This window comes from Bidens hawaiensis, unplaced genomic scaffold, assembly GCF_021521415.1.
Source record: "Bidens hawaiensis isolate Kalapana, Puna unplaced genomic scaffold, B.hawaiensis_p1.1 tig00056415_1, whole genome shotgun sequence".
In the NCBI taxonomy this organism is placed as follows: Eukaryota; Viridiplantae; Streptophyta; class Magnoliopsida; order Asterales; family Asteraceae; genus Bidens; species Bidens hawaiensis.
Window position 1 is genome coordinate 923 of NW_027500168.1, and position 72,089 is coordinate 73,011.

Consider the following 72,089-nt stretch of genomic DNA (forward strand, 5'->3'; position numbering starts at 1 on the left):
GTTGGTCGTTTAGGGTTTCGTTTCAGTTGTTCACTTCGTGTGTTACGTGTCATTGTCTGTAATAGTGACCTCGGGTCACGTGTTCGTTATCAATATAACGTGTTTGGTTTATTGCTTGCGTGTTCGATCTCTACATACTCTACACTCGTATCTACCTACGCAGGGATTCCGCACCTGCGTTGTTAGCGACATCTCGTGTACGATCCGTCCAGGAGCCTACAATTGGTATCAGAGCCATCGGCTCGATTGTGAGGTTCGGGATTTCACGCGGGTGTAGAAAACGTCTCGTTTGACCTATTCGCGGGACGTGTTTTTTGTTGGGATTGTGTTTTGCTCGTGCTTGACAGTCATTTTCAAGCCATTGCATTGATCGGAAACTGCTGGATTGACGAAATCAGATCTGAACAGTTTCCTTGTTCATCGGGCGAAGTTACCGTTCTTCGGGCGAAGTTACCATTCTTCAGGCGAAGTTGCCGTCACTGGAATTAGGGTTTTCGGCGAAGATATAAGGTTTAGCGAAGTTAACCACAACTTCGCTTACCTCATAAGTTCGCCTTAGCGAAGTTATCCGCAACTTCGCTTTCCACCCAAGTTCGCTTACCTCCTAAGTTCGCTCATTCTAAGCGAAGTTATTTTTAACTTCGCCAAGTCAAGCGAATTTAAGACCCAGCGAAGTTCTCTTTTCAGCGAAGTTAACTTTCAAGCGAAGTTACTCTTAACTTCGCCTACTGAGCTGTTTTAATATTTTTTTGTATTTTCAGGTTTTTCAGGTTTTCGCAAGGATGTCGTCAATTAACATCTCCGATTTGGTCAAGATGGAAGTAGAAGCGGGGTCAGCCACTAAGGCCCCGAGGTTGATGAAAGGAACTGACTTCGTGGCATGGAAGGATAGATTCATCCAATACATTAAATACCAGGATGCCAAAATGTGGGTGTGCATCCAGGATGGATATATCCCTCCAACTATGCAATACGAAGGCCGTGACGTGGTTAAGAAGTACAGCAAAATGGAGGACGAAGAAAAGAAAATGTACGAGGCCGAAAGCAAGGCCCATGCTGCGATAACAATGGCACTTCCTCAAGAGGTTCTCCATACGTTCCGAAAGTACACTTCTGCGAGAGAGCTTTGGGATGCTCTTGAAAATAGATTCGAGGGGAATGTGGGTATCCGTGCATCAAAGATCAAACTCTTAAAGACCCAGTTCTCCGTCTTCAAATTTTTGAAGAACGAATCACTGGATGATATTATCACCAGATACTATCATCTAATGACAGAGCTTAGCAATTATTCGATTGCGTACCGAGAAGAAGAGATCGTTGAAAAGCTTCTCGATGCTCTCCCACCGAAGTGGGAAATGTACACCGTTCTTATGAGGGAAGACAGAGACTTTCCAAATTATGATCTAGAAACAGCAGTAAACAAGCTCAGAACTTATGAGCTTAATATGGTTAGAAAAGAAACACCAACAGATCAGATACAAGACCCTGGTATGTATGGTGCAAAGGTTAACTCAGGCTCAAGTTCGAGGCCTGAATCTGCTGCTTTTTACTCGAAAGGGGAGTCAGGTCCTGACTCTTCTCATGAAGGAAACGTTTCTGTGAACATGAACGGTGATGTCTGTTTCGTTGCTGGAGGATCAAGTACTTCAAAGCCTCAAGCATCCTCAAGTGGTTTTTCTGCAAATGCCTCAAGCAATAATTATTCCAAGATGCCTATGAGTGTAAAATCTGCTGAAGAGCAGTTTGCAGTCTATGCATCATTTATTGCTTCCTACGAAAACTACATCCAGGGGAAGATTGTGGACCCTGCTGTACTGGATGAGGACTACGACCAGATCGATGCTGATGATCTGGAGGAGATGGATTTGCAATGGCAAATGGCAATGATTATGAGGCGTGTAAAACGGTTTATGAACAAAACTGGGAGAAAGTTTGTTGGTGGTAGGCCCGGGCTCGACAAGTCCAAGGTAAGGTGCTATAATTGTCAACAGTACGGGCACTTTGCCAAGGAATGCAGAAATGAGAGGGTTGAGCGAGGACAAGGTCGGCCTACACAACACTCTGGAGTTAATAGAGAGATTAATGCCATGTTGACCAGAGAGGCAGGTGAGTACAACTGGAACCTGCATTCAAGTGGTTCTGGTGAGCAAGCGAACATGGCTGAGTCTGAAGTTGAAGAATGTGAGAAGGTTGATGGAAATGAGAAAGCTAATGAAGAAGAAACCGCTTTCATGGCAGATGACAAGGATAATCGCTCCGAGGTAAGTACTAAGAATATTTGTACTAGTTGTGAGAATTTGTCTGAGCAACTCACTACGATAACTGATCAGTACGTCCGTTTAGATGCTGATTTTAAAACTATTAAAGAAGATCACCATTTTACGAAAGCAAGAGAAACAAGTTATAAAATTAAAATAAAAGCATGTGAAAAAGACATTCAAAGCCTAAAAACTAAACTTGCTGAGAAAATTGAAATAATTGATCTTAGTTATGAAGTTTTAGAAGAAAAAACTAAAGTGATTGCTGATCGGGATAACAGATTGCTGACCACCAGGTGAAGGTGGTGGAACTGAACCGCAAACTTGAGCAGTTCAGGAATTCCTCGGCCATCCTTGATCACCTCGTGAGTGATCAAGGTACCTCTGCAAAGAGAGGAGGAATCGGATATCACAAAGTTCCACCACCCTTTAACCACAACTATACCTATAATCCGAGTGTTCAGAAATCTGTTGATTTCGAAGTTCCTCAGACAACTCCAATCAAGATTACAAGTGTAAAACCAAGTGTTAGCTGTGGCGAAACAAGTTCGCCTGTTTCTAAAGTGAATATTTCTGTTTCGAGTCCAGTCTCATCGGATTCGGATAAGTTGTCCGAATCTGGTCAGACAAAAGAGAAGGTAGGGTTACCCACCGATGGAGATAAAAATAAAGTTTCTAAAAAGAGTTCTCCACTCAATCCGTACGTCCCACCTTATGTGAGACGAACGGCTGGTAACACTGCCTCAACATCCAAACCAACATTTGACAAGAAAATGGAGAGTCGATGTTGCTTTAGATGTAACAAGTTAGGACATCTAGTTGCAGATTGCCCTTTGAAGCCGGGATTCAGAGGTGTGAAGCCAAATAAAACTGAGTATAAGCGTCATTTTGTTACTGCTAAAAATGAAAACTTTAAAAAATGCCAAAATGTAACGAATTCAAGTTTTCATAAAAACAAACCTCAGTTTTACAACCAAACCACAAGATATAACACTTTCAATTCTCAAAGGTTTGGAAGGCATTACACTCAATCTGCAGGGAGATTCCCTAACAGGACTTACAGAAATTATCCTGATGCTAACTTGAGAAAGCCAGGGTACGGGACGTATCGATCCAAGACCAATTGGTCTTGGGTCCCAAGATTCTAACTCTTTGTTTTATTGTGCAGGAACAGTTGAACAGGGCTGCCAACAATCTTTGGATTGTAGATAGCGGCTGTTCCCGGCACATGACAGGCAACAAACACTTGTTGCAAGATTTAAAACCTGTTCAGGGAGCAAGAGTGAGTTTTGCTGGTGAGAGCGGTGGAAGGATTACCGGTAGAGGAACTGTGTCGAATGGGAGAATGACACTTGAGAATGTAAACTTTGTGGAGGAATTAAAGCACAATCTGCTGAGTGTGTCGCAGATTTGTGATAAAGATTACACTGTCCATTTCACGAAGAATGAAGCGATAGTATTGAAGCCTGGTTTTCAGATACCAGACGAATGGATAGTAATGAAAGCTCCACGTGAAACAAATACATATGTGATGGACATGAGGTCTACTGAAATGGCCACCGGAGAATCTTGTTTAATGACAAAAGCAAGCGAATCAGAATCAGAATTATGGCACAGGAGAATGGGACATATTCATCTTCGGAAGATGAACTTCATTGTCAAGAATGGGCTTGTGATGGGCGTTCCCTTAAAAAGTTTTAACTTTGAAGACAAATGTATAGCATGCAAGAAGGGAAAGCAACACAAGAAATCCCATCTCACCAAGAAGATTAATTCTATTGCCGGTACTCTAGAACTACTTCATATGGATCTCTTCGGTCCAATGAATGTAAAAAGTCTAGGTGGTACTTCTTACTGCTTGGTGATAACTGATGACTACTCGCGATACTCGTGGGTATATTTTCTGAAAACAAAAGACGAGACAACTCAAATGGTGAAGAATCTAATTACAAAAGTTGAGAACGTCATGAGTAAATCAGTTAAATTCATCAGAAGTGACAATGGGACAGAGTTCAAGAACTTTGAAATGGAAATCTTCTGTCTTCAGAAGGGAATTGAACATCAATACAGCGCTCCGTATACTCCACAACAGAATGGAGTGGCTGAAAGGAAGAACCGAACGTTAATTGAAGGAGCCAGAACTATGCTGGCAGACTCGAAGCTTCCTGTGATGTTCTGGGCTGAAGCAGTTGCTACAGCCTGCTATGTTCTGAATAGGGTGTTAACCGTTAAGAGACTTGGAAAAACTTGTTACGAGCTTATGCACGGAAGGAAGCCCAACTTGTGCGGTCTTGAACCATTTGGGTCTCCTTGTTCGATTTTGAAGACTAATTCGAAATTTGGAGAAGTAGCCGATGAGGGAATCCTAGTCGGTTATGTTGTTGGGACTCCCAACAGACGGGTCTTCAATACGTCGACTTGCAAGGTGGAGGTGGTTTGTAACACCGACATTACTAGTTACCAACCGCCAAAACCAAGCAATGGACCTGCTGAGCTTTTCAACTATGTTAAACTTTTTAAGTCGTTTAACGTACCTGATTTGGAAATTTCTGAAGAAGACGAAAGAGCTGTGACGAAGATGATACTTGATGAGGAAGAGAATCTATTGCAACATCAGATGTTTGAGAAATCTCAACCTTCCACATCAAATCCTATCAATATCCCTGCGGCCTCAACTGAAGAAGAGTTTATTAATCCTTTTCACTCTCAGCCAGAAACAACTATAGATGAGATCTCTTCAAATTTGAAAGATAATTTGCATGTTGGTGCTGTTCCGACCACGAGAATTCACAAAGATCACCCATTGGAGAATATTATAGGTGATGTGTCCTCCAGTGTTCAATCCAGAAGTAGCTTTAATGAGCACACATGTGTTTATGCAAGCATTAAAGAAACGGGTATAATGAACGAATGTTTGTACTCCTGCTTTATAAGCCAAATTGAACCAAAGAACTATCAAATGGCTTTAAAGGACAGCTCGTGGGTCGAAGCCATGCAAGAAGAGTTGGCTCAGTTCAAGAAAATGGAAGTTTGGACTTTGGTTGAAAAACCAAAGAATGTGCATGCTATAGGCACAAAATGGGTGTTCAAGTGTAAGAGAGATGATAAGGGAATTATCGTAAGAAATAAGGCGAGGCTGGTTGTTAAAGGTTTTAATCAGCAAGAGGGTATTGATTACAATGAGGTGTTTGCTCCTGTCGCCCGGTTAGAAGCGATTCGATTGTTTTTGGCGTTTGCTGCATTTAAAAAGATGAGGGTATTTCAGTTGGATGTGAAGAGCGCGTTTCTAAACGGGAAAGTTGATGAGGTTGTGTATGTTGAGCAACCTCCGGGTTTTCCTGACCCAGACTTTCCTGATCACATATACAGGTTGAGCAAGGCGTTGTATGGGTTACATCAGGCACCTCGTGCCTGGTATTCAACGTTATCGGACTACTTGCTGGAAAATGGTTTTGAAAGGGGATTGATTGACAGTACGTTGTTTGTGAAGAGAGAAGGATGTGACTTCCTACTGGTTCAAGTCTACGTGGATGATATCATTTTTGCTGCATCAAGAGTATCCATGTGTCAGGATTTTGAGGCTGTCATGAAGAAACGATTCGAGATGAGTGCTATGGGTGAACTAACTTTCTTTCTAGGATTGCAGGTTGATCAAAAGAAGGACGGGATGTTCATTCATCAAACGAAGTACGTTCATGATGTGCTGAAGAGATTCAAGATGGAGGACAGTTCTCCATATGACACTCCAATCTGCGTCAATCACAAATTGGGTGCTGAATCAGATGGTGACGCAGTTGTGGACCCAACTCTGTATCGGGCGATAATAGGTTCTTTAATGTATTTAACTGCTTCTAGGCCTGATATAATGTTTGCTGTTTGTCTTTGTGCTCGTTTTCAGGCAAACCCAAAGGAATCTCACATGAAAGGTGTGAAGAGGATTTTGCGGTATCTCAGAGGCAAGCCGAAACTAGGGTTGTGGTACCCAGAGGGAGGAGACGTTGAACTGGTGGCATATACAGATTCTGATTATGGGGGATGCAATCAGAGTCGGAAGTCAACAACAGGAGGCTGTCAGTTTCTTGGAGGAAGATTAGTTTCCTGGCAGTGCAAGAAACAGACATCAGTTGCAATTTCAACATGCGAAGCTGAATACATGGCAGCATCCAACTGCTGCTCTCAGGTTTTGTGGATTCAGCAACAATTACGCGACTATGGTCTGAATTTCTTACTCACTCCTATTTTAATTGATAACACTGCCGCCATCTCAGTAATTAACAATCCCGTGAAACACAGTAAAACTAAGCATATTGACATTCGTCATCACTTCATACGGGATTGTGCTGAGAAGAAACTGATCAAGATCGAAAAAGTTGATACACTTGAAAATTTTGCTGACTTGTTTACAAAAGCGTTTGATAAATCCAGATTTCAAAACCTAATTGAGCTGAACGGGATGATCAATCCCGAGTAACCATGCCTTTGTGTTTATTTAAAAAAAAAAAAAAAAAAAAAAAAAAAAAAGTGTAGAGTATGTAGAGATCGAACACGCAAGCAATAAACCAAACACGTTATATTGATAACGAACACGTGACCCCTGATACCAATTGTAGGCTCCTGGACGGATCGTACACGGGATGTTGCTAACAACGCAGGTGCGGAATCCCTGCGTAGGTAGATACGAGTGTAGAGTATGTAGAGATCGAACACGCAAGCAATAAACCAAACACGTTATATTGATAACGAACACGTGACCCGAGGTCACTATTACAGACAATGACACGTAACACACGAAGTGAACAACTGAAACGAAACCCTAAACGACCAACACAAACTGTTTCGGCTGAAACAGTATATAAACACGACAACTTCGCCACAGGCGAAGTTGTCAATAACTTCGCTGATTCAACAAGTTCGCCATAGCGAACTTGTTGACAACTTCGCGTATTACAAATATAAACATAATCAAAACATAATTGCATTACAGACTCGATTACAAATGCTAGACTATGAACTACTGACACACATGTACCAACAGACTCCCCCTTGGCAGTAGCTTCATATCTTGATCTTCAAATCTTGAGTCTTGTAATCTTGCATCTCTACGCATGCGCCCCTTCTCTAACACATACCGACACTACCCGTTGATATTTCCTAGCTTGATCCTTCCAAGCAGGAATGTAGAAGATCTTCTTCTCGTTGAGCACTTTCAGATCAGCCTGCGATAGATTAACAAGATGCATCGGGTCGTAAACCCGAAGTACTTCTTGTTCATCCTCATCTTCCATTACCGCCTCAGCTGTCTCACAATCCACGTACCACCATTTTAGATCTTTGAGCACGTCCTTGGGCATGCACTTCATCGGTACTTCTTTAAGGCACCGGATCGGTTTGTATTTCATTACCATCCAAGGTTTTCCATCAACTCTCAGACCTCTATCCTTGTCTTCGACAAGTTTCCCCTTTTGTGGTTTCAGTAGCTCAAACTTTTTCTCTTTAACGCACTCTTTCCACACGATCTTCGCAATGATTCTAGCCATGTTGTCTTCACTTCTGTTTATCAATCCCAATCTGGCTAAATCTTTTACTTCACATTCTGGCAGTGTGTTTAGAGATCTCAACTTTCTCTGGAAGTACTGAATGCCATCGTATCTCTTGATCACGAAGAGCCGCAGCTGCTCGTCGTATAACCAGCAGATAATACCTTTCTTGGCTTCCGCGTATCCCTTAATATTGTAACTTTTTCTGAACATCTTAGGGACCGCCGGCTTCTTCGTCTTTACGAACCAGTGGGCACAACCCTCCTTCCATTTCGGTTGTTCCTCCCACTCAGCATCTTCCTCCGCGTTCTCATCACCCAAGTCTGGTCTCTCAACCTCCGGAATCTCATGTTCCACGGAGTCATCAACAATCTCACCTTCCTCTAACACGTCTTCAACCGTAATCTGCTCTCCAATCCTCTCGATCTCATCAACTGGCAGCACATCGTCTTCAATCATAAACTCATCATCCTCCTCATCCAATTCTTTCAATGCGTCGATAACATCTTCAACATCATCAACCGCTACCACGTCGTCACCAGCTGCATTTGTAGACTCCCCCTCAGCTGTGGAAGCCCCAAGAGCCTGAGAGGTTCTTGGCAGCTCACCACCTGCACCTTCCGGTGCATTGGGATCATCGTCATGATCTTCTCTCCGTTTCGTCCTCAACTCATCTCCCCTACAAGTCTTCTCCCCCTGAGATGCCAAGAATGCCTTGAAGGCATCTATAACTTTACCGTGTTCAACCAGGAGGGCTGCTTGTAGTCGATTGGATTCCACTAGGCTTTGAATGGTCTTTGTCTGTTCAGCAACAATCCGCTCTAGTGACGTAATCCTCTCGGAATCTGAAGTAGGCGTTTGAGTTGGCGGGACATCAGCAGCAGAAGTGACCGCAGGTGGTACACTTGGTAACCCTGCAGTAGTAGTGACGGTCGACTCCACAAATCGTGCAACTACCAATTGTTACTATGTCTCATAAGTACTAAAAAAAAAATGTGTGTCATTATTGCTTAAAATTAGTCGGTTACCTCAGTTTGATGGACATATCCTCGGATATGTTTTGGTCCTCGTTTCGACTTAGAGAATGAGGATAGCCATTAACCGGAAGACTGAAAGTGACCGGGGCAGTTATGACATGTGTTCTTTCAGTTGCTGAAAATTAGTCGGTCATTCTTAGTAAGATGGACACATACTTGTATGTGGTCGGTCCAGTTGATCCATTGGATCTTCAGGATTGCCGTTGACCTGACGACTTTGACGTGATCGGGGCGATTGAAATCAAAATTTTTATGGGAAATGAAATTACTTTTCAAGTCTAATACTTCGTAAGAAGTTCTTTGCTGTGTTTAACAGAAAATTGATCCAACCTTGGAAAATGATATATATACTGATTGTGTGTGCTTAACTAGTGAAGTTATTAGGCTTAAAAGGCTTTAGAACAGTCATTGTATGTCATGGTAATTTTTATGGTGCGTAAAAGTGTATGTGATACTAACTTAAACTACTCGAATTTACGTGGAAACTCCTTAAGAGTTTTGTATGTCTTCATACATATCTTTTCGAATGATAGGCAGAAAAGCGACTACCCAGTCATACACGAGCCCGTGAGTGTTCTGATTCCCGTGAAGAAAGCATTTCAAGACATTGCAGTGATCCAGATTCGGGACTTGCAGTGGTTTAGTACTCCGAAGTCAATAAGAATGTTTGGTTTAAAAAAAAAAAAAAAAAAAAAAAAAAAAAAAAAAACATGTATATTTTTAGTACTTATGAGACATAGTAACATTCAAGACTTCTCAATTCTGGAGTAGGAAGAGAACGGGAAACAGACAACGAGTATATACAAGTTAATCAGACACTATGGGTCGAAGTCAATTCGGGGTGACTTGGGTATAGCCAAATACGCTTTGAGAATAGATAGAAGACATCATTATCTTTGAGTTGTTGCCTACTTAAAATTTTGAGCTTAACTGAACCTTAATCCGTATCACAGAAACGATGAAAACCATTTAAGTTATTTACATGCTTACAACCTGTTTCTTTATGTCATAATACAGCTAAACACGGATCCAAGTGACAGTCACGTAGTTAGTATGATTCCTGTTGGGATCTTGTCTAAAACGTAGTGGTCCCTGGCTAGACTGAAATTTGATCCCTTATTTCGTTAAATTTTTATAAGTTTTTCTATTTTTGTAGTTATATTAATTTATCGTTGGTTACTGGGTCTTGATCATATTTGTTTAACTCTTTTTGGAAACTTCTAATGTTAAGTGCAAGATTCTTCAAACTTAAAGGGCTGATTTTGAAATTTAGGGCGAAGTTGTTGAATTCGGCGAAGTTGTGCTTAACTTCGCCTTGGCGAAGTTAAGCGTAACTTCGCCTGAACCAACTCTGCCCTATATAAGGCTTTTAAAACTGGAACAGTAACATATATTTCAATATTCCGGCGAACATATAATCTAAACCAACTTATCCGGCGATCTTGTTTACATTCCGTTTTTGATCTTTGATTTCAGTTTCTAGTGTTCTTTGACGGTATGTGTTGTCAATATCATTCACAAACTTACTCGTTCGTTATAGTTTTATCCGGTTCGAGACCTCGGGTCGTCGAACCTTCAAAACCTAGTTTTTCAACCGTGTATTACGTGTTCATGGACGACCTTTTCGTCTCAAAACCATTAATATAAGCTGTTCTCTACTCCTGGATCGTCAAATCGTTGTGAAAACATCGGATCTATCCCTTTGAATCTGAACAGTCGCCGTTTCAGATTCAGGCGAAGTTATCCACAACTTCGCCAGGAGATTAATTTCGCCTGTGGCGAAGTTATCCGTAACTTCGCCTTGAACTCAAGTTCGCCTGTGGCGATGTCGTGATAAGGCGAAGTTATCATCAACTTCGCCTATACCAATTTTCTTAACAGTTTTTTGACGAACTTACAGTTGAAGCGAAGTTGTTCCCAACTTCGCCTCACCTTTAAGTTCGCCTGTACAGGTTTAATCACAACTTCGCACGTGGTACAAAGCGAACTTGTGAGTTGCTTAACTGTTCTCTAACTTGTTTTGTTTTGTGCAGATATGGCTGCTGTTGGAGGTGCTGGTGGTGATGACGGTGATGATCAACGACAATTCTTTCCGGCCCATAACCAGTACATCATTTTAGATCCAGACGTAAGAGGCGTAGAAGACTACAGGGAGATAATCACATTTCTCCAGCGATCAAGAGTCTTTCATGCGATCACAAATACACTGCCCATTTCTCTGCCTAACATTGAAGACTTTTGGCAGACAGTGTACTATGATTGTAGGCCTGAGCCTCCGGTGATGCGAGCAACCGTAAATGGTCATAACATACAGTTTTCCTCGGAAGATATACGGTTGGCTCTGCAGTTCGGTGAAGAAACAAGAGATGACCCAACGGAGTTCGTAGCTCCTTTCAGTGATGGAGCTTATTTGAGGATGGGTTATTCGGGTCCGCTGGGGGACTCGCAGAGGAGGAAAGGGTTTCTGTTTGATCAATGGCGCTTCCTGATGCATGTATTGATTGTATGCATGTCCGGCAGGAAGGCAGGAACAGATGGGATGGGCGCGACGATGCAGTCAGCCATGATAGCGCTGACTTACAACCGCCGATATTCTTTTAGTCAGCTGATATTCTACGAGATCGATCGTCAGAGAAGGGCTGTGGCGCGCGAGCGATTCACTATGTATCCTCGTTTCTTACAGATGATTTTGAATCATGTCGCTCCGTCGCTACCGCAGAGACGCCCGATTAGATACGTCGAATGCGTGACGAAACGTATCTTTGCTCAGTGCCGCACTTCGAGCACTCGTAGCAAGCCTGAGCTGCGTCCCAGGCATACTCCATTATTCGGGTATCTCATCAATCCTGAGTATGTTCCTGCAGGAGGGGACGAGTTCAGAGACCCGCAACCACATCAGGCGGCAGCACCACATGCTGTATCAGCTGCGCCTGTTGTATCTACTGTTGCCTCTGCTGCTGTGCCAGCTGCGGTATCTCCTGCTGTGTCTACTGCTGAAGATGTTGATCTTGATGCTGCCTTTGGCGGACATGGTTTGTTTGATATGGATGTCTTGGGTCCTCAGTTTATAGATGTTACTAGAGCAGTTACTTCGGTAGCTGACTCCGATCTAGAAGAAACGTTTGCTGAAGCGAGACGACTTATGGTGTCTCGGGAGAGAACTACGGGAAAGAGGCCGAGAACTGTAGACGAGGATGACGACGAAGTTGATGAAGAGAAGGCAGTGCAGATTGTGCTCAGACGTTCACGAAGAGAACAGACAGGTATGGGTTCCGGAGCTGGAGAATCTTCGAGGCTAGTACGTTTTGCTCCACCTGCCTTGTCCGGTATGTCTCTTATTCCTTCCACAGCACAGGTTACTGCTGTCGAGACGTCGGCACCAGCAATTGTGTCTCTACCACCCCAACCGCTTAATCCACCGGTGGTAGTTGCACGATTTGTGGAATCGACCGTCACTACTACTGCAGGGTTACCAAGTGTACCACCTGCGGTCACTTCTGCTGCTGATGTCCCGCCAACTCAAACGCCTACTTCAGATTCCGAGAGGATTACGTCACTAGAGCGGATTGTTGCTGAACAGACAAAGACCATTCAAAGCCTAGTGGAATCCAATCGACTACAAGCAGCCCTCCTGGTTGAACACGGTAAAGTTATAGATGCCTTCAAGGCATTCTTGGCATCTCAGGGGGAGAAGACTTGTAGGGGAGATGAGTTGAGGACGAAACGGAGAGAAGATCATGACGATGATCCCAATGCACCGGAAGGTGCAGGTGGTGAGCTGCCAAGAACCTCTCAGGCTCTTGGGGCTTCCACAGCTGAGGGGGAGTCTACAAATGCAGCTGGTGACGACGTGGTAGCGGTTGATGATGTTGAAGATGTTATCGACGCATTGAAAGAATTGGATGAGGAGGATGATGAGTTTATGATTGAAGACGATGTGCTGCCAGTTGATGAGATCGAGAGGATTGGAGAGCAGATTACGGTTGAAGACGTGTTAGAGGAAGGTGAGATTGTTGATGACTCCGTGGAACATGAGATTCCGGAGGTTGAGAGACCAGACTTGGGTGATGAGAACGCGGAGGAAGATGCTGAGTGGGAGGAACAACCGAAATGGAAGGAGGGTTGTGCCCACTGGTTCATAAAGACGAAGAAGCCGGCGGTCCCTAAGATGTTCAGAAAAAGTTACAATATTAAGGGATACGCGGAAGCCAAGAAAGGTATTATCTGCTGGTTATACGACGAGCAGCTGCGGCTCTTCGTGATCAAGAGATACGATGGCATTCAGTACTTCCAGAGAAAGTTGAGATCTCTAAACACACTGCCAGAATGTGAAGTAAAAGATTTAGCCAGATTGGGATTGATAAACAGAAGTGAAGACAACATGGCTAGAATCATTGCGAAGATCGTGTGGAAAGAGTGCGTTAAAGAGAAAAAGTTTGAGCTACTGAAACCAAAAAAGGGGAAACTTGTCGAAGACAAGGATAGAGGTCTGAGAGTTGATGGAAAACCTTGGATGGTAATGAAATACAAACCGATCCGGTGCCTTAAAGAAGTACCGATGAAGTGCATGCCCAAGGACGTGCTCAAAGATCTAAAATGGTGGTACGTGGATTGTGAGACAGCTGAGGCGGTAATGGAAGATGAGGATGAACAAGAAGTACTTCGGGTTTACGACCCGATGCATCTTGTTAATCTATCGCAGGCTGATCTGAAAGTGCTCAACGAGAAGAAGATCTTCTACATTCCTGCTTGGAAGGATCAAGCTAGGAAATATCAACGGGTAGTGTCGGTATGTGTTAGAGAAGGGGCGCATGCATAGAGATGCAAGATTACAAGACTCAAGATTTGAAGATCAAGATATGAAGCTACTGCCAAGGGGGAGTCTGTTGGTACATGTGTGTCAGTAGTTCATAGTCTAGCATTTGTAATCGAGTCTGTAATGCAATTATGTTTTGATTATGTTTATATTTGTAATACGCGAAGTTGTCAACAAGTTCGCTATGGCGAACTTGTTGAATCAGCGAAGTTATTGACAACTTCGCCTGTGGCGAAGTTGTCGTGTTTATATACTGTTTCAGCCGAAACAGTTTGTGTTGGTCGTTTAGGGTTTCGTTTCAGTTGTTCACTTCGTGTGTTACGTGTCATTGTCTGTAATAGTGACCTCGGGTCACGTGTTCGTTATCAATATAACGTGTTTGGTTTATTGCTTGCGTGTTCGATCTCTACATACTCTACACTCGTATCTACCTACGCAGGGATTCCGCACCTGCGTTGTTAGCGACATCCCGTGTACGATCCGTCCAGGAGCCTACATATGCGAAAGTGTATATATGCAAAAGTGTTTGTATTGCATAGAATACAACACTATCGCACATATTTGATACATACTATAGTATATATTCAATATAAGACTAATACACACATCGAATACACATTAGTACGTATGTGTAATACAACATTAACGCACATGTGCACCACATCGACTTTTATTTTATTATTATTATTTTCCATATAATACAACACTACTACACATATACAATACACAAATATTGAATATATGCAATAAAACACTATTAAACTCAAAAATACATAGTAATACACATGTGTAATACAATGGTATCGCACAGTAATACGTATGTGCATTACAACGGTTTTTTTTTCTTTATTTTTTTTTATTTTTCGAGTGAAATATAAGAAAATATAAGAATAATGGCTAAAACAGAATTTTGAAAATATTTTTTTATTTTTAATTAAAATTAATTCTTTATGAGTTTTTTAGTTTTCTCTCTAAAGGTGAGTTTTCTCTTGATCCTCTCTCTCTCTCTCTATATATATATATATATATATATATATATAGGAGAAGTATAGTTTGAAAACCCTCTTGAGTTGAAAAACGTGTGAAAACCCTAAATAACATCGTTTTTTTTTTTTTTTTTGGTAACATGTAATATATGTTGTAACATTTAATACAAAACATCGAAAACATAAAAAAACATGTTTTGCTATTTTTTTTACATTTTTTTAGTAATTTATATATATGTTTTCAGGAGAGAGAAAGTGTAAGAAAAACTTTAACATTTTTTATTAACTTTAATTGTGGACCACAAGATTTAATCTTTAATTAAAAACTTGTGGTTGAGAATGAGTTTCTAGAGTTTTCACACCTCAAGTGGGTTTTTATTCTAACCTAACCCTATATATATATATATACACACCTTATAAAATATTAGTGGATCTTTATCATCTTATAATTATTAGGCTCATCTTGGATTGGAATAAATGGGTTCCCATGAAGGTGAATGTTTTAGTATGATGGGTTTTTCTTAATCGTCTCCCAACTTGTGATAATTTGATAAAGAGAAAGGTGTTATTTAGACCGAACATTTGTAATTGTTATTTGATGGCTGGAGGGACAAAAGGTCATCCATGATCTAACTGCTATATTAAGATGGTGATTTGGAGGAACATTAGCAGATGGCGTGACCTAGCCCCTTCCGAAGTTAATTCAATAAAGGTATTTTGAACTCTCTTAGTCAGGTCCCGGAGAAGGAACATAAAAGGCAAGTGGTGAAGTCAGTAATGATGGTGGTGATATGGAGCTTATGGAGAGCTCGGAATAAACTTATATTCGAGAACGAACTAATAAAGATTGAAACCATCCTCGGCGAGATAAAGGTGTTAAGTTTTTTGTGGATAAAAAATAGAGCAAAGTTTTTGTATATAGATTGGTCTCGTTGGAAAAGTTTGACTTTGTAATCTTGAGTTCTGGTTGTTCCCCGGTCCTTGCTAGCTTCTCGGTAGGATGGGCTCAGGGTTGTTTTGTTTCGTTTTAATGAAAGTTCTTGTTACATATATATATATAGGTGTGGGTTCTAGTGAAAACTCCTCTTAAAGAGAAAACTTAAAAACTCCTAAAAGCTTCTAAAAAACTATTTTTAACTTAAAAAAAAAAAAATTTTTGAAGTTTCTTTTTTTTCCATTATTCTTATATGTTGTTATTGGTTAAAAAAAAGAAAAGAAAAGAAAAACTTGTCGGTATAGTGCACATGTGTAATAGTGTGCATTGCATATATGCAAAAGTGTTTGTATTGCATAGAATACAACACTATTGCACATATTTGATACACACTATTGTATATATGCAATATAAGACTAATACACATATCGAATACACATGAGTACGTATGTGTAATACAACATTAACGCACATGTGCACCACATCGACTTTTATTTTATTATTATTTTTTTTTCATATAATACAACATTACTACACATATACAATACATAAATATTGAATATATGCAATAAAACACTATTAAACTAAAAAATACATAATAATACACATATGTAATACAACGGTATCGCACAGTAATACGTATGTGCATTACAGTGGTTTTTGTTTTATATTTTTCGAGTGAAGTATAAGAAAATATAAGAATAATTGCTAAAACAGAATTTTGAAAATATTTTTTTTATTTTTAATTAACTTTAGGAGTTTTAAGAGTTTTTTAGTTTTCTCTCTAAAGGTGAGTTTTCTCTTGATCCTTTCCCTATATATATATAGGGCCCAGAACTCTTGTTTTTTTTAATCCAAAATCCATTTTTTGAACGGCAAACGAATCTTTCAAATGAGCTACTGGCTAAATTCACCGAATCGGGATACACTTGTCTTTTGATCTGGGAAAAACCTTCACATAAGGCCAACGCCCGTGAATACTTGCCCGAAGACATGAAAGTACGGTGAGATAAAACCCGTTCAGTTTAAGGATCCAACTAGTGTAAGCTACATAATCGCCTAGCCTCCCACTATCACCCTGGTGCATCTGAAACTAAATGTTGTGGGCAAGAATCGAACCTAAGTCACATGAAACACCAAGTCTCTTGCTTACCATCCCCCCACTAGTTCATTGGCCCATAATCCATTTAATCAAGCTTAAGTTGTTTGGCCTAAACCAAAATTAAAAACTAAAAGAATATAAATCAAGTAAAAAAAATAAAAGAATTAGCAGCTTGTTGAAATTTCTCTTTGCCTCATTTTTTTCTTTGCTGTCAATAGTGCTAGGAGAGCCATACAAATTACCAGTCAGTCATTAGCTATTACGGTATTTGATTTTAATATTAGCCATATTTATTGTTATAACGTTAAACTCCGTTTAAAAAATTAGCTTATATATTTCGTTACTTGCTAGGGCTTACGAACCTTTTCATTTCGGCACAGCCGAAGTATTTAAATCCTCGGAGATGGTCCTATTCTCATATGAGTGTGTACATATTAACCATGAGTAAAGGGTTAAATGCACTAGAATGCAGGTTGTCTAACTTTTAGTCACATACGGACATACTTGTCAGATCTGTTATATTGTGCGTCGTTACAAAACAATTATATCATATAACATGTATTACTTCTGAAAAAACACATCACACCAGTGTCATTTCAGTCAGTTTTAATAAAAATTTAATTGATTTGGATTTCCTTATGTTAGTGTTGAATGGATCATATCCTTGTGTGCAAGTGTGTATGTAGTTACTACGTATATTAACCATGATTAAAGATATATAAGAGAAAAAGGTATAGCATGGATAAGCGAAAAGTTAGAGACACTAAATCACTAATGTGATTTTGGGACGATTAAATTGCATTTTTCAAAACTCTATAAAGGAGTATGGTTGGATGCAAGCAGTACACGTCAGTGCACGGGATTCATTCCAGATCTTCCAACTATTTAATCATTACTTTTTCGGTATCACTGGCATGGTCGATGAGCTCAACAAAAACCCTCAAAAATGGATATTGGTACCGGAGACAAAAAGTTGGGAAAATATCAGTACTATACCGTACCGATCTTAAAACCTTAAATAGTTCTGAGCAAATATTTGAATATTAAGATTTCTATATAATTATACCAAAATAAACAAAATAATATATTTTTTTTCTTTCTTCTGATATCTAGTTCAAGTATAAGGTGTGAGAATCAATTTAAACATTTACATTTGTTCTGTTTTTCTAAATATGGGTGCTTGCATCAGTCATTACGAAACCAATTTGAAGTGATGAAAACAAGAGAAGCGCACAAACACTTGTGAGTATAGTAGTAATGTATTAAGACAACAAAGATAGATCATCTTTGTTGAACAAGTATATTCCATTAAAAAACAGAGCGACACTACACTAGTAAGAGACTAGACGTTGCAAAACCACCAACAATAAACGTGAAAATTATAACCGAAACTTACACCAATTATTCCACAAAGCTACAAGCTAGATTAAGTAACTATGTTAAGCCACAAGCATTTGGTATCTTCTAGGATTTGGTTGATAGACGGACTTTTATTATTGAAAATAGCCTCGTTTCTTGCTCGTCAAATACAACAAAAACCCATAGAGAAAAAATCTATTGTTTATGTAGTTCTAAAAATTCTTTATTTCAAATGAAATTAGAATTTAAAGGCTCTCTTACCAATATTATCAACTTTTTAGAGATGACAATATCTACTTCTCTCTCTCTCTATATATATATAAGTATATAACCATAAGTCTGATGCCATCATCACATTCATCTCCTTTAACAAATTCTTGTAATGGCTGCCAAGGTCAATAGCACCCACAAGCTTTCTTTTGCAATGCATACAACTGAACATTGGTAATGATCATCTTCTTGTTACCCAAATTCAGATTTGATTATTATTATTATTATTATTATTAGTTGTTGTTGTTGTATTTTAACCTCAAATTATCACAAACTTATGATTTCATTTCCCCTTCAAATTTTTTCAGTGAAGATATCCCATCTGACATATTGGTTCAAGTTGGTGAATCAAAGTTCCCTCTTCACAAGGTATCGTCACACAATTATAATTTGAAATAAGGGTCGGCTAAATGTACGTACCCCCTCTATACTAAACGCATCTATGGCAAGTAACAGAGAGAGATGAAATGACTAATTTAACGGGAGGAGGGTACGTTGAACATACATGATGCAACAAATGTACCACCCTAGAAATAGAGTTATGTTAAACGTGCCCTCTACGCACACACACTTGGTGGGCCCTGCCCCTCTTCCATTCAGGAAATAATCGCTCACATAGAAAAAAAATATCGTTCAAGGCCGTGACGAATTTAGAAAAAAATCTCAAGGGTATCCAAAATTTTTTTTGAACTGAGGGGCAGTAACGGACCCATAATTTTTTCGTAGGGATTAGATATTTACGCTGTATGCATGTCTAGTAAACTATTCGGGTTGGGTCGGGTCGAATCATTTTTTCATTTGTATCATTGAGGGCCCATAAACCACCTGATCATATTTTATTATTTTTCCGAATGGCTATTAGAATGCGGGTAGGTTGAATCATATTATTATCTCATATAATTATCTATTCATCTAGTTTTTTATTTCATAAGAAAATGTTTATATATTATAAACATTATTTCTATGCATAGTAAGTGTTAGGAAAACGTCGTTAAATATTCATAAATTATCAACTAAATAAAATGATAAATAGTTAAGTAAAAATAAATAAATTAAACCCATAAAGAAGCCAAAATTTGGTTTATCAATCTGTATCTAATTTGACTAGTCAATTATCTCTAGTCCAAGTGATTAGGACGGGTCACTTAAATATTTCGATTTCTCACTTATAGGTGAGTTTCCTTCTAAAGATGGAATGAAAACGATCTAGGGGGTCAATGGCTTGTGAATAATCCATATTAGTTATTGAAAAAAATTATTTTAACTAATATCAAAAAAGAAAATGTTTAAATAAAAAAAAGGACAGAAAGTTGACTATTGATAATATGGGCATATATCAGACTTTACTTTTACACCTACACTCACCCGACCTACCTTTTATGCATTTTCTATATTTAATTCACACTTTTTAAACAAGTATCTTCGTCAACCTGCAGTCTCCACTTTAAGCTCCCCGCATCTTCTACAAATACACCGGATATATTCAGAGCCCAAGTTCACTTTAGGTCTGCTTTGTCTCTAAGGGTATCCTAATACTTAATTAGGGGTAACCTATACATAAAATGGAGAAAAAAGGAAAAAAATTTACACTAATTTTACACTTCACCGACAAAGTTGAGGGGTAACCCGGGCTACCCCTAAGCCTTATATAGATCCGCCCCCTGGTTCAAGTGTACATATAGTTTCAACCTTATAAATAATACAAATCTTAAAATCTCACTGGGCCCAATTCACCCGATTGAACCGATTTATTTGATTCGGTAATGCAGTTAAACCAGCTATTATTCAGTTTATTCGACTGAATTCTTCTGTTATCCAAATAAGCAAGATTTTGTGGAACCGAAAACCGAGTTCACAGTTGGGTTCATTTTTTTCCGGTTACGAATTCACTCATTCAGTCCCTAAAATTCACATTATTATTTTTCGGTTATGGCAGATAATGTTAATAGCAAAGAGTAACTACATAAGAAGATTAATAGTGGAATCAAAAGAACAAGAACTGGAAATTGACCTGTCTAATATCCCTGGAGGTGCAGAGATGTTTGAGAAAGTAGCAAGGTTTTGCTATGGTGTTAAGGTTGAGATGACAGTGAATAATGCTGCAGCTCTGCACTGTGCTGCAGTGTTCCTTGAAATGACTGCTCAGTGCTGTGAACACAACCTTGCTGACCTCACACATGGCTTCCTCACCCAAGTGGCCCTATCTAGTCTCACCGGAGCCATTACTGTTATAAAATCATGTCAACATCTTCTTCCTTTAGCCCAAGAGATCAATATTGTGAACCAGTGTGCTCAAGTGATTAGCAATAAGGTAAATCTTCCATTTCTTGTACAGGAAGTTGCTTGCTATACATGCATTATCCTAGGAGTATTCATGGGAAACTTCCGCTTTTGAGTTTTTGAAAACCGTTTGGTTTCGGTTTTCACAATACGTTTGGCTCGGTTGTCATTTGGACTCCAAATTTTTTAACCCAAAAAAATTGGCAGCTTAATATTTTTTGCTACCGAATATTTAATTCATTATTACCCATTTGGGCAAACTATGATCCTTTATTTTAATAACAAAATTCGTTTTTCGTTTTTTATGGTTCTGTTATTTATTTGGTACATGCAAAACCGAACTGAAAATTCGGTTTGAAATTGTTCGTTTTGAGCTGATTTCGGTTATGTCGATTACGAGTTGGTTATTTCGGTGGCATATACACCTCTACACCATCCTCAAATTTGTACACTAGTATAGTTGTATGTCTCTCACATTATTTAGGCCGTCTAACTTTTGCAAACCACATACCTGTCTCACCTGTTACATCGTACGGCCTTACAAAACAACTTTATATCTATCATACATGTATGACTTCTGACACACCACACCAGTGTCACTTTAGTCAGTTTCAGTAAAGAACTAAAGATATTACAACTTGTGTGATTTACTGTTTCTCCTACAGGCTTGTGATGAAGCAGATTCCCCTAGTCGTTCACCCGCAAACTGGTGGGCAGAAGAACTAACAAACCTCAACATAACCTTCTTCCACAAAATAATCAATTCAATGAAATCACACCGCATGAAGCCACTCGCAATAGCTTGTGCAATCACAACCTTCGCCAAGCGATCGCTGCCAGACTTGGTCTTCAACCATTCTATCGCCGATGCCAAATCTCCAATCACCGATGAATCCAGACACAAACAACGAGCCATTTTGGATTCAATTGTCGATCTATTACCCCTTGAAACTCAACAACCAATTTTTTCAATCAAGTTTCTATGCTACCTCCTCCGATTCGCCAATTTCCTACAAAGCAATGGCAAGAAGCTCGAGAAACTGATATCAGCTGTCCTGGAGCATGTAACTGTCGACGATTTGCTCATACTGTCGAGTAGATTTGACGGAAAGAGATTGCGTGATTTGGAGAGTGTAAGAAGGATTGTGAAAGGATTCGTGGAGAAGGAGAAGAGTAATCAGGCTCCATCGCGGGCAATGGTTAGTGTTGCGAAGACGGTTGATGCATATCTGCATGAGATCGCTAGAGATGGTGCATTGAGCATTTCACAGTTCAATGGAGTTGCTAGTTTGGTGCCGAAACATGTTCGAGATGTCGATGATGATCTCTACCGCGCCATTGACATCTACCTCCAGGTAAGTTTCCCTCCAAAGCGTCCTGTTTGAAAGATCAGCAATTTATGGATCGAATCCTATGCCATGGTTTGAATTAAACGAGTTTAAATTATAAACGAGTTAACACGACAATGGCTGATGCGTCTAAACGTACAGGTTCAACATGTCTGACACGTTTATGACCCAAACAGCACCTTTAGTTGTGGTGTTAAACAAGATAAGCAATTTATGGTTTGAATTATATAAACGAGTTTAAATTATAAACAAGTTAACACGTTAATGATAAATGTGTCTAAACGGGTTCATCTGTCCGACACGTTTATGACACAACAGCACGCTTAAACGAGCTAACACGTTAATGGCAGGCGTGTCTAAACAGGTTCAACCTATCTGACCTGTTTATGACACAATAACACTTAAAAGTAGTGTGTTTAATAGGATGCCATAAGCTGCATATATTTAATTGTGTTAAACTACAGGTCATATTACACCAATATTATTCACTTGGTGATCCATCTTTTAAAAATTGTTAACTTATGATTCAACGCGTCCAATTTCCTTCAGGCTCACCCTAACCTAGATGAAATCGAGCGAGAGAAAGTTTGCAACACGATGGACCCCCTAAAGCTATCGGTTGAAGCGAGGGTACATGCTTCTAAAAACAAAAGGCTTCCGTTACAAATAGTTTTGCACACACTTTACTTTGACCAATTACAAGAAAGAAGTGGGCAAAGCACACCGATGAGTGCTCAAAGTATGAGGCTTCAAGTGAATACAGATGTGAAACTGGCCAAAGAAAATGAAAGACTGAGACATGAATTATTGTGGATGAAAATGTATGTATCCGATATGGAAAAGAGTTGTAAAGTGGCTTCCAAAATGAAGAAACCTACTTTCTTCTCATCCGTGTCCAAAACCTTAGGGAAGTTAAACCCTTTTAAACAAGGATCAAAAGACACTACTAATATTGATGATCATATGGATCGTATGAAGCCGAGGAGGAGGAGATTCTCTATGTCGTAATGAGTACGAAATAAATATATTCAAGTCGGGATTCTTGGGTATCTATGAAGAGAAGATTAATGAAGTGGTAAGCCATGTTATGGGTCACCAACTTTATATAGCAAGATTTTTAAGTCTCTGATTATTACACATATATGTAAAATATCTAAATTATTACTTTATTTGAAAGAAAATGAAATAAAATTGATTATTTTAATATCTAGTATTTTGTTTTATTTTGTTTTATGTTTAACATTAACATTTTAATTTAAATCGGTCATGAAAGTTTAAAAAAGTATATTAAGTTTAAGATCTTATAGTCTGAGAGCAATTCAAATATATATAGTTCCCAGGCTTTTCTTCAAATTGAAATTTCAAAGAAATGCTTATATTTAAAAGTTAAACTCTTTTTGATATTTTGATAATGTTAATTAGGCTATGTATTCATGTATCACCTAAGTTGAATAAAAAAATATCAAATTAAACAGTTAGGAAAAAAAAGAGAAAGAAGGGGAAATGAAGCTAAAAACAAACTTATTTATTACGTGAAAAAAAAAAACGAGAAAAAAAAATAGTAAGAAAGATTAGAAATATGTGAAAAAAAAACGAGAAAAAAAATGGTAATAAAAAAATTAGGAATTAAGAAAGAGAAACCAAAAAATTAAATGAGAACCAGAAACTATACCAAGTGACCATTTTATTTATTAATTATTATCCTAACCTACTAATAAATAAAAATATAATGATAATGTGTCATAATAATCATGTTAAATTCTAATTTATAATTTATATTCTTAATCCGTATTATCCATAAGTCATAGGTTAAACTCATTTTCACTATCGAGTTATAAAATAGTTAATTTTCATTCTAATATTCTAATATTTCATCCAATTCATACTAGCTATTAATGAGTCACTGGCCAAAATCATTTTAGCAATTGGGTTATATTTCGTTAGAAAGCTTAAAGTAAATAGTTACGAAATTAAAAGCAAAATATTAGTTGAAGATCAAACAAGTATAATTATAAAAAACGAGTATAAAATAGTAAAGAGCAATCTTTTTATAAGGTTGTTTTCTTCCTTCGATGTCCAGTTTTTTCTCATAAACATTATATGTTGCATTATTTAGGGTAACTAGCAGACATGGTCTAAATTTGTTTATATTGGATGACAATTTGTATAATTGTGATAAAACAACAAATGTTGTATATAAAGAGAATTTATAAAATTTTATAAATTTGAGATTCCAGACTTCTTATTGCTTGTACAATGTATTTTATTAATTTTTTATCTTTAATTTTACTCATTTATTTCAAATAGCAAACTTTATTTTATATCATTTAACGAATCCTGTGTAATACACAGGTTCAAAAGCTAGTTTATTATATATAACAACCACTAGCTTAGTATAATGATAAACGTTTATAACTTTTAATCAAATGATTGTGTGTTCTACTCTCACTTGAAACATTGAGGTAAAAACATGAGGAAAAAAATTAGTGGTTAAAACAAACTACTATATATATATGATCTCAAGGTCACTCGTTACGTAGACAAAATTGTTTTTTCAGTATAAAAGTTTTATAATATCACACTAGGATAATAACCCGTATTACATATGGATGGAGAACATGTCAACGAACAATATAAAATGTAAAAAACATATTCAATCAACACAAATATTTGACATAAGTTTTTTATTACAAAAGATGTTAAACTATGTCTATAATATAAAAAGAAAATACTTTATAAATAAACATTTAGTAAATAAGAAATAATATAATATAAATGAACCATTATATTTGAAAACTCTAACCTTAAATGTGGATGGAGATGTTTTAAGAATATCAATTTCATCCAACATTGTAAAACTTTAAACCTTTATTGTAATCTGTTTTAAATCAAACGATAAAAGAGTTTACTGAAATAATTCGTTTAAATAAAACCCTATAAATAAGCCAATAAATGCAGCATATAATTTCTAATAAAAATTCAAGGCTTGATTTTTGAAACTACCAAAAATTAGACATCTAACTATAATAATAACCCAATTTGACCTGTTGACTAATTTTAGAAGATTTGTTAAGGTCAAAGACTATAATTGGTAAGCCCGTTACCAAATTAATTCCATAATTTAATCATTAATTAATAATATAATTGGAATATAAATAAAATATTTAGACATAATATATTTACACAAACAATATCTTACATAAATATGATATATCCGAAAGCAAGACAGCAAAAAATTCCAATTATAAATATGATTCAGTCAAGTCAAATTATACACTTACACCTCTTAATAAATTTACACGCATAATGTTTTTTTTCAACTTACCGGCATACCAAAGAATATATTTAGACATATAATATATTTATACATACAATATGTTACGTAAATAATCCCTATTGTAAATAATATATTTATTCTTACGTTGGTGAAGTTTGGGTCTAAAAAATTGAAATTATTGCAGACACTTAAAAAGCTAATAAGTTCAACTTCAAAGCCATATAATCTATTATTAAAAGTTTAAATCATGACACAGATTGTAAACAACATCAATATTTCTTCCAAATAAATTAAAAAGGAATGAAAAATAATATCAGTTGATAATGATGGGTTGTTGGGTAAGAGACCAGATGAAGTAGATAGTGCAGCAGCAGCAGCAGACATGGCTTCATATAGTAACAAAACCGTGGCTCTTGTTTTAGGTTTCTTTTGTGATCTGTTTCGTCCTCCAACCCTACTCAAAATGGCTTGTTTTTTTTAGAACATATTAAATAAAGTTTCTTAGATGAAAACTCCACTTTCAACATCAATTCTACGGGTATTACAAGCATAAAAACCATCGATCATCAATTCTAACCTCTCAATACACTTTCAACATCAAAACTCCACAAAAAAAAACCTAACCAACATCAATATTGAAGCATCACACAACTTTAATGACCTAATATGTAAGGCCCCGATCCCGGAAACCCTACCTTGGCGTTGGATTTACTCATAAACACAGTTCTAAAATCAGAGTTAATTAAAACTTTCGCGGAATAATTAAAAACTTCATGCATTACATTACAAAACATCGAATCTTGACTTGACATACAAATTATCCATTCATAGACATAACATAAACAGTCATGACGTTTCTTCATAGATACCCGTCTCTTTAGCTCATGCCATGTATCCCTCCTCAACCTATTTGCCTACGTGCATACTAAAAGTTAGCTACGCTGAGTGAGTTCTAGTTAAGCAGGTACATACATTTCATTCTCATTCTTTACATTCTTACTTCCATACATTCCTACTTTTACTTACCTTCATTATTTTATACATACATAACATTCCTACGTTTTTAAAGAGCCTTTCGCTCTATAACCTTCGCATACATTATTAGGGTATGCAACCCTTCATTCTTCGCCTATATTATTAGGGTAGGTAACCCTTAATTCTTTGCCTATATTATTAGGGTAGGCAACCCTTTATTCTTCGCCTATATTATCAGGGTAGGCAACCCTTTATTCTTCAGCTCTACATATCATACATACCATTCATACACTACACATATCGTACATACCTTTCTTTCATTAGTTATATCTGTTCTCATATACCTCTTCACACATACGTTTAACTCTTTATACACTAATTAGGTATATTTATAAACATTCATACGGCATAAACTTACCACTTAAGGTAAGTGTATTAACTAATCACATTGAGTATGCACACAGCCCCAAAACATAACACAGAAATGGGGCTAGAAACTCACCTGGAGTCGATTTATCTCGCCGTTAATGGTAATTCCCTTCTTTAGTTGAGCACGGCTAACTGTACAATAGATTACGCGTGTCAATTATCTATTACCACTATTTCCTACATCTAAATTTATGAAACCCTCAACTAACGGGGGTCTGGGGCAGCGCCCTGGTAGCGGGGTCTAGGGGCGGCAGCCCCTAGCAGGGTCCAAGGGGCAGCACCCCTGGCTGGGGTTGAGCTGCCAGGTCAGCTTGGAAATATTTTATTTTCAATAACAGTCCTTTAACAAAAATACATCAGAAAATGACTTTTATAAAATTTCGCATGGAAGAATTTCGCTTCGCATGCATGGAATTTCGCTTCGCATGACTTTTCCGCTTTGCACGTTTTTTTCGCTTCGCATGAAACTGTTTCCCTTCGCACGAAACTGTTTCGCTTCGCTTCGCATGACTGTGCGATGCGAAATTACCTTTTTCACTTCGCATGGTCATATGATGCGAAATAGCCTTTTTCACTTCGCAGGGCTTATGCGATGCGAAATTCTTCTTTTACTTCGTTTTTACTATTTAATGGCCATTTTACTTCGTGACTCTTCCTTAGGACCCGATTTTACCCTTTTAAGGGTTTGGGTTGTACCAACTTTTATACTTGCGTTTTATAAGGCCCGAACATCACATTTTTACCATATAACATTCTCGTGGGGTTATAACTTATCAAGTTAATGTTTTTCTTCCATCATATACCCCGATCTATCCTTCTATCAGTTTGCATGTCGAATCCGACCTAAAACTTAACCTTTAAAACCAAAACTCACCTTTTGTTGGTCTCGGGTTCAGATCTGGACAGATCCGTGGAGCTTGGTGGTGTTTCTTGTTGTTTTATGGTGTTTACACCCAAGATTCTTCCTTCCTTTTACTTGGATCCGAATCCGAATTGCTAGAGAGAAAGTGTGTGTTTTCTAGTGTGTGTGTTGTGTAAAGAAATGGTGAAAGGATGGGGAATGGCCTTATATAGGGAGCCATGGGCCCCACCATCCACCTCCATTCCAATCTTATTCAAATACAAACACGCACACAACCAAACTAACGACACACCGATAAAAATAAAACTTTCCGTTATTTATTAATTCTCAAAATACGGATGTTACATAATACACAATCAGAATTATTCAACTATGACCAATATGTATGTAATTAAGAAACTAAAAAACACCAAAACCACCAAAATCAACCGAAGTCAACTTCGAAACCACTAAAATTGACCAAATATAGAATTATTCAAATATGACGAATATGTATCTAATTAAGAAACTAAATTGATAAATACAAAGCATATGTAGCTAATTTGGATCGATCGTACAAACCTGTAGTTGCTTTTAGATGTAACGATATTAACATCTTTTATTGGAATTGTGAAGACGGTCATCGCTCATGGAACTAATTAGAAGATGGTCATCGTTGGTTCATCAATTGGCCGGATAAACATATTAGGGTTCAGAGGAATTGAAGAAGACGGTCATCGATGATGAATCAATTGGCCGGATCCACAGATTAGGGTTGAGAGGTTGAGAGGAAGGTCATCATTGATGAATCAAGGCCGAAGAAACAGATTAGGGTTGATGAATCGTGAGGCAGGAGAAACATATAAGGGTTGAGAGGATGAAAAGAAACAACGGGAGGCTAAATCTGGGTATCGGGTTATACAAATACAAAACGGGTTGCACATTTGTTTTTTTTGTTGATTAAATTAGTTGTGAATATGTGGAAAATAATTATAAGAAAATGTGATGATGTAGAGTCCTACATGGACATCCTATATTAATGACATGTGGAGAGAATTGAGTTGCTTTACTATATTAGTTAGATTAGATGTAAGATTAAATACAATGTTTATTTGTTAAGTAAAAAGTCTTTATTTGAGTAATTAAATCATTAAATAATTATAACAATTCATATGAAATAGCGATAAAATATTAAAATGTCAAGTTGTTTTACAAATAAAAATGAAACAAAAATGGAAAAGATTTGTGACAAACAAAACCTTTAAAAAATAATAAAAAAATTAATAAAAAATTATAACTAAAATTAAAAAATAAATAAAAAAAGTAAAAAAAATAATGTTTCTCCCGTCTTCTTTGTTCTTCAAAAAAAGAAAAAAAAGACACGATGCTGAGGAAAAAAGATCACTGTATCTTTTTTATTTATCATTGTGTTTTTTTATTTATTTTCGTCATTATGTCTTTTTTCTTGACATTGTGTCTTTTTTACTTGATATTGTGTTATACTAGGATATAGCCCATGTAATACACGAATAGTTAAAAAAACACAACAAAAAAGTTAAATTTAATAATATACGTAATAGCATACCTTATGAATTAATAAGATATAAATAGTAATCAACAAAATTTTATAATTCATAATTCATAATGCATAAATATCTAAAAATCTCATTTAATACAACATTTAAGTTACATTTGTAACTTTGCTAGTAATTATATAAATGATAATAGCATTAGTTGGCATACTAGTTGGTTACTTTAGTTGAATGACACGTGAAAGAATGATTTTACTTTAATAGTATAGGTAAAGGTAAATTACTCAACATTAATATAAGTCTTTTTTTAATCTACAATTTTGTTTTTTGTTTAATTTCATTATTATGTCTTTTTTATCGACATTGTGTTTTTTCATCATTTTTCTTTAACTCAAAACACGGGGGAAATATTTTTGTTTTCTTTTTAATTTTTTTGTTTTTTATTTATATTTCGAGTTACAATTTTTTTAGGATTTTTTTGTCCCCAAGTACTTTTCACACTTCTCATTGTTTTCTCTCTTTGCATTTTAATTTTCCCTAATATTAAATTACATATATATTCCTTCTTTTTAACGGCGAAAGGAATTTTCATTACACCAAACATTTGTACATATGAAGAGCCTACCTATGAATTGAGCTTCGCAGGTAGCCTCTGATCCATCAATATAAAAGGGAGACAGGAGTCTAATAAGGAAGGCCTAACATAAAGACAATTCTAGAAGGAAAACTTTGAGGGAAGAGATTTGAGAGGGAAAATGTCTCCTATTCACCTGATTCGGTTGGTGGCCCACAGCATGCTGTCTCAAGACAAGAAGCACAATCCAGGGGATAAAGATCTAAGGAACGATTGGACCGAAAGAAGAGAGAAAGGACCATAGGAAATGTGTAATTAGATTATACCCCTTGGATATATTGTGTAACCCTTTCCTCTTATATAAGGGAAAGAGGGATCATGTATCATCTCATTCAACATATATACACAACATATTACTTCAAACATAATAATCATACATAGATCTCCATTCTTGTAAGTATCGCTAGGAACACTATCCCGCCCGGTTAGGAAAGGTTGCAACACAGGTGCCATCCGTGGGACCTCTTGATTACAGGTCTCACTTAAATATTTAGAAAAGAGTGGTTGATCAAAACCCATACCGAACTTCGCTGTTGTTCCCGTCAAGTTCCGGGAAAAGCAACGTAGTCACCAAACCAAGAGAAGCAAGCACGACGCGCCATGAAAATCAGAAAAATGCTGATGGTCTGGTATTGATTGAAGACGAAACTAAGAAAGAAGAGACTAAAAAGAATAACCTCGAATATGAAGAAAACAAGGGGGGGTGTAAAGTCACTCCTGAGTTCATAAGAGCACACAAGGATGCTTTGAAAGCATTCCTTGATGAACAAGAGAAAAAGGAAAAATTGGAAGCTCTTCTAGCCTGACTCTCGTTCGAGACTCTAAGGCTGAAAAAAGATGAGGATGGTTGGGACACCATTGATAAGGATCCTAACTCGTTCATAGAATCTTCGGTGACCCTCCTTTCTACGGCTAAATGTAAGGAGAAAACTCCTCGAGACCTCCTAGAGACCCCATATAGACCTAAGGACACCTCTAATGTTTCCAAATTCACCAAGCGCATAGCGAAGGCAACGTTACCCCTGAAATTATGTTACCCATCTACGGTAGACAAATATGACGGAACGCAGGATCCCGAGGACCATTTGCACACTTTCATGGGACAGGACTTGTAAGTGGTTGGTCCATGCCCGTTTGGTGTCTCATGTTCCCTCAGACCCTAACGGGGGGAGCCCGGGTCTGGTTCGATAGTTTAGAACCTGGAAGCATAGACGGCTACTAAGAATTGAGGGAAAAGTTCCTGAGGAACTTTAGCCGGCAATGAAAAGCCATGAAGAATCCCAATGAGATCCTGCACATTCAAAGAAGAGACGATGAAAAGGTGGAAGAGTTCATGGAGCAATGTGTGGCAGAAAGTATAAATATCAAGGGGGTACCAGAGGTAATGAAGATAAGTGGGTTCATTAACGGAGTAAGATTCTCCCAGCTCATGGAGAAGCTGGGGGAGGATTTTCCTGCTACATTCTGCCAACCCATGGATTGGGTCCGGGCCTTCGTCATGGGGAAAGACACGGGCTATAAGCTAAGAGAGTGGGAAAGCAAGAAGGGAGTCCTTAAAACAGAAAGTGGGGGAAAACATAACGGTGGGCCCATGACCACTTGAGGGAGGTCTTCTTTTGAAGGGACACGGTTTGCCCCCTATCGACCACCCTCACATTCCATTCCCCCACTTCCCCTTATTATCCCCCACTTCCCCTTATTATCCCCCAGGATTTTCCTGTCAGGATGCTTCACGATACAAGCCTCCTGCCAGCAAAAGGCCAACTCCAAGGACAGGAGAGGTGTTAGCAGCAAACAAAACTAAGTACGCTTAAAAACTTTCTAGCCCCTTCAAGCAGCCTTATAAACCCAACCCTCAAGGATATTGCAATTACCAAAAGAGCCAAGGACATGCCATAGAAAATTGTGTCCAGCTAAAAAGGTAATGGGATGTAATGCCCGTAAATTTTCATTAAAAGGACTTATGCCTTGTACATTTGTATCTTTAAACGAGACCCGTTCTGGCATCTTCAGGGACCTCCTGGTCGTTCTCGTGAGTTAAATTTCCTAACCTCTCATCCAAGTATTACATTTCTACAAGCTGGAGGGCCTAGATGTAACATTTATATTATAACAAAAAAAAAAAACCCTAACCCTTCCCCTCTAATTCAGATCGGCAGAAGCAAGGAGGCTCCTCCTCAATTTTCGTGCAGGTTCCAGCCATTCTCCAGCCTCCCGAGTCTAATTTAAGGTCGGTTCTATCATAATATAACTCTTTTTCACCATTAAACGCTCTGTTGAACACGTTAGGGTTGAGTTTTGATTATAACAGTTTCTGATAGATTCATACTCGTTTATTGTTCGGTCTGTAACTCGATGAGAATTTATTTTTTTTGATCGATTCTTGATTCCATGATGTTCTACTTTGAGTCTAGTTTCCAGAAAGGTATAATTTGTAATTTTTGGATGATATTTGAATGGTTTTTATAATTTATAAAATTGTGTGTCAAAGCTGATGCGGGGTGACAGATTCTGGTCTGTCTTCCCGACATCATAACTCTTTTTTGACAAGTCCAAATTGGTTGGTTCCACTTCTGGAACTTTATATTTTGAGTTAAGATTACAACCCGATTGGAATCGTTTAATTTGGTTTGGTAATGATTTTTAAACAAATAAAACACTTTGGCTGCGCACTGAAATAGCTGCACGTATGTGTTGGAGAAATTTTTATGATTTTTGTGTGAGTTGGAAAAATAAAATAAAAATATTTTTAGAAACCCAAGACATTTATAAAACTCTGTAAAAATTTCATAATTTATTCCTATGATTTTCCTATGTAATAAAATACATCTTTGCATGCTAAAATCTGCTCCTTATACTCGTTATTGATTAATTCATTCGTTTTAGGCTTACCGGGTGGCTGTCCATTTGAACACTTTCGGGGCTGTTTTGATTGAAGGTTTTGCTCCATAAACTTCTTAGGTATGTCTAGTGTAACATACTTTAATATCGTGAGCTATGATTTTCGTTTGATTGGTCAACTAGTGATAGATTAAAAACTAGTGTTCGGTTGTCTAGGGTGTTAGATTGTTGCGTTTAGCGTGAGGTTTAAAGGAATTAACAACCAATTCAGTTTGTGTAACTTTGGTTTGATATACGGGCTGTGGAAAATGATTTTTGTAAGTATTGGGGCTGAATTGGTTGTCGGTTACTCAAACGGGTCGGTACAACGCGAATTCGCGTTTATTTGATAGTTGGTGCGTTGTGCTTGCGAGTTACCGAACCATCCAACTCGTGTAGTGTCACGTGGACTTGTTGGCTGTGATTTAATTAAATTTGGTCTACATGGGGCTAAGTTGGTTTCTAAGAGCATAAACAACTCATAAATGCGCATATTCGTTCAACCAGCAACTCCCGGGGGTATTATGGGAATCCTTTGCCACCAGGAATAGCTAAGGGAGGTTTTGGTAAATACAAGGTCCCGGGGGATGTTGTATTTGAACTTGGTAAGGCCGAGGCTTTAGATAAATCAAACCATGCTAGAACGCCTCGTAGGATAAACTAGTCGGTTCGGTTCCGTTAGTAATCTATGCATGTAATCCGACAGGCGTTTGAGTCGTGGGAATACTTAGGACTCTCTAGCTCGTTGTGATTGTGTGCCCCGTATCAGGTGAGTTCAACTATGCCCCTTTTTAATTCTTTTTTACGTTTTGGGCTGGCAAACACACTCAACTGCAACTTTACCCGATTTTACTCGTTAAAACAATTTGAAGGACATTGTATTGTCTTGTTAATACTTGTGCATTTATGAAATCCGGGTGGATTATATTCTATGCCTTAGGATATTTTAGACTCGTTTTGGTCATAAATTCATTAAGGTTATATACATTGTTTATGGTCTAGACTTGAGGATGTTATTAGGCTTGGTGTTAATTGAATACGAGTAGACCTATTTACTCTAGTTCATATTTTGGACTGACTATTATATATTATCTTATAGCCTACGATTGTTGATATCATTTAGTTCCGTGTGACTAAGAATTATGTGAGTAGGCTTATTGATGAGTGTGTGCATGGTGATTACGGCCGAGTCAATATATTACTCGGGTTTTAAAATCCCGTGGTGGAGAGGCCCGTCGTATGTTAAACCGTGATCGGGTCAAATATATTACTCGGGTTATACCCGTGGTGGAGAGGCCCATATCACGTGTTTGGATGTGATACGAGCATTGGTTTGCTAGACTTTAAAGGGAGGTAAGAAGCATGCTGGAGGAGGATTTGTGCCCATTAATAGGGTTCTTCGGAGAGAAGTTATAAAGCCTCTGGATTACCTAACTCTCCTCTTCAGTCTAAACTATGGGGAGAAGATCAGGACCATATGTCTGTGATTCTCCGTAGTGCAAGCCCCTTCCAAGTACAACATCATACTTGGCCGGCCTAGAATGAGGGCCCTTAGAGCTACGGCCTAGATAGGAGGTAAATGGAGTAGAGGAATGGGTCCTCAAAGAGGAGCATCCGGAGCATACAATGAAGATAGGGGCCCAACTGTCTGACAAAGGGAAGGTAGGGCTAAAAGACTTGTTGCTAAGAAATACTGATGTCTTTGCATGGAAACATGAAGACATGAAGGGAAAACCCTGAGACCAAGTACAACATCGTCTTAAGGAGTTTCATTGGTTGGAACCGGTCAAGCAAAAGAAGAGGAGCCTAGGACCCGAGAAAAGTCAAGCTGTCCTGGAGGAAACTTGAAGCTGTTGAAAGCTGGAATAATATGGGAGGTGAGATATCCTCAATGGACATTAAACCCTGTAATGATAGCCAAGTCAGATCAAAGTTGGCGTATATGTATTGACTTCAAGGACTTGAACAAGGTGTGCACTAAGGACTCTTACCCTTTACCGAATGTAGAAAACAAAATTGTGTCTTTAGCTCAGTTTCCCCTGAGCTGTTTTCTGGATGCGTATAAGGGGTATCATCAGGTGCAGATGAATCCCAAAGATGAAGAAAATATGGTGTTTTACACAAACGAAGGGACCTTTTATTACACAAAGATGCCTTTCGGACTAAAGAACGCTGGGGCCACCAACTAGAGGTTCATGGATGAGTTGTTTGAGGATCAAAGAGGAAGGAATGTGAAAATTTATGTTCACGATCTGGTAGTTAAAAGTGAAGATGAAGAAGGAATGTTGAATGACATCAAGGAGACGTTTCAAACTTTAAGGGGGGCGAACATGGAACTGAACCTGGGGAAGTGCTCTTTTGGGGTTGAAGAAGGAAAGTTCCTAGGGGTGCTAGTGACGAAAGAAGGGATCAAGGCCAAACCAGAAAAAGTAGAGGCTTTACTCCAAATGAAGCACCCAAAAAACATCAAGGAGGTGCAGATGCTAAATGGGAGACTAGTAGCCCTTAATCGAAACCTTTCCAAAATAGAAGAGAGAACCCTCCCATTCATGGCAGTATTAAGAAGAAGCATTAAGAAACCAAGTTCTGCTGGGATAGGGAAGTTGAAAAAGCTTTCCAGGATTTAAAGGCACAACCGTGCGAGATCCCTACCATAGCAAGCCCCCCCAATCTGGAGAGGTGCTCATTTTGTATCTCTCCCATACAGACAAGACCATCAGTTTCGTCTTGATGGTCGAAAGGGGGGAGGCACAGATACCCATTTATTTCGTCATTCGTACATTGAAGGGGCAGGAGAAAGATACCTCCCGATGGAAAAATTGGGTTTAGCTCTGATCTACACCGCCAGGAAGTTACGACGGTACTTCCAAGCATATGTTGTACACGTCTTAACTAATAAGCCCCTTCAACAGATATAATCGAAACCAGAAGTGTCAGGTAGGCTGGCCAAGTGGGCAATTGAGCTAGGAGACCATACCATCGAGTACAAACCTCGAATTGCCTTCAAGGTGCAAGTTATGGTTGATTTCTTAACAAAAACCACGACTGAATAAGAGAATGGAGAAAAAAAGCCAGGAAAAGTAACTCCTCAGGTGACGAGTAAAATGAAAAAGTCGTCTTCAGAAGAACCCCTCTGGAATTTGTATACTGACGGAGCCTCCAACTAAGCAGGAAGTTGAGCGGGGCTTATTTTGGTTAGTACCGAAGGTATCGAACTCACTCATGCAACGGTTAGACTTCCCAAGCACCAATAATGAGGTAGAATATGAGGCGTTGTTAGCTGGACTAAGGATGGCACAAAGGGTGAAGGACAAAAGGATCAAAGCTCATGTTAACTCCTTGTTAGTAGTAAATCAAGCCAAAGGGGACTACGAGGCGAAAGACCCCAAAATGGTAGAGTACCTACAAAAGGCACAAGAACTATTGCAAAACTTTGAGGAATCAGAAGTGATGCACAAAAGTGATGCACATTCCTAGGAGACTCAACTAAAAGGCAGATGCTTTGAGCAAGCTGGCTACCGTGGCCTTCGACCACTTGACTAAATAGGTAAAAGTAGAAATTCTTTGGCGCCCATAAATAATGGAGACCACGGTTGCCAACACAGAGGTGTCAGAAGGCAACTAGATGACCCCTTTCCTCCTATAACTGCATAAAGGGGTAGTTCCAGACGATAAGCATGAAGCACGAAGGTTTAGGATCTGAGCTCTACAATATGAAGTCATCGTCGGGGGCTTTATAGTGAAGGTCCTATTTAAGACCTTCCCTCAGATGCATTCATTTGACAGAGGCTGAGTATGTAATTTGGGAGATACATGAAGGAATATGTGGGATGCATATGGGGGAAAAATGGTAGCAGCGCGGGGCATGAGTGCGGGGTACTATTGGACAGCCATGTTCTTGAGAGCTTTGAAAGAAATACAAAAATACGACCATTGTCAGATACATGCTCAGGTTATGCAACAGCCCAAGTCAAACTTGATCCCGGTACGCTCTTCCTGGCCATTTCAGAAATGGGGGATAGACATAGTGGGCCTTTTCCCTGAGGGGGCAGGAAAGGCCAGGTTTTTGGTGGTAGCAGTAGATTATTTTACCAAGTGAGTGGAAGCCAAGCCCCTTACCACTATCATAGGGAAGCAAGTAAATAGGTTTGTACGGGAAAACATTGTTTGCCGATTTAGTTACCCCAATCCATTGTTAGTGATAACGGGAAGTAGTTTGCCAGTAATCCCTTCCAAGAATGGTGCGACCAGCTGAAGATCAAGAAAGTTTTCACTTCAGTAGCCCATCCCCAGGCCAATGGCCAAGTAAAAAGCGTTGGGTTTTAACAAGATTATCAAATCCATAAAACACCATTTTTATGAAAAACTCAGTGGAAATAAGTTTTAAATCTTGTTAATTTGACGTGTATAAAACCGATTTTATACATGCAAAACCCAAGCCCGGATACATATACGAAAAACATACTTACAAGCACATGCAATCACAATAAGTTCATGCATGTGTTTCTACCTTTCAATGAAACCCAAAAGGATGATGAAGGAGATGGTGGTGAAAGGCAAGACTCCAAAAGAGAAGTTCCTCAAGCTAGTATACCCCAAGCTCTTGTCAAACACCCTTTGTTTAGCTAGGATTTTGTTTCACCTCAAAACCCTTCCCCTTTCCCTTTTCTTTTGGCCGAATTCAATAGAGGAGGAAGAAGAGAGAAAAAGGTTTTGTGTCTTGTGAATTATGAGAGAAGGGAAGAGTTGGTTGCACCACCCTAGTTCCTAATCAAATGAATTGCATGTTTGTAGTTATCAAGAAAGGAGAGAGAGGAAGGAGGGGGGGGGGCTCTCTCTCTCTCTCACTTTCAAAATTTTATAACATAAAACTTGTTATAAAATGTTACGTTAACTTTTAATAATTAAAAGCTACACAACTTAAGAAACATGCAAGATAAAATATGTCTTTCACAATTTTACTTAACCATCTTAAATGACACTATGTAATGCCCTCTCTTAAAATATAAATCATCCGTATGATTTATTTATTACACAAGTACAATATATTTAGAAACCCATTTCCAAATAACACAAGTGTTAATATTTATTTGATATGATCATATCATATATAAACAAATATTATTGATGTTTGTCTAGCTTGTTATTGGGTATGACCCGACTTGGAACATAACGTACTAGCCACATCAATTATAATATGTGTCTTGGGCAGACCGAGTCCAAAAATCTCCCACTTGCACAAGATACATAGAAGATTGATGCAAGTAGCAAATACTGCCTAACTACGGTTTACTACCCCTAATATGCATGACGAAGTGCCATTCAATAACATCATCCCCTTCAAGTCCCTTACTTGAAATGATTTAAGTGAATTTATCATTTATCCTTTTGTCTCAAATATCATGTAAAACCTAGAGACATAGAGTGATCATTCTCTGTTGATTTAACTTAGCAGGCCTTAGACATCTTACCCTCAACGAATAAGAGGGACAGATCCCCTTTTGACTACATATGTCTCTCACAATCACTTTGTACTATACCTGATCTTAGCCTTATGTACCGTCATGTTTCAGAGAAGCAAAGAACTAAGTCAAAGTATAATATTTGGTGAATATCAAGACCCAATATGTATCTCAGGTCGGAGGATACTATGATATTTGTCTTTCCTCAAATTTACTTATGATCAATCACTAAGATTCAATGTAGTAACATTTGAGAGCGGGTCAGTCCAATATTTATATCCCATAAATATCTATGAACCTTGGCAACAAGCTTTTGCTCTATATTCATACCTCATGAATATCCACCAATCCAAGTTCAAAATAGTCTTACCTTCATACTTGTTCCTACAAATATGAGCGACTACGGACATTTAGAATGATTAACTTATTCATGGATTTAAACATGCTAAAATGGAACATAACACAAAATGTCATAATCATATGAATGAGTCAAAATAACAATTATTCCGATATCCAAATACAAAATAGATCATATCCAATCACTAGAATATCGAAGTCCTAAGGCACAAGTGTGACCTTCATGCTTTGGCCTTTCAAGGAGCTTCGTGAGTGGATCCGCAATGTTTTGATCGGTGTGAACTTTTCATTTACATATATTTCCTTTCTCAACTTCATCTCTTATGTAGTTGAATCTCTGCTCAATGTGCCTCGTCTTTTGATATGCACGAGGTTCCTTGATTTGAGCAATCGCACCTTCGTTGTCACAAATGATCTCTAGAGGGTCCTGAATGGTACAGACCACCCCCCAGATCGGCAATGAATTTCCTTTTCCACGCAGCTTCTTGAGCTGCCAATGAGGCGACGATGTATTCCGATTCTATGGTGGACAATGCTACCACATCTTGTTTTGAGCTCTTCTAAGTGACTGCCCCACCATTCATAACAAAAACATATCCTGATTGTGATCGAGAATCATCTCGATTGGTTTGGAAACTCGCATCCGTGTAACCCTTTACAACGAATTCCTCCTCACCCGAACCGTATATTAGAAACTTGTCCTTAGTGCTTCTAAGGTATTTCAACATACTCATAACCACCATCCAATGGCTACTTCCCGGATTTTGTTGGTATCTACTTGTCATACTCAAAGCGCATGACACATCCAGTCTAGTACATATCATTGCATACATGATGGATCCTATAGCCGATGCATATGGGATTCCATTCATTTTCTCTTGCTCATCCTTTGAGCTTGGACATTGAGATGCACTCAATATCGTTCCTCTTTGAATAGGTACCAAACCTCTTTTAGAGTTCTCCATCTTGAACCTTTTCAAGATTTTGTCAATGTATGTACTTTGGTTTAAACCTATTAACCGCCTTGATCTATCCCTATAGATCTTTATTCCCAAAATATAGGTGGCTTCACCAAGATCTTTGATGGAAAAACAACTTCCAAGCCATGCTTTAACACCTTTCATGGTTGGAATGTCATTCCCAAATAGTAGTATGTCATCAACATACAATACTAAGAAAGTGATGATGCTCCCACTAGCTTTCTTATACACATAAGCTTCATCGGCGTTTTTGATGAATCCAAATTTCTTAACTTCTTCATCAAAACGGTGATTCCAACTACTAGATGCTTGCTTCATTCATAGATCGATTTCTTTAACTTGCATACTTAGGATGTTGTGGATCAACAAAACCTTCTGGTTGAGTCATATATACATCTTCCTCAAGATGCCCATTTAGAAAAGTGGTTTTGACATCCATTTGCCATATCTCATAGTCATAATATGCGGCTATGGCAAATAATATCCTAATAGACTTTAGCATTGCTAAGGGAGAGAAGGTTTCATCATAATCAACCCCTTGAGTTTGAGTAAAACCTTTTGCTACAAGTCGTGCTTTATAAGTATCCAAGTTCCCATGCATATCGATCTTCTTCTTGAAAACCCACTTACTTCCAACTGGTTTGGAATTAAGAGGTGGTACAACCAAATCCCATACTTTGTTATCATGCATGGATTGCATCTCAATGTTCATGGCTTCAAGCCATTTGTCACAATCGGATTGTGACATTGCATCACGGTATGTGGTGGGTTCATCCGAATCTACCACATAGCACCCATCCATGAAAAATCAATATCTTTTGGGTGGATGACTAATTCTACTGGATTTGCGAACGCATTGTGTGTCTTGATAAACCATTTGATCATTCTCAACAACCTCTTGTTGATTGCTAGTATCAACCAAACGTGTATCGGCTTGTGGTTCTCGATCCTCCTCGAGTTCCACCGTTCTACTAGTACCTTCCATAAGGAACTTAGTTTCCATTAACTCGGCCTTCCGAGCAATGAACACCTTTTGCTCGGTTGGGTTGTAGAAATAATATCCCATAGAGTCTTTGGGATATCCTACAAAGATACACTTAGTGGATCGACTTTCAAGTTTTTTTCGGCTGTTGTTCTTGACATAAGCCTCACAACCCCATACCTTTAAATATGATAACGATAGAGCCCTTCCATTCCATATTTCAAAAGGTGTCTTGTCCACTTTCTAGGTTGCGGCTATATTTAGAATACGGGTCGCGGAGAGCAATGCGAAACCCCAAAATGATAGAGGCAATGTGCTTCTAGCCATCATAGATCGAATCATATCCAATAGAGTTCGATTCCTCCTCTTGGACACACCATTATTTTGTGGTGTTCCAGGTGGAGTAAGTTGTGAGATGATCCCACAACTTTTAAGATGATCTCGGAAAGCATCACTTAGGTATTCACCTCTTCTATCCGAACGAAGTACTTTGATGGTTTTATCGAGTTGATTTTGTACTTCATTTTGGAAGATTTTGAACATTTTAAAAGCTTCATCTTTGTGTGTTAACAAGTACACATACCCATAACGACTAATCGTCAATAAAGGTAATGAAGTATCTTTCACCATTCCTTGTCATTGCCTTAAAAGGACCACATACATCCGAATGCATGATACGTAATAAGTCTTTTGCCCTTTCGTTTGTTCCACTAAAGGGGTCCTCGGTCATCTTTCAAAGTAAACAAGACTCACATTTATCAAATGAATCATCTTCACTTGATTCCAAAAGACCATTCTTTTGAAGTGTATGTATGCGGTCTTTTTTTATGTGACCAAGGCGACAATGCCAAAGATAAGTGTTACTCAAATCCAATTTGAGTTTCTTGGTGCTTGATTGATACCACGTGTTATCATAAGATGTGTTATCATGAACTAATTTATAAATGCCATTAGACGACATTGCTTTAAAACAAAAGACATTATTCATAAAAACACAAATACCATTGTCTACAAACATAAAATCATAACCATATTGTCTTCGGAGTGAAACGGAGTTAATATTCCTAGTCAAACTAGGAGCATACAAAATATTATTCAAAACAACTTCCAAACCATTTGGAAGCTTCAAAATGTAGTCCCCTCGGGCTTCGAAAACAACCTTTGCTCCGTTGCCCATGAAGAGACTTATATCTCCCTTCTTAAATCCATCATTTCCTTTGAACCCCTGCAACAAATTGCAAATATGAGTCCCACATCCGGTATCCAATACCCATGTGTTAGAGGAAATAATATTAAGACCAACATGAATCATGAAAGTTTTACCTGAGGTTTGCCCTGCATCCCTCTTAGCTTTCAACTCTTTTAGATAGGTTGGACAATTCCTCATCCAATGCCCTATCTCCCCACAACCAAAGCAAGGATCCTCCGCGCAAACCTTTGGCTTCTTTTCTTTAGGTTTAGGTGGTTCCGCTTTATCCTTTCCCTTGAACTTACCCTTGACTTGTCCCTTACCTTTGGCAACCTTTGCCTTGGGTTCCGGGTGATGCCTCTTCCTATTTCCTCCTTCATTGATCGTGAGAACGGGTAAAACCCTTTTACCCATTCCCGCCTCGGCCGTCTTGAGCATTGCGTGAAGCTCACAAATGCTTTTGTTCCATCCATTCATGTTATAATTCATAACAAAAGTCTCAAACTTCTTGGTTAGGCCATTTAGGATCAAATACGTGGCTAACTCTTTTGAGACGGGACAATTTAAGCGTTTGAGAAGATTAATGTGGCTTTTCATCTGAAGCACATAAGAGGAAAGCGATTGGGTTTCTTCCATACGACATGCATGAAGCGCTCGAACTGTTTTGAAGCGTTCCACCCTAGCTTGTGTAAGGAACATTTCCTTAAGTTGGGTGATCATAACGTATGCCCCATGAAGTTCAAAATGCTTTTGAATCTCGGGAATCATAGTTCCCAACATGAGGCAAGAAACTTGCACTGAATCTTCGTTGTGTTTTACCCAATCGTTATAGTCATCGGTTTCGTCAATGCTAGGTTCATCGGGAAAGGGATCCTCTAAAACGTAGGATTTATTTTCTTGCTTGAGAACGATTCTCAAGTTTCGATACCAATCCACATGGTTTCCAATTTAAGTCGTCCTACATACACACACATGTGAGCTTACACATACAAGTGGTTAGGTGACCTTTATCCGACAAATATGGTAAACCCACCTCACACTCACAAGTTTCCTCCAATGTGGTTAGGTGACCTTTATCCCACATCGAGTTCCCAAGTGATTCGAGTGTTGTACAAAAGGATGGTACTTGACTTATTTTATAAAAGGGATTTTTTCGTTTTCTAAATTCGAGATTGGAAAAAAATTTATGTACCTTGCATTTGCATGCATTCAAATGTATGGTACTTAGTTGAAAAACCATTTTCAAAATTCCTATTAATAAAACCCATTTTATTATGAAATCATTAGCCTTGAATAAAACCAATTTTATTACTTAATGATTTCTAAGGAGCCAATTTTATGTAAGTTGTTGATTTTAAGTTGTTAACAATCCATATTGCAATAACATAAACAAAAGTAAATCAACCACACAAGCATAAAACACACAATCACAAGTTCATAACCATAGCCACCTAATATTGACTAAACTTGTTGACCGAAACAAGTGTGCCATAAAGTCTCTCCTACGGGATCCAAATGACATAGACTCGTGTCGGTGAACTTCCACTTGATCCCGCATCCAAATGCCTCAAGAGTTCACTCCATGTTGCGGTCTCCTCCACTTTACTTGGGCTTCATTCCTTGCATCTTCTTTTACAGAATTATATCCTAATACAATTTTCTATAGTAAAAGAAATGCAACTAATCTACTTATTGTTACAAACCAAATGAAATAAATAAATAGATAACAAAACCCAAATAAAATATATTACAACCATATTGAATGAATAAACAACCACGTGAATGAACAAACAACCACAACACAATCATTCAACCAAACACAAGTCCATGGTTAGGTTATGAACATCTATTACACATCTATATATATAAAAAATCACAAGACCAAAATGGTTCCCCTTTTTCCCTCAAAACTTTCGGCCAAAATGAAACCAAACCGAAAGTCTCGGGTTTTATCCAAACAAAATAATTAATCTACCATATGACTTAGTTTTTCAAGATTACCACATGCATGTAAAGTATAATCTTGAAAAACCAAAGGGAAACCAAAACCCCTAAAATTTTCGGCCCAATTGTAAAACCCACCATAAACCCGAAAATTTTTGGGTCTAATGAAGCATGCATTTGTATAAGCGGCTCTTGATGCCATTGTTGGGTTTTAACACGATTATCAAAGTCATAAAACACCATTTTTATGAAAAACGCAGCGGAAATAAGTTTTAAATCTTGTTAATTTGATGTGTATAAAACCGATTTTATACATGCAAAACCCAAGCTCGGATCCAAATACGAAAAACATACTTACAAGCACATGCAATCACAATAAGTTCATGCATGTGTTTCTACCTTTCAATGAAACCCAAAAGGATGATGAAGGAGATGGTGGTGAAAGGCAAGACTCCAAAAGAGAAGTTCCTCAAGCTAGTATACCCCAAGCTCTTGTCAAACACCCTTTGTTTAGCTAGGATTTTGTTTCACCTCAAAACCCTTCTCCTTTCCCTTTTCTTTTGGTCGAATTCAATAAAGGAGGAAGAAGAGAGAAAAAGGTTTTATGTCTTGTGAATTATAAGAGAAGGGAAGAGTTGGTTGCACCACCCTAGTTCCCAATCAAATGAATTGCATGTTTGTAGTTATCAAGAAAGGAGAGAGAGGAGGGGGGGGGGGGGCTCTCTTTCACAGTTTTAAAATTTCAAAATTTTTTTATAACATAAAACTTGTTATAAAATGTTATGTTAACCTTTAATAATTAAAAGTTACACAACTTAAGAAACATGCAAGATAAAATATGTCTTTCACAATGTTATTTAACCATCTTAAATAACACTATGTAATGCTCTCTCTAAAAAAATATAAATCCTCCATATGATTTAATTGTTACACAAGTACAATATATTTAGAAACCCCTTTCCAAATAACACAAGTGCTAATATTTATTTGATATGATCCCATCATATATAAACAAATATTATTGGTGTTTGTCTAGCTTGTTATTGGGTATGACCCGACTTGGATCATAACATACTAGCCACATCAATTATAATATGTGTCTTGGGCATACCGAGTCCAACAAAAAGAGCTGATAGGAGCATAGTAGAGGGGATTAAAGGAAGATCTGGAAGGAAAAGAAATTCATGGGTTGAGGAGTTACCCCACGTCTTATTGGCTCATAGGACCATGCCCAAGACAAGTAACAGGGAAACACCTTTTTGTGTGACATATGTTCACAGACAGAGCGTCCAGCGGGGAAGGCTCAGGCGCGTGCCTGAAACTAATAAACCCAAACGATCAAGAGTTTACATATGCTATCAAGCTGAACTTCAAGAGTACGAATACTAAAGCAGAATATGAGGCATTCTTGGCCGGTCTGCGAATTGCAAGGAAACTTGGTGTTAAGGTTTTGGAAGCCCGCGTGGATTCAATGCTCATCGTGGGTCAGGTCTCAGGAACTTATGAAGCAAAGAACGACATTATGGCTTCATACCTGTCCCAAGCTAAAGACCTAATACAACAATTCACTTTGTGCAAAGTCGTTCATATAAAGATAAGTGAAAATCATCCCGTGGACGCATTGAGCAAATTAGCATCCACCAACTTCGAACACATGGGTAGAGACGTGCGTATTGAGGTCCTGGATAGCCCATCCGTGCCTCAACATCAGGTCATGGTCATCCAAACTGGAACAGTTTCTTGGATGACTCCCATCATAGATTACCTGTCCTCCGGAACACTCCCGAAAGACAAAATTGAAGCATGAAAGATCCGTCATAAAGCGTTGTGCTACCAAGTTCAGGACGAAGTTCTATTCCAGAAATTTTTCCTCGGCCCACTACTCAGGTGCGTCGACGCAGAAGATGCCAATTACATCATTCGAGAAATCCATGAGGGCATCTACGGACTACACGCGGGACCGAGAATGGTGGTAGACAAAGTAATGAATGTGGGTAATACTGGCTAGGCATGCACGCAGATGCGGTCAAAGAAATTAAGAAATGCGATGCTTGCCAGAGACACGCACCACAAACGTTGCGACCTCAGAACAACCTGGTCCTAGTGACTTCGGCATGGCCTTTTCAGAAATGGGCCATTGACATCATGGGGCCATATCCCGAAGCGCCTGGGCGGGTGAAGTTCTTACTTGTTGCAATTGATTATTTTACAAAGTGGGTGGAAGCCAAACCATTGGCTCACATCACGGCAGCGAACATCAAGAAATTCATGCGGGAATACATTATCTACCGCTTTGGTCTCCCCCAAACGCTGGTTAGTGACAACGACACTCAGTTTGCCAATAAAAGCCTCCAAGAATGGTTATCCGAGCTGCAGATCAACCAAGTAATCATATCGGTTTCTCATCCGCAAGCCAACAGGCATGTGGAACTGGCCAATCGAAGCATCAAAGAAGGAATTAAAGCGCGGTTGGGAACCAAAAGAACTGGGTGGGTAGATGAGTTACCTCATGTGCTGTGGGCACATCGAACCAGCAAAAAAACTAGCAACTTGGAAACCTCATTCAGCCTAACATACGGCACAGAAGCAATGATTCTTGCCGAAATCGGTGTCCCATCCGCAAGAATGCTCCTAATCGAAGATAACGAGAAAGAACTTCGGTTGAATCTAGACCTTCTAGAAGAAAGAAGAGAGTTGGCAGCCATACGCGAAAGCAAATACAAGAGCCAACTCCAAAAATATTATGACGCGCGGATCAAGATTTGTGAATTCAACAAAAGGGACTATGTCTTCTGGAATAACAAGGCGTCAAACGCCGAGTTAACAGGTAAGTTAGCTTCCACGTGGGAGGGCCCCTACGAAATTGACGAGGTACTGGGAAAGGGCGCATACAAGTTAAAGAGATTAGACGGAACGCCAATTCCCAGAACTTGGAATGTCGTAGAACTAGGGCGGTGTTATATTTAAATATGTGTTTGTTTGTTAGGCCTGCGCGCCACTGCATGGGTCCGCGTGCCTTAAATTTTGGTCTGCGTACCAAATAATTCCTTTTATTTCAAACAATCGTTAATACAAAAATAGTTAACGAGTAGTTGATCAATTTCAAGTTTTAGTATTTTTGTTTTTATAAGGACAGGCCTGCGTGCCAATATTCGTCCTAATCCTATAATTTGGATATATGACGGGTTTGGATAACACACATTTATATTGTAAAAAACATACAAGATAACATGTAAAACCCATTGCCATATATACATCCAAAAAAGGGATTACAAAAATAAGAAATAATATACATCAATAATCATTCTTCCTCATGAAGATAGTCGCGCAGCTGCTGGACGCCATCCGCCTTAGTAGCAAAACCTTGGATAGCGCCCTGGATGGGAAAGTGTAAATCATCAAAAGCATCCATCTGCGCATCATACTTCCCATCCACATCCACATCATGCAGGTTAAAACCTTCCAAAGATCGACCCTCCCGAGCAAAGGTTAGCCCCTTGTGGAATCCTGCCTTGCGTCCTGAATCACTTGATGCGCGAAGAAGATCAGCAAGACAATCCCCCAAAGTAGATCCTCTATGTATATGGGAGATAACCTATATCAACAAACAATTGATCAAGATATGATTCACAGATAAACCAATGGAAGAAAGAAACCTATGCCTTAGGAAGACCTTCCTCCATCAACCATGCTCGGTCAGAGGTAGCCTGTTCAGCACTTAGCTTCAGTGCACCTTGCTCGCCGACGAATCGAGTGTTTTCTTTGATCAAATCTTCAATCAGTCGATCCTTTTCGGACGAGCGGCACGAAGAGTGCTGATGACCTCCTCTTGAGCGGCGAGACGGGCTTCGAGAGCATGTTTAGCTTCTTCGTCTTTGGCGAGCTCAGCCTCGTGTGCACGGGTCAGAGCGTGTGCGGCAACAGTGGAATTTTGCCGCCGGCACGCCTCCTCCCAATCCTTGGCAGCAGAAGTGTGGTGCCCCCTCTCCTGCTCCAAGGTTTTTTCAGCATCTTTCAGCTTCCACCTTTCAGTGTTAGCCTCGAGACAGTACTTCTCCTTCTCAGCTCGGAGCTCCTTTAGGAGATTATCTTGCAACCCCCGGTTCCGACCCATGAAATTCTAGTCCCGGTATATCTCCTGGGTCGTCGAGACCAAATTGGCTAAATGATATATATATATATATATATATATATGAGTTCCCAAGAGATATTCGGGCACGTTTATTCTGAAACTCGCGTTCTACACGAGGCACGCCCTTATGTAAGAACTCGAAACACACTTCCCCATCCGAAAATTGAGAAGCGGAGTCAGGTTCGAATCCTGGATGTGGCATGCGACACCCTCCTGCAAAGCGCGAGCCCTTACCTCCTCTTCCAAGGAATGAGGTGGCGGAGGTCCAGACGGTTGCCCCACTTGCCCGCCATATTCCTGTGTGATTGGCGGAGACAAAGGCAAGGACTCCGGTATGCGTAGTTCCCGAGCAATAGACTTGGGCGCATCCACCTTCTGCGTTTTCCCTTTATCAGCAGCAGATAACCTGCTAGGAACACTCTGGAAAGGAGGCGTATCCAAGAGGATAACGTTTTCTGTAGAAAAATAAAGGTTAGTCACAAAATTAGCTGACATTCACAAAAACACTAACTCTAAAAGAATACCTGGTGGGCCCCACATACGAGTAGCCACCCGGTCACGACGGCAAGTCCTCGTTGCCCTCGGAGGAGAAACAACAGGTGAAGGGCCCGAACCCTGACCTCCACCAGCCAGCATCGCAGGGGTAGTAGAAGAAGAGGCTTCTTTCCTCTTGCGACCGAACGCTGTATGAAGAAATATTTATCAATACGCGGGTTACATAAAGACAAATATAACGGCACGTTACCTGTCGCATATAAACCCTCAGAAACCAAAGGCTCTCGGCGGGCCCTCTGAGGAAACAAGAAATGCTCCTTGGTCTTATCAAGGATCGGAAGATCTTTCTTGTCCCGGGCAACAAGCTGCATCGTCCCAGGTACTTCACTAATCAGGACAGATAGAAGAGTGCCCTCAGCTACACAGAAAGCCAATGTAAGATACCTAGATAAACACTTAAGAAAATATTAGTATACTTACATCCATTCGGCTTTCAGAAGTACGACACCTCATCCGGATAAGGCCACAAGCGACTTATCCTGGCCCTCACAAGGGCAGCCTTAGGGATGGGATGCACTGGAGTGGCGGTATGGGTCAGTTGGTGGTACCATTCATGTCTCTCCGGACGCTCAACGTACGTCAGAGAAAGTAATGGTTGATCCACTGAGCGCTAGTACATGGACAGCTGAATCACATCCTCCTGAATCCAAAAGAACTTGCTGGACCATTGGGGATCTAGGGGAGGCGCGTCCAGAGCAACCACTTTCCTATCAGTTGGTAAGCAAATATACCGCCCGCCCTTGCAGTGCATATGATAGAAGACAACAAACTTCTCAATCGTAGGCACAATGCCATGTGCCCTACAGCAGAACTCAAAATGGCACATGCGCATCATGGCTGATACATGGAGCTGGGAAAGATGAAGCATATTCCCAGTGATAATTTTGCCCAGAAACCGGGTAACAGGAAGACGGAAATTCCCAGAGCTGAAGAACTCAGCATACAGAGCTATCTTCCCCATCGGAGGTCTATCGACCGTCGAGCCTGGAACTGGGAATTCTAGCTCTCATTCAAGGGCAATGCCTTAAGCATTAACAACAGCCTGAAAATCTCTTTCGTTCCAATCGACGGTGACGTGATCTATGGTATGGAGCACTGGCCTCGAAGACATCATATTATATGCTAGAAACCGATTTGAACGAGCTATGATTACTAGCAGAAAAACCGATGAAAGAGAAGAAATTTCACAAGAACGGACGACGGTAGATCTCTGAAGTCCGACAAAGATGAAATAATTTTTCAGAAGTCCGATGATGATAAAATAATTTCTCAACAACGATTAAGAAGAAAGTGAAGGGCCAAAGGGTATTTATACTAACCGCATTTAATAGGGTGAACAGTGAAAATAACTATTCACCAATCAGATTATGACACGTCAGGCGGGAGATAAAAAGTTCAAAATTCAAAATCTCGAGGCCTAACTGTTAACAACTTGCAGACCTATCACATCCTACTTTCATGCAGAGCAGACCTGTCATGTCAGCCACCAAAAACAATCGGCGTATTCCTTGTTACACTGTAACGAGACAAACTAAATATTTGACTGAAACGCTAGATATTAAGGAAGTTCATATTACAAGAAAAAACAATGAATCAAAAATCATCTATTTGCCTAAGAAATATTTCTTAAAGCATAAAAACTCTTTCCGAGTCATATTAGTCCAAAAAGTACGTTTTGTTGAAATAATATTATTTATGTACCACCCTATTTAGGTGCTGTTTGTTTTTTCAGAGGTAAAATTTCGGCAGTCTGTGGAGCACATCTGCAGACATCTGTAGCAGAAGAGGTGGACCAAACCTCTGCACTCTGCAAGAAGAAAACTGTTTGTTTTTTAACATTTGCAGACTGATAAACTTTTAATATAAGATCTATACCAAAAACACAAATTATCCAGCGACAATTAAAAATATATAAATCCAAATTTTATGCCTCTGAACTAGCAAATTATAAAACTTACATTAACAATTTTCCATGTAAATGTTTTTTCCTCTAAAAGTTTCTTCAATTGTTTTCGAAAGTAGATAGTTCATACATAATGGATGAAACGAGCCAAAACTCGAGCTTAAAACAACTTACAAGCCGATGACATAAACCTAAACTTTCTACAAACCTTTTTCAACTAAAAACTTTCTATAGACTTTTTATAATCCTTAACTTTCTACGAACTTTTTTCAACTAAAAACTAATAATACTTGAACAATTATGCAAAATTATAATTGAACAAAAAAAAAACTAATCAATTAACAATTCAATTGAAAAAATCAATTAACAAGAATTCAATTAATAAAAACTTAATAACTTAATTGATATCTGATGGAAATAATGAGTTTAGAAGAGGTTGGAAGACTATGGTCCTAGTCTGCACCAAGAAGAGGGTGCACAGACGTTTTTTAATGAAACGTCTTCGAAAAACAAACAGTCTACAGAGGGCAATGTCTACGCGAGGTCTGCACGCTGCAGACAAAAGAGGCCCGGAAGATCTTTTGTAAAAATACAAACACCACCTTAGACATCAACTATTACATATCCTTGTTTATAAAATTGTGATAAAAAGTGATTCTTTTTTCCTAGGTCAAGTGATCAACATAACCTAATCCGCTCCGATTGCTATATCTTTCTATGTTTGACTTGTCCCGTTTCTGAGTGCTAAATTTTTCATGTTTGACCTGTTACGGATGTGCTCATTTATAAAAAAAAAAAAAAAATTCTTTTTTCCGCTTTTACGCATAATAAAGCACCCGCCGTCATTAGTTTTGTATCCGTTTCCTTTTGCCTTTTGTTTTCTTTGTATTATTGTAAGGCGGTGGTCCTAACTCTTTAAGATGGGAATTGTGGTGTGAGTTTGCACCGCTAAAATGAACTTGAGCGATGAAGTTGACTTTAACTTAGAATATTGTGCTTCATGGTCCGACAAGATCATTCCTGCCGAGGTAACTTTTTGTTTCTACAGTGTCAAGAAGCTACCATGACAACGATTTCTACTTCCACAAGTAGTCCACCCAAAGCAGTACCCAACTACCCATCACCCACTTTTGAGACTTGTGATTTGTTTTAGGTTTAAAAACAGTGTAATCTTATAATTTAAAAAGGAGATGTCTGACTTGACTAGACCATGTGGTGTATAATTTATTTTGTGTTTATGGAATCCTTGTAAAAACTAAAAAGGACACTCACATGTGGCCGTTTAGCTATGCAATGGAATTTATGAAATTTGTGTTTTGTTTTGGATAGTTTAGATCGGTGTTCATGATCTTGCTTGACCTTTTTTTTACAAATTTCGACTCGAACGTTTAACTATAGTTTTGGATAAGATAAGCCAAAATGTGTTGGGTTGGTCAGCCTGACCAACTGTTTTAGCTATTTAAACCTATTAAAATTCCCATAAAATTGTAAGTTTGTACTAAAATTTATAAATGGTGAAGATAAAGTATTATTATTATTATTATTATTATTATAGTAAATATACATATATTGCAAATTTTTAGATGAAAAAGGTATGAATAAGTTAAATGGCATGTTCCGAGCAGGAAAAATTAGAATTTAGTAATTCAAACTACAATCTATTGACCAATAATAATCTATATCTATGGTTTGCTTAATAATAATTCTAACTTTCACTTTTGTTGTGAAGAGCACTCCGGGTAACATAGTTATCATAGATTTATAATTGATTTTTACTTGATTTATCTCACAATGATGATTATGAACGAACGGAGAAACGTACTTGCGAAATTGAGTATAAATCAAATGTAAACTGAGTGTAAGTTTTATAATGATTGTGCTACCATTATTGGTTTTTGGCAACAAAAATAAAAGTTAGGAGCATTATTGGTCAACCAGTAAGCATGGATTATTATTGACTAGTGGATTAAAGTTTGGATTATTAAATCCAATTTATCTTCTGATTATATAGTTGGCAGTCGCGTTAAAACTATTATAATCTAAATCTCAAACCATTTCATTAACGTAATTAAATGGCTTTGTATAGTTAATTTTATTTGAGTTAAGAAAACATAAAATAATTTAATTTAACGAGTGGTGTTATACAACATTCTCAACTTATCACATGGTAGAAACATGATTGGTGTCGTGTTTAGGTGCCGATGACACCCGAGAGAAAAAGGGTGAAGTCTCCATCCAACAGTGTCGCCTGACCATCTTAGTAACATGAAACTGCATTATATTCCTATTACAATGTTTATAACTTCAAAGCTACAGAGACAAGTGATTCGCCTATTGATCAGTTGTTCACGTAAACAATAGAAAACATGATAAATATTAAACCTATGAACCTGCTACAACATGGAGAGTTGTAACCATAGCAGAGTATGATATTGTCGACATGTTTGTCATCTTGATCGAGTTCCCCTTTAGGATGCATAGTTAAGAATGGTGTTAGGATTCTTGAGAAGAACCTAGTTTAGGAGAGAGGAGGCACAAAATTGTTATGTGTGATTAGGTTATGATGTTAGTATTTATCTCTCTTTATATACACTCAAGGGGAAACCCTTTATTAGTTAATTAAAACTAATATGGTTCATTAACAATTATCAAACTAATATATAATAAGGTATAATTAATATTTTGATATAATATTATGTAAACTGGAGCAGAGAAATACAGTCATTGAATTAAACATCAGCTCAAGACCCCCCCCCCCCCCATTAATCATACTGCAATCCTTATTTAAAACCTAAGTAGTTATGATCAAAAATTTCAAGTAAGCCCTTCAAACGTTTAGCTTGTATTATAATTTGTCTATATGTCATTATACATACAGAACATATTAAGAGACATACAAAATCATAACATAGACTATTCTCATTCACAAACCAACCCAACCCAATCTAACATTAAAAAAGTAGTTTCTCTTTCTTCCACCTACGCAACCCAATCAAACCTAATATTTCACTCTCATTCACAACCCAACCCAACCCAACCAAACTTTTTATTAAATAAATATAACTTATAATTTTTTAAATATAAATAAAAATAAAATCTTGAGATAATAAGTTTATGAACCAATAATATTATATCGGAATCATATTAAAAAATAGATGTTTTTGAAAGAAACTTTTTTTTTTTTATAAAACTTGTATCGAAATGTTTGTAAAATAAATTTAAACAAGACTGTGTTTTTAGTTTCTTTCAGAAAATTAAATAACTTAAATTATTAAGTAAAATTCAATTTTTATGTTAAACTAATTATAAAAACAAAAAAAAAAGGAAAAAGAAAAAGAAATATACACCAATGAATAGCTGTCATTTGGCATGAAAATTGATTGCATACCAGTTTGCTAGGGTGAACGGTTCGTGGTGATGTATCAATCAAAAGCAATTTTTTATTATTTTTTTGTTTACAAATGGAAACCCAAACCAATGTTAGATCAGCGATGGGAGTGGTCTTATGAGGAAATTTATAGTTAATCATGCTAGTTAATCATGCATAGTACGATAGGTAGTTGCACCTAGTCATCAATAAACCCGCCATTATTATAAGCGTTTTCATAATATTTATGGATGACAGACTTTTAGTTATAGGATTTTAAGCATGTCAATGCATTCGATATGAAAATTTAGCTTCTCAATTCGTTCATAAACGAATAATTAATTTCATATCAAAATTTAGTGTAGCACCCCTCGAGCTGTTACTGTTTGAGAAAAACAAGGTACCTGACTTTCTCACAATAAGTCTTCAATATATAATTTATATGGAGTTAATAAAATTATAAGTCAACTAAATAAATTATCAGCAATATTTATTGACAATTGTGTTGTGATTAATTAACATATTGTGCCATTATAATTTAGATTTTTGTTATTAGCTCATTACGACTCCTCTATGAGATAGATTTATTTGCTGACATAAGAATATATACCAAAAATTTCATTTTCTTGTCTTTGAATATAATAAAGTTCAGAGTAATTAACCGGTTTTAATTCTCACTTTTTCATTTTAATTATAGTCTTTCATTTCCTTTAAAGAAATCTTAATACTCTTTTAGACACTTCACATTAATATAAACATATCTAGTTTGTTGCAATTTGAGTATTATCTGAACGAGTATAGACTTAAGCCTACATAATGCTTCTACTTAATGAAGCATAAGGAAATAATCTCATTGATCCTATTATCCTCTAAAGGAGAGAAATATTATGTCTAAGGACCCATTAAAGGTCAAATTTATGGAACAAAACTAACGTCCCTATGGATCTATCTCGGTATGTTAGGATATCTATCATGTAAGAGATATTTGTGAGATATATCACATCAATATGTGTATGAAGATCACTTTGACATATGTAACATAGACAATGTCATCTATATAAGGACAAGTTTGTTTTGGTTTCTCCCACCTATCTTGAGGTAGATACATTAATCCACTTGGTTCTTGATATTTGTTTTAAGATTTTATCACATTTTTGATACTTGCATTAACCCATACATGGATTTTATTAACTTACAGACTAAGTTTTCTTTGACCTTCCGTTTAGAACTTTCAGGTTGTTTTATAAACATGCAAATATGTAAGTTCGTTGTTAGGGAAGTTGTTTTAATGTTTATCTAATGTAGGTCTTAACTATTATAAGCTACTCGGATGTTATGATCCATAAATAAATCTTTTTTTTTAATATATGTGAGAAGATTCTTTGATGATTTATTCCTTCTTGAATATATCATTTAACAACCAATCGTGCTTCTTAGTGTCTTGACGTTTGTGTTTGGATTTAGTTTAGTTATGAACACCCTTAGGTGTTTCAACAAAATCTCAAACGTTATTATGACTTATGGAGATTAGTTTAATTTTATAATAATAGCTTTATTCCATTAAAAAAATTGATTGATATCAATGGTTTAATTAGAAGAGGTAGGATCAGTAAACTTTCGAACATCCATTTCAACTTTAGTTAGGGATGTTATATAATCGTCAACATTAGTAAGTTTTAGAAAAACTAGATGACCTCCTAAGTTGATTATTGAGTAATTATTAGAAATTTTAGTTTTATGGATTAGCCCTTGGTTAGGTTGCTATTATTTTCAGGATTCTAAGTGTGTAAGATTTGGTGCAGTATGTATAAGAGGTGTAATCGGAGTAAAATTTAATGACTCTCTTCCCCCCGCCTCCTGTACTTCTAACAAGTCATTAGAAGGACTTTTATTGCTCCCACTGATCTTAGAAGCCTTTAGGAAGTTTGCATGCTTAGGGCCAATATTGTAAGACCAATAAATTCTAGAGAAACACGCTTATAATATAAGTTGTTGCAGTTTTTCTTGGTGAGTATTAGTTTATAATAAATCTGAATATGCCCATATTTAAGTAACAATGAATCTTTTGTAAGAGTAGTATTAAATTATAAAGAGCTAAGTTTTGATGGAACACTGTTGTGATGGAGCAGTGTCTTGTACAAGAGGTGTAATTGAATTAATATCAAGTTTTCACTCCCCACCTCTTGCAAATCTTGCAAGTCATGATTAAGACATTTAAGGCTCCCACTGATCTCCGATATCTCGATATCTAGGAAACTACATGAGAAGTTGTACTTGATGTGGGAATTTCCCATACATATGTTAGACTTGATTTTATTTCCTTTATATATCATAAGAAACTTAGGGACACATTTAATAGAAAGCGTATTAGGTATATATGAATGGATCTCTTGAAGACTATGAACCATAGAAGACAGATTAGAGACAAGTAGATAGTTTATAAAAGATAAATGAATTATGTCTGAATATCTCTAGTGGACCCATACTTATTCCTCAAGCCAAGTAATGTTTAGGGCATCTAACACATGATTTAAAATCACTGAGAATGAGACTAGATGAAAAATCATCCCTTATCAACGATGTCGCGATTTCTCATGAAATTTGGTTTCAATGGATGAAATTTTAGGTCTTATTTGTCTTTTGTTAAATTCTCATTTGCATGATAACAAAAGTTCTAAAAATGTATGGTATTATCTAGTTCTATCCTATAAATGTTTCTATCAGATATTGATAACAAATAATATGCGAGTTTAAGGTAATAAGAGTGAAATGTTGGTTATGCAAACCTTACAACTGTCATAACGTAGCTTAAGTATTGATACTGAATTCTGACTAATCACCAGAATTTGTAAGGTATCATAAAACATAATTAGAAGACAGTTTATTATGGTTATAATAGCCCTAATATTTAAATTTGTCACCAATACTCATGTTAGTTATTTGTTGATTTATGGTAAGGAAACGTACAAAACTAGATTCAACCCATCATGTGTTAATTGTAATATTAGGATTAGCACACTTAAATACCATTAATATATGACTACCGATTTTAGCCGGCTGTTCTTATGAATTATGGATAGTCTTGTTACTCATGCCTGTCATGACTGAGGTCAGGTGCAAACCTTAGAAAGGTTGACAAGAACACACAGACTCAATAACCTAAAGGCCAGTTGAATATCCCGGCGGAATCAGGATATCCAACGGATGGGAACGAATGTGTGAAATGATAACAAACGAAACAACAATAAATATTCAGTGCAAGCAAATATAAAGACACATATTTACTGTAATAAATGCATCATTCAATGAAACAGTAAATGGAATGTCTAGGGTTTCGTGATGGCGGTGGTGGTACGAGGAAACAATGAGAATATTCTTTGGAATGTTTTCTCGTAATGCATTTGTCGCGTCGTTATCCGTGCTCTAAATAGAAACCTAGGACCCTATTTATAGACCCTGACATTCCTTCTAGAATCCCTACTTATTACATAATGAAAGACAAAAACAAATACAAGTGAAGAGTCTTCGAGCATGACAAGTATCTTGCTCGAGCAGACTCACTATGCTAGGTATGCTCGATGAGTGTCTTCGAGCATACTTGATGTGTGTCTAATAACCCTATGATAATGACCTTCACAACTAAGTTTAAATATTAAAACTAAAATCCTAAAACCACACACAACCGGCAAGTGTACCGATCGCAAGTAGTATAGACCTAGGAAGTCCGAGTATCGAACACGTGGACACGTAAGACGCTAACAATTACTAAACTTAGACAAGACCTACCTTAGAATAATATTTAATTGATTTTTGATTTCTTTTAACTTAACTGAACTAACCTAACTGACTGACAAAACTTACCAAAAATAGAAAACTTAACGGAAAACTAACAGTGTTAACTTAGGATGGAGAAAAACGTCTACCTATGTCTGAATCAAATTGTAGGCTTAACAAGCTAATGGGTTGAATGACTTCAAGACACCGGTCCCTAAAGATGACACGACTAAGGATCGCTCGGGCTCACTGGATTACCTCTCGGTCTCACTCAACAAGCCTAAACTACTCAAAATCGCCTAAAACGACCAAACCGGGAAACAATTGCTAACGTGTTCTAATGCTAGATCACCTCTCGGTCTCACCAACACTCGACCCTAATGGCAATGAATACTACACAACCAAGGATGGAGGAACAATTCAACTTAAACTAAAATAGATCAACTAGTCACTCAAAACACCTAAACCTGACAAGAAACGAACTCGCTCTCGCGCAATCCTTATTCTAGCATGTAAACGCAATGAGATGACCCTAACTTCCTATCACCTCTCGGTCTCAAAGAAGGTGCCTAACTGCTGTACTTTAACCAAATAATCATGCAACAAAACCCTAAGGTTGTTCCTACCGCAAACAAACCCTAAACACCAAGTCTAGAATCAAACAATGCACCGATCAATCAATACAAAACTAATCAATCAACACACGGGGTTTATGCAATAAATTAACCAATATTTCCAGCCCTTAAACACAACCTATTTTCATGTCTAATCAAACTTTACAATAGCAATTAAGGTCTATCAATCAAACAATCCATAAAACCTATCAAAACCTAACAATTAACATCATTCCTAGGTAGAACTAACAAGATTAGCCGAGAATCATAATTGGACAGCAGCTAGCATTCAATAAAAACATTATATAGCTCATACCAATCATCATAATAATCATTCAACAATCAATTCTACTCATAAACAATTCAATCTCTTAAGCAATTGCAAAACAATTCAACAATTAAGCAAGAAACTAAAATTGTATGAACAATGAAAAAGATGTAAGGATATGAGATGTTCCGGGGCTGCTCTCGGCTGTGAAAACTGATGGTGAATGATCCCGAGGACTTGGTTCTTGTGTTTTCTTCCTTCCCTAGCCGTCACACGATCAAACTCTAAGCCGAAAAAAGTTTTTCCTTCTCTCCCTTGCTGCTGCCTGGCCGATCGCAGGTTAGTAGGCTGCTAGGGTTTTTTTAATTTTTTTATGTTATAATATTGTAAGTAATGGGCCTCCATGATGCATATGGGTCGGGCTTTGAGCTTTGTCTTGAACTTGTATGCGTAAAAGGCTCGTAGAATGCTCGAAAAGCTCGGTTTCTTCTTCCTTGTAACCCAATAACCTACAAATGAACAAACTTATGTAAAACCTAAATAAAACGAGTTAAAACACATAAAATATAATATATTACGTAGATAAAAGGTGCGGAAAATACGTGTGTTTTACAACACATCATATATCCCCACACTTAAAACTTTTTCGTCCCTGAAAAAGAATCCTACACAGGATCGTATCCGAGTTCAACCGACAACTCTCGGTTTTATTTATTTATTATTATAATTAGTATATTTTTTTTCTTCTTTTTAAAGTATTAGAACAAGTGACCCGTCCCCAAATATCTCTTCTAACTTTCACCTAATAAGCTAGATTAGGTCGATTGCCGGTATTGCTGTCAACTTTAAACCCATGCCCCCAATACTTACCGAGGCAAATAAGGTGTGACGATTCTATTAATTTGTATGACTAAGTGGAACCCACACCTAAAAGCCCTGCTGCCACTTCACCAATTCCATTATGGTTTTACCGGGCCGAGCCACCCCAACTTGACTTAAACCTATTGCCACATGATTAAACATTTCATTCACATACAAACTATAAACTCTAGCTTTCTTTCAAGTGCACGCAATTACAAATGTATTCTTTCTTTTATTTTTTTTTCTTTTTCTGCCTTTTGGCTTTTTGCAATTTTTTTTTATACTCATATTACATGGCTTTGCATGAACAGAAAAAAATACAAAAGATAAAACAACGAATATATACAGACGATCATGTGACTCGAGGCTTGAGTATGACCCGGCTTTTCATTCCAGTCCTGTCACGAGCCTAGTTAAACAGACAAAACCCCTAAGATGTTTCCCATTAAAGTCAAGCCATTTAAAAGGTTCAATTAGGTCAACATCCAAACCGCCCTTTCATTCTTAAAGGCTGAGCATATCAACACACGATTACTGAGTCTAAACCGTTCGGTTACCATACATTACGTGCGGGCCTAATGGGCACTGTTCTTATTTATTATATATATATTTTTGAAACCACCAAGAATTTATAAAATAATCACTACTCGGTAATAATATCATCTCCTGTTTAACGTAGAGAAAACAAATTTCAAGGGACTATTTTTTCAAAATTTTTAATTTTTTTTTTAATAAAATTTCTACAACTAAGTAAAATAAACCCCATCCCCACACTTAGAACGAAATCGTCCTCGATGAGTAAAAGGAAAAGAAATAAAATAAAATAAAAATAAAACATAAAATAAAAATAAAAATAGAGTGTACAAGACTAAAACAAAGAACGGGTTACTCCCCTGGTTTGTGTGCAGAATCCTCAATAGTTGAATAGTATCCAAACGACCGTATAGCATTTCATTCGCGACCGCAACCTCGGGAGAACGTGTTCCACAACGCCATCGTAGCTACCATGCGCATAATATAACATGCAGAACTCAAACTCGCTCGCATGTAGCGGCGTACAACACAGAAAACAAAAACATAAACAAATAAACATATTTTTGTGTTTTTGGTTTTTATAATTTTTATGTTTTTTAATATTTTTTTTATTATTTTTTTATTATTTTTTTCAATGGAACACCCCTTAAATCAACCGACTCGAATGGAGATTGAGTACGAGCGGTTTCATCTTGGAACATCCTGAAATAGACAAAACAAATAAAACAGATAGCACAAACATATAACAAAAATACAAACTCTACAACTCGGGCAGTCTCCCGAGTGGTGCATCCATCACGTCTACGTCTCATAGAGCGCGTCAAGGTAGAATACCTCGACCGTCTGGTCAGTCACCGGCTCGCCAATGTAGTGCTTCAGTCTATGACCGTTCACCTTCAATTTCCCACCTTTATCCTCTATCTCGACAGTGCCGTACGGGAAGACCTCAGTGACCGTGAACGGTCCCGACCATCGGGATCTCAACTTTCCCGGGAATAACCTCAACCGGGAGTTATACAATAAAACCAAATCCCCACACTTGAACTGCTTGTTACCCTTTAACTTCCTGTCGTGCAGTTCCTTCGTCCGCTCCTTACACCTAAATGACTGCGCATAAGCGTGATCTCTCAGCTCTTCTAACTCGTGCAACTGGTGGAAACGAGTGCTCTCTGCAGCAGACATATCAAAGTTGACCCTCTGTAGGGCCCAAGAAGCACGGTGCTCCAACTCGACAGGCAGGTGGCAGGCTTTCCCATAAATCATCCGAAACGGTGTGGAACCGGTCAAAGTTTTGTAGGCTGTACGGAAGGCCCACAACGCATCATCTAACTTGTCGGACCAATCCCGACGATTCGAACCAACCGTTTTCTCAAGAATACGTTTGATCCCCCGATTACTCACTTCTACCTGCCCACTAGTCTGTGGGTGGTAAGCGGTTGCAAGCCGATGGGTGACCCCATAGCGACGCAACGCCTTCTCCATCTGCACATTGCAGAAGTGAGTTCCTCTATCACTGATCAACGCCTTCGAGACATCAAAACGAGCAAAAAGGCTATTGAGAAAATGGAGTACAACTCGGGCATCATTAGTGGGTAAGGCCTTGGCCTCAACCCACTTCGAGACATAATCAACCGCCACGAGTATATACTTGTTCCCACGCGAAGATGGTAACGGTCCTATGAAATCAATGCCCCACACATCGAAAACCTCACAAACCTGAATAGCATTCTGGGGCATTTCATTTCGCGACGAGATGTTGCCGACCCGCTGGCAACGATCACAACTCCTCATAAACGCGTGCGCATCTTTAAAAATCGAAGGCCAATAAAAACCACAATCAAACACCTTCTTCGCCGTCAAACTCGCACCGTGGTGACCTCCTTTCGGTCCAACATGGCAATGGCTTAGAATCTGCCATCCCTCCTTAACATCAACACACCTCCTGATCAACTGGTCAGCACCAATACGAAAGAGATACAGGTCATCCCACAAGTAAAACTTAACATCAGCAAAGAATTTCTTCTTTTGCTGGTAAGACATCTTCGGGTAGAACCCGTCCGCAAGATAGTTTGCGAAGTCAGCGAACCATGGGAAACCCTCATCGGAAAGTGGTCATTAATCCTGACCCTCGGCTCTCCTAACTCAGCTCCCTCAAGACACAAAAGATGATCGGCAGCCACATTCTCGGCCCCCTTTTTTATCACGGATTTCAATATCAAACTCTTGAAGCAAAAGGATCCAACGGATAAGACGTGGCTTAGCATCCTGTTTGCTAAAGAGATAACGAATGGCAGAATGATCCGTGTACACAATCGTCTTGGACAGAACAAGATAGGACCTGAATTTATCAAATGCAAACACCATAGCTAAAAGCTCTTTCTCGGTGGTGGTGTAACTCTCCTGTGCACCATTCAGGGTCCGGCTAGCATAGTAAATCGGATGGAAGTGTTTATCCTTCCGCTGTCCAAGAACCGCTCCGACTGCGAAGTCACTTGCATCACACATCAACTCAAAAGGAAGCGACCAGTCGGGAGCAATCATGATCGGGGTGTTAACGAGTTTGTCTTTTAAAAGATCAAACGCCTCGACACACTACTCAGAAAACACAAACGGGGCATCCTTCTCCAAGAGTTTGGTCATGGGTCTCGCAATCTTAGAAAAATCTTTAATGAACCGGCGATAGAACCCAGCATGACCCAGAAAACTCCGGATGGATCTCACGGAAGTGGGCGAGGGAAGATTAGAGATGGTATCGACCTTCGCTCGGTCGACCTCTATCCCCGCACTCGAACTACGATGCCCCAAAACGATGCCCTCGCGTACCATGAAGTGACACTTCTCCCAGTTAAGAACTAGGTTGGTGTCAACGCATCGGGCCAACATCCTCTCAAGGTTGGAGAGACACCAATCGAAAGAGCTCCCAAATACAGAAAAATCGTCCATGAATACCTCCATGGAGTCCTCGATCATGTCATGAAATATAGCCACCATGCACCTCTAAAATGTGGCTGGAGCGTTACACAGTCCGAACGGCATACGTCGATAGGAAAACGTACTGTATGGGCAGGTAAACGTGGTTTTCTCCTGGTCATCAGGAGCAATAGAAATCTGAAATTACCCGGAGAAACCATCTAAGAAGAAATAGTACTGCTGACCTGCCAAACGCTCCAACATCTGATCAATGAAAGGTAGAGGAAAGTGGTCTTTCCTCGTGGCATCATTCAGTCTGCAGTAATCGATGCAGACTCTCCAACCGGTCACAGTCCTAGTGGGAATGAGCTCGTTCCTCTCATTGGTGACGACAGTCATGCCACCCTTTTTGGGAACCACTTGGACTTGACTAACCCACGAACTGTCAGAAATGGGGAAAATGATCCCCGCATCAAGGAGTTTGATGATCTCCTTCTTCACGACCTCCTGCATCTTCGGATTAAGCCGCTGCTGCGGCTGAACGACAGTCCTATAATTATCCTCCATGAGGATTTTATGCGTGCAAAACGAAGGGTTGATACCCTTGATGTCGATAATCTTCCATGCAATGGCCTCCTTGTGCTCTCGAAGCACCCTCAACAGTCTCTCTCTCTCGACCTCCATCAAAGCAGATGCGACAATAACCGGCAACTTCCTCTCCTCGTCCAAAAACGCATACTCCAGATGGGCAGGTAAATCCTTAAGCTCTAAGGACGGAGAGGGCTCTCGACAGAAGGTTGGTTCATCGGATCGTCACGTACGATCCCAGTAGACACTTCAGACTCAAGGTGATGTGACTCGGCGTCATCTTCCGTTGACTGGTCGGTCATGGCAACCATCTCAATCTCCGGAATGTCCCTATCGAGAATCTGAGTGTCGCAGGAAGATCCTCCACAGATCTCGCTGAAAAACTCCCCAACATGCTCCATGATGGTATCGATAAAGTACACGGAGTCATCAGCAGACTTGGGGTGTTTCAGTGACTGTCGAACGTCAAAGGTGACGTTCTCATCCCCAACTCTCAAAATCAACTTACCCTCGCAGACGTCGATCAACGCCTGTGCAGTGGCAAGGAATGGTCGGCCTAAAATAAGCAGTACGCTATCATCATCGTTCATGTCCAGAATGACAAAGTCCACCGGGAAGATGAACTTGTCGACACGAACCAGCATGTTCTCGACCACCCCTCGAGGGTATTTCACAGAACGATCAGCAAGCTGGATACTCCACCTGGTAGGCCTCGGTTCGCCTAGACGCAGCTTGCGATACACAGAATACACAGAATTATAAGAATTATAAGATTTTGGATTTCGGTTTGGATTTCCTATGAAGTCTACGGCCTCCTCCTGCGAACTGACTGGGCACTGAACGGTATCATGCCCCCCTCTGCAGATCTCACACAACTTGCTCTTCGTCTGCATATCCTTCACCATTTTCGCCAACGCCTCGACCTGTGCTGTCAGTGCGGTGGTCGTGTCCACCGAATGCATGCCTCGTGAGATGGAATCGACGTTCTTACCTCCTCCGGCGGGTGGTCTCTGGTATCCACTCATAGCTAGCCTATTGAATAAAGCGATACACTCATCAGGGTCCTTAGTCATCAACAGATTTCCTCCCGCCGCCGTGTCGAGCATACTCTGCGTCGCGTACGTCACTCCATTATAAAATTTCCCGACAACCACCTAATCTTGTAAGCCATGGTTCGGGCACAACGCTAATAGATTCTTAAATCGCTCCCAGGTCTCGTAAAAACCCTCGGTGTCCTCCATCTGAAAATAATGTATCTGGTTACACAAACTAGCGGCCTTAGCCGGAGGATCGTATTTTTCAAGAAATTAGGTCTGCATGGCAGCCCAAGTAGCTATGGAGCCCTGTGGAAGGGACTCGAGCCACAGACTCGCTTGATCAGCGAGTGAAAACGGAAAGACGTGGAGCTTAACGGCGTCTTCGGAAACGCCCGCAAGATAGAAAGTGTCGCAGATACGCACGATGCGGGTGAGATGAGAGTGCGGGTTCTCATGAAGCAACCCGTGAAACTGAGCAAAATGAGCAATGGTATTTAGAATGTTCAACGGGATCTGCCAGTTCGTAGCAACTCCAATGGCGGGTGGTGCGATGCTGGATCTCGCGCCAGCATTGGTCGGTAGGGCCCGGTCCGCAAATGTCCTCCTCGGTGGAATGTCGCCCATGATCCTATCCCTATCGTCGGGGTCAACGGATGAAGAAGTGGACGAGGGTGAAACGGGATGATGTCTCTCACGAAACTCTCTCTCTGGCTTGGGAAATGCTTCAGTGTCGGGTGGTCCACGATATCGAGTCTGTCGCATAAAAACTATAATTAGAAATAAGATTATCTAAACTATTCTAACAAATAAGTAAAATAAAACAAAAATAATTACAAGTAGCACAAAAGGTAAGTCCTAACTCGGATTGCTCTCAAAACGCCTAAAACCATGTCCCCGACAACGGCGCCAAAAACTTGATGTGTGTCTAATAACCCTATGATAATGACCCTCACAACTAAGTTTAAATATTAAAACGAAAATCCTAAAACCACACACAACCGGCAAGTGTACCGATTGCAAGTAGTATAGACCTAGGAAGTCCGAGTATCGAACACGTGGACACGTAAGACGCTAACAATTACTAACCCTAGACAAGACCTACCTTAGAATGATATTTAATTGATTTTTGATTTCTTTTAATTTAACTAAACTAACCTAACTGACTGACAAAACTTACCAAAAATAGAAAACTTAACGGAAAACTAACAGTGTTAACTTAGGATGGAGAAAAACGTCTACCTAGGTCTGAATCAAATTGTAGGCCTAACAAGCTAATGGGTTGAATGACTTCAAGATACCGGTCCCTAAAGATGACACGACTAAGGATCGCTCGGGCTCACTGGATTACCTCTCAGTCTCACTCAACAAGACTAAACTACTCAAAATCGCCTAAAACGACCAAACCGGGAAACAATTGCTAACGTGTTCTAATGCTAGATCACCTCTCGGTCTCACCAACACTCGACCCTAATGGCAATGAATACTACACAACCAAGGATGGAGGAACAATTCAACTTAAACTAAAATAGATCAATTAGTCACTCAAAACACCTAAACCTGACAAGAAACGAACTCGCTCTCGCGCAATCCTTATTCTAGCATGTAAAGGCAATGAGATGACCCTAACTTCCTATCACCTCTCGGTCTCAAAGAAGGTGCCTAACTGCTGTACTTTAACCAAATAATCATGCAACAAAACCCTACGGTTGTTCCTACCGCAAACAAACCCTAAACACCAAGTCTAGAATCAAACAATGCACCGATCAATCAATACAAAACTAATCAATCAACACACGGGGTTTATGCAATAAATTAACCAATATTTCCAGCCCTTAAACACAACCTATTTCATGTCTAAATCAAAGTTTACAATAGCAATTAAGGTCTATCAATCAAACAATCCATAAAACCTATCAAAACCTAACAATTAACATCATTCCTAGGTAGAACTAACAAGATTAGCCGAGAATCATAATTGGACAGCAGCTAGCATTCAATAAAAACATTATATAACTCATACCAATCATCATAATAATCATCCAACAACCAATTCTACTCATAAACAATTCAATCTCTTAAGCAATTGCAAAACAATTCAACAATTAAGCAAGAAACTAAAATTGTATGAACAATGAAAAAGATGTAAGGATATGAGATGTTCCGGGGCTGCTCTCAGCTGTAAAAACTGATGGTGAATGATCCCGAGACTTGGTTCTTGTGTCTTTTTCCTTCCCTAGCCGTCACACGATCAAACTCTAAGCCGAAAAAAGTTTTTCCTTCTTTCCCTTGCTGCTGCCTGGCCAATCGCAGGTTAGTAGGCTGCTAGGGTTTTTTTATTTTTTTATGTTATAATATTGTAAGTAATGGGCCTCCATGATGCATATGGGTCGGGCTTTGAGCTTTGTCTTGAACTTGTATGCGTAAAAGGCTCGTAGAATGCTCGAAAAGCTCGGTTTCTTCTTCCTTGTAACCCAATAACCTACAATATGAACAAACTTATGTAAAACCTAAATAAAACGAGTTAAAACACATAAAATATAATATATTACGTAGATAAAAGGTGCGGAAAATACGTGTGTTTTACAACACATCAATACTTAGAATATCTTCAGTGAAGATATTCTCCTCCAGCAAGCTTCATTCCTCTTGACTAATCCATGCTTAGCTCGAACTAGTCCATCGAGCAATCTCATTCTTCTTGATGTCTTCAGTCTTGTCTAAAGAGACTTATTGAACAATCTTTATCATGCTCGGATGTAAATCTTGCTCGGGGAACTGAACCATGCTCGAAGTCCTTGCTTTGAACATATGACATCTTCTTATTGCATCCATGCTTGTCCCATGTGCTCGAACATCCTGTGCTCGTAACACTTGGTTAAAACTTGTATGATCAAGCTGTTTGCTTGATTGGCAATCCATGTTCGATAGAAGAATACTCTTGCTCGTTAAAGTGTAGCTTGCTCGAAGCCTTAACACTTAGAAGAATCAACCACGAATGGTTCTGAATACCTTGCTCGAAGTAGTAAAACCATGCTCGATAGTCTAAGGTTGCTCGAAGTCCATACTTAGCCGTTTCCTGAGTAGGTTGAGAAGATTCCAATCTTCCTTATCAAAAATCCAACCCAACAATCTCCCCCTAGATTGGAACAAGCTCAGATGCACCAAAACACACCTACATAGAGTTACACATGTATCAGACATCAAAGATAAATCATTTAAGAACATGTCATTTCATTACATAAAAAGGAATTCTGCCTCTTGGGCATTATATATCAAATTTTTACACAAAATACTAAAACAAAATACATAGATAGAACAAGATAAATAAATAGTCACTAAGCTCCATCTTCTTCTGTCTCCTCCTTTGGCTCTTGTCCAGTGCTCTTTCTTTCTTTAGTTTGACATAGGCAGCCTTTTGCTTTATCATATCGAGTTCCACTTCATCAAAAGAGTCAATAGGAAATTCTGCGTCCACAATGTCTTGAAGATCTTGAGGATGTATGAATTGGAGATCTTCATCATGTCTTACTACTGCGATTGTTCCTCCTAACACATTTCTTAAGGATACTGAGTCATTATGTTTGTTATAAGAGAGGTAAGCAATTCTTCCATTTTGTTGCACAATAGAATTGGGCTCTAGCATCTCTTGCCTCATTGCTAAGCACTCCCTTAAAGTCTTTCTTTTACCGTGTGAGCTGCTAGCTTGAGTTTTTCTTTTCTTGGTTTCAAAGAGGGAGAGTTATAAAGTATGCACTTCATTTATTCTTTTTTTTTCTTCTCTCCCTCTCAGCCTGGTTGTGTATCTCTCTTCTCCTCTGCTTCAGGAATGGGAATCCCTTTTCTGATTGTTCTTTAATGAATCTGGAGAGATCATTTCTTTGTTGCCCAGCCTTTTGGCTTCTGTTTTGATTGTCATAAAGATCTAACTTTGCCATCTTCTTCAACTGTTCCTCTGAAAAATCTCTCAAATCATCCCTGAAGATGATAAGAGTCTCTTCTTTGTCTTCAGTAATTACCCTCAAGGTCTTAGATCTTCTGTCATAGTAGAGATTTGTTGGCAGATTCAAGTTTCTTTGTGGTTCAGGCCTTACAATCTCTAACCTTGGGCTTCTACTTGTGCTTGCTTGTTTCTTATTTTTAGCTTTATCAATCTTAGACTCTTTGAACCAGTTCTTGATAGTATCATCAATCTGCACTATGAGTCTTCCCATGTTGGCACCCCTTTTGTGCAGGGCATTCATCATTTCAGCTCTAACCATCTTGTCTATTCTCCTTTTGTATTCCTCTAATTTCCTTTGAGTCTCCAAGTATATTCTCTGCTCTCGTTTTTATATTTCCAGGAGTTGAGCATGAGGCATTTTATAAAACTCTTCTTCAGTCATGCCCTTTTCCATCACAATCTTCTTCAAAGTCTCCACTCTTTGAGGGTCCTCGAACCACATCTAACCTCCTCTTCCTTTCTTTGCAACCTCCTCTCTTTCTTTTTCCATCTACATCTTCATATTCTTTTCTCTCTCACTATCAGCTGTGTTCTTTTGAGTTTTGTGAGAGTCTTTAACACTTTGTACTAAATTTGTTATGCTGACACTTATGTCTCAAGATTTGTCATATTTATCTCAGCATCTTCACTTTCAATTCCTTCTTGAGTTTCAACAGCTTCTTGAGTTTGATCAATTTCAGAGGATGATGCTTTATTTGACCCACTTTGGAGAGAGTCAAATAAAGACTGGAATCTGTCTTGAAATTGATTTGTCACTTCAGGTTGAGTCTGTTGCTGACTTTGAACTGGTTCACTCTCAATATCACTTGCTCCTTCATTTAATACTTCAATGGCTGCTTCTTGACTTGTGACATCCATTTCACATGCTCCTTGATTGTTTCTTTCAAAAGTGAATCCATTTATTTCAGGAGCAACTGATGACCACAGTTTGTCCGGATCAAGTTGCTTTTGTTTTCCTTTATATTTAAAACTTGTTGTGTACATGCTGTCATCCATGTCTTCATTATAAATGTTGAAGGATTTGATCATCTTCTCCAAATCAAAGAGCCATTTGGGTCCTTCAACATTATTCAAATGGTTTTCATTGAAGATGATGTCTGAAGACTCAATGACTACCATGTGCTCATTCACATAGACTTTGTAAGCCTTTGAATGAGATGAGTAGCCCATAAAGAAACATTCCAGTGATTTTGACTGGAATTTATTTAGATAGTCCTCTGAATTCAAAAGTGAGCATCTGCATCCAAAAGGCTTTAAAAACTTCACATAGGGTTTTCTTTTGAAGATAACCTCATATGGAGTCTTATTTTAAGCCTTGTTTAGGAGAACCCTGTTCTGCACATAGCAGGCAGTGTTGATTGCTTCTGACCAGAAAGTGACTGGCAGACTTGCATCAGCAATCATGGCCCTTGCAGCTTCAATCAAAGTCCTGTTTCTTCTCTCTGCAACACCATTCTGCTAAGGAGTTCTTGGAGCACTGTACTGTTGAAAGATCCCCTTAGAAGTGCAGAATTCTTCCATTAATACATTCTTGAATTATGTGCCATTGTCACTTCTAATGACCTTAACTTTCCTTTCAAGTTGATTTTCCATCTTCAGCACATAAGTCTTGATCAGCCAGAGGTTTCATCCTTGCTACTCATGAAGTAAACCCAAGTAAATCTTGAGTAGTCATCTGTGATCACCAGGCAATATCGTTTCTTTCCAATACTTGGAACACTCAATGGACCAAAAAGATCCATGTGAATCAGTTCCAAGACTCATCAATAGTATTTATCAATTTGGTTTTGTGAGAGGATTTGTGTTGTTTTCCCTTTAGGCAAGATGTGCATTTTTCTTCAAGCTTAAATTCTCTGGTGGGAAGGCCAACAACATGTTCACCTTTCACTAGCTTGTTCATAGTCTTCAAATTGACATGACACATCTTCCTATGCCATAATTTAGTCTCATTTTCAGTGGCCTTTGAAACAAAACATGAACCACCCCTGGATATAGCAGTATTCATTCTAAGCTCATAGAGGTTGCCATTTCTTGGAGCCATCATCATGATCATCTCAGTTGGAATCACAAATTCAGGCTTTAGGATTAGGAAGTGTTCATCATTGAAAGCCACCTTGTACCCTTTGTCACAAACTTGAGAAATGCTGAGTAGATTATATTGTATTCCTTCAACATGCAGCACATTCTTAAAGGATACCTTGCCATTTGTGAGTGTGCCTCTTCCAACAATCTTCCCTTCATTTTCATCACTCCCAAAAGCAACTGGACCTTCATACTTTCTTTCATAATTGATAAGTGATTCCTTGTCACAGGTCATGTGCCGGGAACAACCATTGTCCATATACCATACATCATTGCAGTTCATGGACTGTTCCTGTACAAACACATATAAGAGAATCAGTTAGATTCTGAGTCACAAACTGTATCAGTTTGCAAATCAGATTCAATTGGAGATTCATCAGGAGTTGGAAGTGGAATTGGTCATGGATCTGCATAGACTACTTCACATTCTTCTTCTGAGTCTGAGTCTGTTCCAACTGACACAACTGGTGACTTAATGCTGTTCTTAATCTGATTAATCGCACAGTACTTCCATTCATTTAACTCCTTCTTTGTCTTCCACTGAAACCCTTTTGGTTCAAAACCTTGCTTCATCATCCCCGTTAAGAACACCATGTCTCATTTTGGCTTTTCCTTTGTCATTTGAACTTTTGTTCTTTATTGGTTTGCTTGATCCTTTTGTATCATCCCTAATTTTCAGAACTTGTTTCAGTCTCTTCTCCAAAACTGATCATTTCTCTTCATCACTTAAGCTGCTCTTCTCTTCATTCAAATACCTTTGACACATCTGCTTCTATCCTTTCATATCAAAACCACAAACCACATCTGGCACAACAAACTCTTCTTCTTCTTCAAACCAACAAGAATCAGTATGATGACCATAAGCATCACACTTTTTACACAATACCTTGGCATAACTTCACATATCCTCAAGCAGTTGCTTGTCTTTAATTCTGTCACTTGGTTTGGGGAAGTCAAATCCTAGGGAAGTCTTTGGGCATAAAGAGTTGTTGAAATTCATTTTAATTGGCCTGTTTACATCAGGTACCAAATGATATTTCTCTTTGACAAACACAATTGGCTTCAATTTGGATGGTGATTTTGAGGAGCTCCCTTCTGGTTCAGTAGCAAATCTTCTCATGGGTACATAGTCCACATCCCCAATATCAAACAATTCATGCTTAGAGAAAATTGGATAGATTGGAGGATGTTGATCATATGAGTAGCTTGAAGATTGCTCATTTCTGTTATGTGGTTGAGGTCTGGCACAAATGTCAAATACCTCATGTTCTTTTCTTATCTTCTCATAGTGTTTCTTCATTTTGGGGCTGATCTTAGGCAATCTTGGAATCTTGTCATCTTTCTTCTTGTTTGACCCCTTCTTTTTCTTCTTGCCTTTTGATGATTTAGTACTTCCACAGCTGCAAATACTTCCATCACTGGAGTATTCACTCCATTTCTTTTTCACATCTTCTTTCTTTTCAATCTCATTCTGTTTTGGTTTCTCATTCTTCTTCATCACAAACTCTCCCTTGTCATCAACAGTTACATCTTCATACCTCTTTACAAACTCAGTTCTGTCTTCAAAAACGTTCTTGAACTGTTTCAAATACTCATTCCTACTCTCCTTGTCTACTCTTAGTGGATAACTATCACAAAAAGGTGGTGGCACCTTTTTGTATTTCTCTTCATCTGTCATTTTGTCTACAAATCCAACTATGTTTCCTGTAGACACAAGGTTCTTCAGGAAATCCATTTGAATTAGTAGTTCAGCATTCTTAAGTTTCTCATCTGCATACATCTTCTTCGGTCCCTCAATCCCAATGGTCATTCTTGATTGAGTTATGTATGCTTGCATACAGTCTTCTTCTAATCCATTGATTTGGTTTTCATATGTTGCCTCACTGATCTCCTACACATTCAGAAACGCTTCTTTTCACCCACATTCTGACTTCCACTTTCAAATTTCCTGATTAAGCTCATCAATTTTTAATAGAAGATCAGAAATAGAGATGTCAGAATGTACCTATGCATTTGAAGATTCTGGTTTGTCCTGCACCTTGGCCATGAAAGAA

The 72,089-nt window shown here is 38.5% G+C and overlaps 1 protein-coding gene across 1 annotated transcript; it reads left to right on the top strand.

Moving 5' to 3' along the window:
* The first annotated feature begins 18,411 nt into the window (after positions 1 to 18,411).
* LOC143601472 (root phototropism protein 2-like) lies at positions 18,412 to 22,936 on the top strand. The gene is made up of 5 exons (XM_077078877.1): positions 18,412 to 18,474; positions 18,600 to 18,668; positions 20,236 to 20,610; positions 21,245 to 21,934; positions 22,478 to 22,936. The coding sequence occupies exons 1-5, from the start codon at positions 18,412 to 18,414 to the stop codon at positions 22,934 to 22,936; spliced, it is 1,656 nt and encodes a 551-aa protein (XP_076934992.1).
* The last annotated feature ends 49,153 nt before the right edge of the window (positions 22,937 to 72,089 follow it).

Coding starts and splice junctions, on each gene's coding strand:
- LOC143601472 (XM_077078877.1), top strand. CDS start 18,412: ATGGCTGCCAAGGTCAATAGCACCCACAAGCTTTCTTTTGCAATGCAT. Junction 18,669..20,235: donor CAAAGTTCCCTCTTCACAAG/GTATCGTCACAC, acceptor CGGTTATGGCAG/ATAATGTTAATAGCAAAGAG. Junction 21,935..22,477: donor CCATTGACATCTACCTCCAG/GTAAGTTTCCCT, acceptor AATTTCCTTCAG/GCTCACCCTAACCTAGATGA.